The 72,089-nt window shown below is 25.5% G+C and overlaps 3 protein-coding genes across 4 annotated transcripts; 1 reads left to right on the top strand and 2 right to left on the bottom strand.

Moving 5' to 3' along the window:
* Positions 1-20,421: 20,421 nt before the first annotated feature.
* LOC145849845 (SMAD family member 6-like) lies at positions 20,422-28,150 on the top strand. Of its 2 annotated transcripts, none has more exons than XM_082954921.1 (5): positions 20,422-20,894; positions 22,504-22,578; positions 22,653-22,727; positions 25,757-25,837; positions 26,856-28,150. In XM_082954921.1, exons 1-5 carry the CDS (start codon positions 20,528-20,530, stop codon positions 27,449-27,451), a joined length of 1,194 nt encoding a protein of 397 aa, XP_082811047.1. In that variant the 5' UTR covers positions 20,422-20,527; the 3' UTR covers positions 27,452-28,150. The 2 variants fall into 2 exon arrangements, with proteins under 2 accessions (XP_082811047.1, XP_082811046.1); XM_082954920.1 differs by having other exon boundaries at positions 25,757-25,867.
* A 9,957-nt stretch (positions 28,151-38,107) lies between these two features.
* LOC145849679 (deoxyribonuclease TATDN1-like) lies at positions 38,108-49,729 on the bottom strand. The gene is made up of 4 exons (XM_082954689.1): positions 49,398-49,729; positions 47,673-47,873; positions 46,425-46,539; positions 38,108-38,555 (listed from the first exon to the last, which is right to left on the bottom strand). Exons 1-4 carry the CDS (start codon positions 49,708-49,710, stop codon positions 38,309-38,311), a joined length of 876 nt encoding a protein of 291 aa, XP_082810815.1. The 5' UTR covers positions 49,711-49,729; the 3' UTR covers positions 38,108-38,308.
* A 12,914-nt stretch (positions 49,730-62,643) lies between these two features.
* On the bottom strand, positions 62,644-67,873 carry LOC145828556 (sodium- and chloride-dependent transporter XTRP3-like). Its single transcript, XM_082936311.1, has 10 exons — positions 67,762-67,873; positions 67,099-67,331; positions 66,634-66,861; positions 66,388-66,498; positions 65,511-65,752; positions 64,906-65,056; positions 64,354-64,549; positions 63,742-63,901; positions 63,283-63,460; positions 62,644-62,859 (listed from the first exon to the last, which is right to left on the bottom strand). The coding sequence occupies exons 1-10, from the start codon at positions 67,838-67,840 to the stop codon at positions 62,644-62,646; spliced, it is 1,794 nt and encodes a 597-aa protein (XP_082792437.1). The 5' UTR covers positions 67,841-67,873.
* Positions 67,874-72,089: the final 4,216 nt, after the last annotated feature.

The raw sequence follows: 72,089 nt of genomic DNA, 5'->3' as shown, positions 1-72,089 counted from the left end.
ATATTGTTAATAAAAAATCCCAAAGCAACTCTAATATTTTTATGATTTTAAAAAAATTGCATATTTTTATTTACCTTAAAATTAATTTGATTTCATTAGTGTTTTCATAAACTACTAAGTATTAGTAAATTTTTTAATAATTACTTTAAAAAAAACAAATTTACGTAAATTTTAAAATAAACGATTAAAAGGAACGTACTTTTGGTTAGAAATTAAATGAAAATCATAGTGATAAAACTTTTATGTTAAAACTAAGAAAAACAATAAGAAAACGTATTATTTGATTAAGACTTTGATTATTTCCACTTTAATAAGAATTTATTTATAACTTATGTTATGAGCACTACAGGGCGAAACACTGTTTTGTAAACAACTTGTAACCTAATACTATTAAATAAAAAATCATTTTATCTATGTTAATTTTTTTAATATTCCGTATGACATTTTGTTTTGATTGCCTAAAATAGTAAATACAAAGCAAATTTTTATTTTTTAACTTTAACTATCTTAATCTCAATAAAATTTAAACTTTCAACTGATATATATATTGCTTATTGAACGATAAAAAAACGCTCAAAAAGTTTGATTTAAGGACCTGCTGTACGAAAAAACCTTTCGGTTATCGAGTCATACACAACATGTTTAAACAATTGCTTACGAGCTAAAAAATTGCAATATTTTTATCTAAACTTTTTAACCTAAAAGAAATAAAGCAATCAATAAAGTGAAAGAATAGAAATAAAAATTAAACGAAAATTAACAAAGTTATTTGTTTAATTAAAAAGTTTTATTCATAATGTTAAATTTGTCTATTAATTTAAAAATGAATATACAGTCTAAGCCTAAAACTCAAAAGAACAAACATAGAAGTAAACAAACTTCTAAATTTTGAAAAATAAATAAAACATGTTTTATAATACGAGATAAACAATACTGTTAGCAGACATGAAAATACTTTAAATATAGGTCACAACTTTTTAAATAAGGTAAAATTGTAAAAAGCTGAATTACTTTTAAGGTGAATTCCATCAGTGTTTTATGCTAAATTTTAACTATTTTTTATAGGTTGAAATACTTAAAGAAGTTAATATTTAAATAAATAAAAATTATATATATCTTAAGTATTTTTTATTATTTTATAAAGAAGTTAATTTGACTATGAACTCAATCTAACTTTTATAAATAATAATATAAAAATAAGTACTGTAACATATATACACTATGCATCTTAGTTCAGGAATAAATAAATAAAGTAACGCAATAACAATGAACAATAATATCAACAAAAATTTTTCTTCAAAAATGTTTATTTGTTATTTCTTTCTGAATACTTTTCTAAGCCCAAAAATTTAACTACAAAGAAGCAAATAATGTTTGCAAACATATAATAAGAAAAATGTTGTTAGGTTTCCTCAGAAAATTAGATTAATTGATTATAAGTTAACTTGAGATAGTAATCTCAGCTTACCATTTATTTATATACTTAATTCTCTGTTAAAAAGTACATCTATCATTTAATTTTTATATTGGCATTCTAGAGAAATAAACAAATATATATAAAGAAGTTTGTGCAAAATTCTCAAGTTAGTTAAAAATAGTAATCTTAATAAAGATTCTAAAGAATGGAAACGGGTCAAAATTGCACGAAGACAAAAGTGCACGAGGGCACAAAATTACACTAGGGAACAAAATTGCACGAAGACAATTTTGGACGAGTTACATTGTTGCACGAGAGTAAATAAAAAAAAATATATACTTAAAAAAAAAAAAAAAAGATAAACTAATAAAAAAAAGCTATTGACCGAGGTTAGGGGTAACAGTGATAATTAAAAAAAACAAAAAAAAAAACTAAAAAAAGAAAGAATTAGAATTAATAAAAATTAAAAAAGTTTAAAAGAAATTTAACCCGTGCAAAATTGTCTGCTCGTGCAATAGTGTCTTCGTGCAAAAGTGACCCTTCGTGCAGTTTTATCTTCGTGCAATTTTATCCCCTCGTGCAAAAGTATATTCGTGCAATTTTGTCCCCTCGTGCAAATTTGACAGCTGCCCCTAAAGAATAACCAGATAGAAAATGCTCTAATTTAGACTGATTCACTGTTACTGTAACTTAACTAATCAACTTTTGAACAAATGTTTTTGTATAGATGACAATTATTATTAAAACAAAAGTAAATAAACAAGTAGCAATGATCTATTACGACAATGATAATCACTATTTGATAACTACTTGAAATAATTTCAAACTAACTTATACACCAAATTACCTTATATTTGTACTCTTTTAATAATACGAGTAGAAAGATTTTTTTTGAACTCCAATGAATCGCAGTGATTTTATTTATTTTTTATAAATAGCTTAATTTTTTAATTAGGTAGTAAAAAACTTCAATATAAGCTTAAAATCTTTTTATTGACCTTAAGTTGTACTTATTTAAAGAAATTTAGATATCAAAAAATAATAATATAAAATTTTGATAAACATTCAAGATTCTTTAAAAACACAATGATACTATAGTATTTACCAAAGTTCTTTGTAATTTTTATAAAAGTTGTTCATATTAATAAAGTAAAATTATTTCACCATTTTTTTTATTTTCGTTCATAAAAATCAATAAATATTATCAAGGTAATTTTTAGTTAGTAGTAAAAATAAAAACTAGGAATTAAAAAAAAAAGAGTTTTAAAAAAGTTAACAGTGTAATAGAAAAAAGTAGACTTAGTAGAAATATTTTTTGAACATATTTATAATGTTGGATGTAAACTTAGTTATTTGATTTATAAAATAAAACACTGTATAAAAGCTTTCTAAAGTTTTAGAAACTAAAAAAATGTTAAACTTTTTTTGAATTTTAGAAAACAAATGAGGTAAAACTTAAAATAAACTTCTACGATTGACTTTGAGTTAAATAAAGATGACAGTAAAATAAGAAAAAATCATTAAAAACTAATTGATCTAAAGTATTTCCAAAAATGAATCTTCAAACTATGTATGTGTTTAATAAAGTTATATGAAATAATTAAAGTATGAACTAATACAAATTGATTTACTAAAGATGTATAATATTAAAGTTAACGTCAACACATTAAATATTTTTGTATACTTATATTTAAACTTTTGCATTATGTACCCCACTAGTCAAAATTTATGCAAATTAAAAGAAAAGCACAAAATTTCGTCATAAGTTTTATAAATTTTTTAGCTTAAAAATATTAGGTAGAAAAATAAATTTTGATACAGGTAACACTATTTTTTATAATATTTGTGATCAAAATTTATAATTATTTGTGAAGCATAAACTAATGTTCTTTTATAAATTAAATTTTTTGAACAACTTTAAATTCAAAAATACACATTAAACAAAAAAATTATTTGCGATATATGATATTATAGCTAGATTTCATTGTAATTTTATTGTAAGACTTAAAAAAAATTATAAGAAGGTTACAATAAAAAAATTTATAGGAGTCCGCAAAATTTACATTTTTTATAAAAAATACTTCGTTAGTGAAATAGTAACTTCAGTAAATGAAACTAGGGTATTTTTCTAAAACGCAACATTTAAAAGCATTATATCAGTTAAAAAATATTATTTGTTCAAATTTAAAGCTTACTTATTTAGAAAGCATACAAATAGATAATTGAACAAAAACATGTTTAGGTAAAATAATTTAGTTACACACTTAATTTTTTTATTTTTCTATGTTTTTATCCAACAGTTGTTTCTAAATAATGCTTAAATAGTATAATAGTTCTTTAAAAGGTTGTTTTCCGTTTTTTAAAAAGAAATAAATCAATAAATTTAACATCAATTTTAAATATAAGCTAAAATAAATAAATTTAAAAACATTTAATTTGAGGTTTTTAATTTATAGATAGTTTATATAAATAGTATTTCGGTATTTTAACAAAGTTATTATAAAACTGTTTTAATTTAAGTAAGTTTTATTTACAAGGCTTCATCATATAGCAATTTAAACCAAAGTATATACTTAATTTTAAATTATTGAAATTTATTATGATTTTTTTAAATAAAATGGTCGTTGTGTTTGACAATGCCGGAGAGTTCTCTTTCAAAAACTGCAATAACGCAAAAAAAAAAACTTAAAGATTTAATTATTAGATTTATGAAATAAAAAATTTTTTTAAATGGCTATCAAAAATATAATTGATAATTGCTTTATTATTTAAACGTTAGTTAGTGAATTATTAAGTTAATGGTAACTAAAGTGAACCTGAATTACTTTAAAATTGTCCACTAAGTAACAACAAAACCTAAAAATCTGTTGAAAAAACAGTTATTTTCATGTTTTTATTAACTTTAACATTTGTAAACAGGTGTTAAAACATTGTTAAAACATTTGTAAACCCATACCATAAACTTAATCTTTTTTATCGTTTTTGATAATGCTTGTTTAATTTTTTTTACGTTTATTGTTTTTTAATTGATCAAAAAATCTAATCGGAACTAGCTTATTAATTTAAACTTAAACATAACGAAAATGCATTCTTAATAAGTGTTTAAACTACTAAAATTATTTTAATAGTTATAGATTTTTCTGAAAATTATTATTATTTAAAATGTTATTAATTAGAATAACTGTTGATGTACTAAACACTTTAGTAAATAAAATAAAAAACAATTAAAAAGAAAAATAAAATAGCTTTTATAAAGTACGCTAACTAATTGTATTTTATATAGTTAAATTAAAGCACAGTAAGTTGTTTGCAAATATTTTTGTATTAAATGTCAGTGCATAGAAAATCTCGTATTAGTCAAGTATAAGATTCTCTCTCAACCAAATACAATCCTATTACCCACTTAATAAACCGTTTAAAAGCTTAAGTTCAAAGACAACACTCACGTTTTCAGTGTTTAACTTTTCGTTTAAAATTTCATGATATTACGGAAATAGTTAAGTTTCTACAATATTTAAAGTGTTTCCATCTCAAACTGTTATGTTATAAATAATCGAATTTTTTAAATATCAAATTTGTCTATTTTGAATCTTATAAAACTATGAATATTTAGTTTGTTTAAGTAAAAATATCTTATCTGTTTAAAATCGATCAATTAAAACATTTTAACCTTATTAAAAGTTCGACGAGTCTTATTTTATTTTTAAAACTTTTAAGACTTCCTGAATTGCAAGTTTCAATAGACTTAAAACATTTTACTTCATTAACAGGCTGTATAGTTATAACATCAATTGTGTTCATTAAGTACTGATATTTTGAAATAATTACGCAAACAAAAAATAGTTTAATCAAAGTACATAATTAGTGACGTATAGATAGTTAACAAAAGTAAAGTTTTAATTACAGCTATACTTTTAACCTAATTATTTGTTTAAATATATATATAATATAGATCGACCACAGTTATGACTACTTTTTTATTTAGATCGACCTATTTTACTTGATGATTTTTCTAAAATAGTTTAATTATACTTCAACTTTCTTCTCAAAAAAAATGTTTTAAAAAGTTAAATTTCTAGCATTGTATAGTGACTAAAACCTTTTTTGTGATATTTTTTACAAATTTTCTATCTATTTTGCTACAATTTTCGAAAAAATTAAAGTTAATTAGAAAACTGTTTTTCATGCCATTAAAGATCAGATCTGTATTGAACTTAAAATGTAACATTTTTAAAAGTTCAAAAAATTAAAGAAAATAGAACTAAACTTAAAATTTATACATTCAATAAAAATAAATAGAAAAATAAGGTTAAAATATAAACAAATTTTTAAACTTAAGTTATAAAAAATAAACTTTAAAAATAGCGCAAAAATCCTAAATATCTTCAGGATTTCCCATTTATATTCTAATCGAAAATAGTCAATAAAAATTGACTAACTTTTGAGGTTTTGAGATTTCACCATGAAAATTTAGGTTGCATTAAAGTTATTGTTCGTATTTGAAATATCATACTAAACTTCTAAGGATTTTTTTGGCAATTTTTTTTTCTTTTTTTGTATAATTAAAAAGCTGGTTTTGTTGATTATGTAAAGTATCTATTTTTTACTTATCTTTAATTTTTTTCTTTTTTCTTTAGTAAGCACATTTTAGAAGAAAAAAATAAAAGATTAAAGTAATGTTTGATATAATATTACTAATCTGTCTTGCTGAACGTAGTGTTTAGATAAAAAACTTTTACCAGGTAAAATTTTTGCTTTTAGAAACAAGTCAACTTTGTTTCTATAGATAATTCTAAAGTCTAAGTTTATACATTCTAAAGGTAAAACATATTTGTATATGCAATTTTTTTTTATTGGGTTAAGAATATTATTGAACTAAACATATTAAAAATTTCAATAAAATCGTTTCATTATTTAGCTAAATCTTCTCTTACAAACCTGTTTAGTAAAAGCTTTAAAACTACTTTTATAATATTTTTTTAGTAGCAGAGGTTACAAACGCATAAGTATAAAGTCCTTTTGCAAAAGTAAGCTAGCTAAATAAAACGGGTAGCTGTCTAAATTGCACGAGGGGACAAAATTGCACGAGTGCACAAAATTGCAAGAAAATACTTTTGCACGAAGATACTTTTGCACGAAGGGTCACTTTTTCACGAAGACACTTTTGCACGAGGAGAAAATTTTGCACGGAGACAAATTTGCACGGGTTAATTATTATTTTTTTAATTTAATTAATTTAGTTTATTTTTAATTTAGTTTTTTTTACTGTAACTGTCACCCCTAACCCTTACCCTCTGTCGGTAAGTTGCTATTATTATTATTATTTTTTTTTTTTAATTTTTGTTTTTTAATATTTTTTTTAATATCACTGTTACCTCCAACCCTTGTCCTCAGTCGGTAGCTTTCTTTTTTTTTTATTAACTTTTCTTCTAGTTTTGTTTTTCTGTTTATTTATATATTTTTTGTATTTTTTTACTCTCGTACAAAATTGACCCTTGGTGCAAAATTTTCTTCGTGCAATTTTGTTCCCTCGTGCAATTTTGTGACCTCGTGCAATTTTGGTATCGTGCAAATTTGGCTTCGTGCAATTTTGTGCACTCGTGCAATTTTGTTCTCGCGCAGTTTAGTCCCGTCGTGCAATTCAGTAACCTCGAACAGTTTTGTCTTCGTGCAATTTAGACCCGTTTTCAAATAAAACGTTTAACAAAAATCTATTGTAGAAAAAGTATTAAACTTTTTCAATAACAAAATTCTTTTTTAATAAATATATAAGTTTAAATAATAAAATATAATAGTTTAAAATTTTACATTAGAAATGTGATACTATTCAAAAAATAATTAAAATTTCGAATAAATTCAAATTAGATTTATAGTATATATAATAGTAATAACAATAAAAGTAATAATAGTTTATATTTTTATACATACTAAACACACTTAGTTTCTTACAACTAATTTAAGAGCAACTAAAAATATTTGAAGACGATACCTGTCTTTAGGTATTATGATATAAAGCAAACTAATATGTAGAACTAACATAAATACAACTATTAAATTTATTATGAATTCTACAAGTATTTAAGTGTTTTTAAGTTATAATTCTCTGGTGTTGACTTGTTTTTCTAGCATGCAAGTTTACTTTATGCTTTATAGCAGCGGTTATTAAATTTTTTTCATGTTTAACTTTTTTTAAAGGTTGTTACCAAATTTACCCTTTTTTGAAGGTAATTACCAAGTTTACCCCCAATATACAAAATATTGTTTAATTTTGAGGAAAAAACTAAACTTTTTGAACTTTAAGCTTATTAGATATATAAAATTGTAAAAATAAAAGAGATTATTTAACTTAAAAATAAACTACAGTTAAATACTAACTTATAAATTAAAAAGACAATTTATCTATTTTTTTATAAGCTGTAATAAAGAAAATTTACCCCTTAAAACAAGGGAATTTACCCCCAGGGGTAAAATTACCCCAGGTTAAGATTCACTGCTTTATAGTATTAAGAAGCTATTTTTACTTATTTCATTATGATTTCGTTAACTAGATTTATTTATTTTTTTAAATTATTTGATGTACTTATGTTAAACTATGAGTTTGATAACTTACGTTTTTACAAATGATAATATGGTCGGTAAGCGATTAGCGTTTTTTGCGTGAGAAAGTTCCAAAGTTTTGGCGTATAACTGTTATACAAGCTTCTTGTAGTTTTAGATAACTTGAATACGTCAATTATAATACGCCAACATTTTACAAGCTACTTATTTTATATAAAATTTGAAATATAAATTTAAGAGAGCTAATTTATAACTAAAACTAATTTTGCCATTAACATATAGCTTTTTGATACATATTTAATTTACTAATACCGGCGTGTTTAGTCATCAATTAGTCTATTAAGATAACTTCATTATCTTATATAAAGTTTCAACTATGCATCTTAAAAATTAAAGTGAGCAAATTAGACTAACAAAATTTAAAAGTAAGTAATAAATAACTCAAGTTAGTTTTCATGATAATTTAAAACTTCTAACAGTTTTTAATATGATGTTAGACAAATTTATTATTTTTTTACTTTAATTTTATTATTCTTTTTTAAAAACATTCTGACTCGAAAGAAAGTATAACAGAGTAGCAAACTAAGTTTACAGTACAGAAAGCATTTTAAGGTAATTAGAAAATTGATTTTTATCTAATGTAAAGAATTTAAAATCGATTATTGACTACTTTTGAAAATAACTTTGGAACATTACGACTTTTTTTTGAATAAGTTAACTAAAAAAAAACATAAAATTTTACAGGATACCTTCTTTTAATTATAATGACATGTTTTCATTTAAATAACTTTTACAGGTTCAACGTCATGTAAAGTTTGTGACATCATTTAACTTTTTTACAACTATGTGTGGTCTTGTAACTATTGTGACGTAAGAGATTGCTGGCGCCTCAAAGTTTTTCTTTTTTTTAAATCTTTCAAGTAAAATGTAAAAACTTTATTAATTATTATTTAATACAAATTAATTAGTCAGTAATATAATTTTTTTTAAAACTCTTTGAAGTTTGTACTAATTAAAAACAAGCATATTTAAAAATAAAAGTTTTTATTGTTTTTGCAACGTAATACATTTAAAAATTAATATTTTTTGATATTTATACAGGTTCTACAAATAAAATGTCAAAGAATAGTTAAAGAACGTAGTTACTTACTATGCGAATACAAAAAAGTACAGTGTTTTTATTTTCTTGCAGGTAAATCAGTCTATTACTAGTTAAAAAGCAACTTTTAATCAAATACAGTTTTTCAACCTAATACTTTAAAATTTTATTGTTTTAAAACGAAGTAGTTTAAAGAATGCTAAAAATATTACGTTATTTTGAAAACATTGTTTAAGTTTTTAGAAACATAAATACAACAAGTTTAATTTTTATTTAAAAAATTATGATTCATAATCAACGATAAAATATCTTCACGACAAAAAACTAGGCTTTGATTTTTCAACCAAAACTAAGTTAGAATTTTGAAGTCGAAAATAGTAATTAAATTAAAGAGTTTAAAGTAATACTTTTATTTGAAAATTCATAAACCAAATATGTAAAAACTATGAAAAAACTTTTTAAAAGTTTATAATGAAATAGTATTTTCTATCACGTTCACCAAAGTTTGATTACTTGTAGATAAAAATAGTTCTATTTTAATTTTAGTTTAGTTTTTCTTTGTTGTTTCTTGAATTATTTTAAAAGTTTATGATGCTTTTTTGAGTAATTTAAACTCGCAGATGCGTACAGTGTAGTTCTCCTTTCAGCCTAATCCCTATTTCTCTATATAATATGAGACAATTTGGCTGGAGACAAAGCGGCGCCAAGTTGCAGGCTCAGATTAACTTGCATCTCGACAGAGTTTTTGTTAACAATGAACTTATTGTTTGCAGCAAAATTTATTTCATGTGTTCAATAACATTTTATGATTTAAAATTTTTAAGAATTACAATTAAGTTTGTAATGCTACAAAATATAAAAAGACAATCATTTCAAAAATGATATAAGAACTTCGAATGTTTACCTATTTATGGTTTTTTGCTTAAAGTAAAATAGTTACTAAATTAAAGACTAATCTAAAAAAAAATTTTTAAGTACATCTTTACAATATTCAATTAAATTTGTTTTATATCAATTTAGTTTGCTAATTTAAACAGCTTTTTGTGGGTTTAATTTTAGTATTACTTTCAATTCTGTCAAAATTTTTGGTAAAAACATTAAAATTTTGTATTTTTTAAATATTTACTTTTACTTTAAGGTTATGTTTAATAATTTAATTAAATACTTATAATTTTTTTAATAAATCCAGCCCGGGTGCACGACTATTCAAATTCGGACAATTCAAATTCCGACAATTCAAATTCTTAAAAAAAAATTGAAAGGGCCACAACTAAAAAAGTATTGTATATTTGTCAAATATAAAAAATACATATGTAAGTCCTATTAATATCTTCAAGCAATTTTTTTTCTTTTTGCAAAACATTGAATACTTTTTGGTATATGGTTTAAATAAAGTAAAAAACATAGTTATTTTTAGTAGTTTTAAAATATCTTAAAAAGTATTTAAGATTTTGCAAAAAATAAAAAGTGGCTTGTAGATATTAATAAGGTCTACATAAGCATTTTTTATTTTTCTCAAATTTCAATTATTTTTTGAGATATAGTCTTCTAATTATTTTTTTAAGAATTTGAGTTGTCGGAATTTGAATTGTCCGAATTTGAATTGTCATGTAACCATCGAGCCCTAACTGCAAAAATATCTTAAATGAGTTGTAAACAAAGTTATTCTTACGGATACAAAATACACAATGTTAATGTTTTTTCCTCTTTTATATCACAATTTTATAAAACAGACTTTAAAAATGTTAACAAGCTTTTGACAACCATTTGTAACAGAAAATTATGTCATTTCACATTTTAGTAAAATTTATTTGTTACTTAAAGTTTTTCGACTTTTCTTAAGCACTTTTTAAAAACTTGGTTTAATTCAAAACTGTAGTTTAAATTAAGTAATAAAAATTAAACTAAAAATGATTTTGACATAGTTATATAAGGTTTTAAATACAAAGTTTCAAAATAAAAAAGCGAAAATAAGTTAGTAAACGCTGTTTTCCAGTTTAATGCCACTGTGTATTTGATTACGATAATTTGTCGACTAATGTTGATTTTAAGATATGAAGCTAACCTCAAGCACACTTTTTTAGAACTTGAAATTATTCTCAACGTTTGATTTCTGACAGAGTAATTATTCAAAAAAATGACTAAAACAGTACTACGTTTGTCTAGCCCTTTGTGATCGTCATTTCTTCGAAACATTTAACGAGATTTCTCTTCTATGTAGTCTACAGAGCAGGTATCCTTCTAGATAACGCTTACGTAAATGTTTCTGAGCACTTACTTTTGATGTTAAAGTATTGAAATTGATGTTGTATGTTGGAAAACTGCTACGTTTTTATTTTCAAAACCAGTTCTAATTAACTTTGAAAATTAAACGAACAATTCTAAGGTAAACATTTGTAAAATTCGAACACTGATTGATTTTTTATTTTCAGAAATTTTTCTATCACTTGTTTTTCATTCTCGTTTAAAGTTTAAATTGTTGATTTTTTTAAGAAGTGTGTTTATTTTAATTCGTAATTTTATTTTTTTGTTTAAAAATTAAGCAGCAAACGTGAATAGAAATTACTATTTAGATAATAGAGTAAAAACACACATAAATAAGTTACGAACAGGACGTAAGAAAATTAAAATCTATGTTATCAGAGTCGATTAGTCGTTTAAAACTAATAGAAAAATTCCTTAAACAAAGTAAAAACTTTATCAAGTAAAACGCAATATATTAGAATGTTTTTTTAAATACTCTGAAATTAATCTATGTTTCGTATTTTACAATTGTCTACCTTAGAAACTGTTCGTTAAACTAAAAGTATAATTAGAACTGTTTTTGGATAACACCATGTAACAATTTTCTAGCATACAACATAGAAAAAGTTAAAAAATAACATCAAAAGAAAATGCTTAGAAATATTTGACGTAAACGTTACAAACAAGAATATTTACGCTGGAAAACTGGTTACTATTAGCCATTAAAAATAATAACTTTTTTTAAATAAAACAAATATTTTCATAAAACTAGTTATCGTATAACATTTAAAATTAAAAAATTATAAATACGGTAAAAAAAAATATAAAATTAATTTAATATTTTTAAGAAACAGTCCTTTTGAACTTGTGACTGTAAAAGATTATAATTTTTAGTTTCGCTAATGGTGGAACAAGGTGGAACTCAACCTATCTTATGTTGAAATAACTAGAAAAATTTAAAACAAGTGTCCAGAGCTATGTGGCTAACAACAAATTTAAACCTGAAAATATTCTTACACCTGATGAATAGAAACGTGTTAGCTTCCTTAATGAACTGCTCGGACCTTTTTACATAGTAACGCAGCAGTGTAGTAAAAACAACTGTCAAGTGAAATACTGCATGCAGCAGTACTAAAAAAGTTTTTTAATTACAAAGCTAATAGTCCACCAGTTCAAAGTAGTTCTACAACGTTAGCAACCATGGCAGAAAATATAGAAGAGGCTTTTGAAAGAAGGTTTTATACTACTAATAATAGCACACGAATAAACCTTCATGATAACGAATTGTTTTTACTCACAACAGCTGTTGATCCACGGTATCGACTTGAATTTTTCCCTGCTAATCTTAAAAAGAAGGTTGTATGGCTACTGAAATCAAAAGTAAAAAATTTAGTTGTTAAAGACTGGCCAAAGTGGTCAAGTTTCTCTAGTATCGCCTAATAAACCTTAAGCTCAACTACCTAAAAATGATATTCCAAATACTTGTTGTCGTTCTACTCTACATTTAATCAGAAACAAGTGCAAACACAGCAAAAAGATTCAGTTGATCAAGAGATAGAGACAGAAGTTAATTTTTGTTCGGCTAAAGAAAATTTAACTGCTTAAGAAGTTAATGAAGCTGAAGTTTTGTCTTGGTGAAACTCAATCAAGAAAAAATACACACATCTTGCCAGGTTTGCAAAAAGGTATCTTTCGGCACCACCATCTTTTGTTTATTCTTAAAGATTATTTTCAAAAGCTGGTAAATTGTACGAACAAAAGCAAAATCAATTGCTTCCGAAAACAAGCGAAAAACTTTTATTTCTTCATCACAATTTGAAAAAAACAAGAATCGGTTTCTTTTTTGCTTAATGGCGTTGATATGAGTAAATGTTATTTACTAAATTACTTACTTTTACATATGTAAACAGTTGCTGAAGAAGTTTTGTTCATCTTATAGTTCGAACTTTTGTAAATAAAAGTATAATGTATAGCTTATTTTAAAAGAAATAAAGTTTTTTTTTTTTAAAGCATTGTAGCACTTAACTTCTTTTTCTTTTACGTTATACATGGTACAAAATTTAAGTTTAGTCGTATAAGTAGCTTAAAATTTAACATTTGAACTGAGATTTCGTATAAGTAGATTTTTTTTTACATCGTTCTTTTCCTATTGTTCAAGTAAAAAATTTAGATAATTAAACTGTGTTTTTTTTTTACAAAATATTTTTGTTTAACAATCTTTACTAGTTATTGGTATTATAATAATTAAATTTTATAAGTTTGTTCTCTATTGAAACTACATAAAACTTAGAAGTGTTTTTTAAGTTAAAACATTTAGGATCCGTTAGATCACTAGTTTGTGCATAAAGCCCGATAAAAGTGTAAAGTAGTGTTCTGTTTTATACAAATACATTGAGGTAAGATAGAATCATTCGTAGCTTCCTTAAAATACAGAAAACAATCAAAAACTATAATTTTTCTAAGCTGCTTTATGCTTAAGATGTTTTGTAAAGTTATAAGGTTAGTAATTTTTCTTTAAACAGAAGCTCAATAAACTAAAACAAAGAAAACATTTTAGTAAATAATTAAGTGTTTATGTTTTAATTTAAGTTTAACTAAGCATTTTTTATAAACTTTAATTAAAAATTAACAGTTTGAAAATTAAATATAAAAAAAAAACTGTTTGTTTTTATCCGTATCAAAAAAAAAACTTATTAAAACATTTTTATCTACTTTTAATTCAAAAATAAAAAATAAAATAATTATCTAAAAGAACAATTACTTTTTACCCTGTACAACTAGCCAAAAATAATCTAATACCATTCAAACGTTAAATAGTTATACAAAAATTACTTATATTATAAAAAAGTAATAGTAGTAACAACATTTAGTAGAAGTATCGGATTCAGAAAAAAAATGTAGACTTTAGTTTCTTAAACTATGGAAGACTTTTACTGTTTTGATTTTTTTAGGAGTTTTAAAGCAACATAAATGAAAACAGTTCACAAATGATTGGTTATTTTTATTTTACAGGAATTAAAAAAAAAAAAATATAACTTATATATGTTTTTTCAAATGAAATTAAGTCTGTCACATTATATAGTTTAATGTATACAATAATTTTAAGCACAAATTGTCGGCGCCAAGCGTCAAGAAAATAGATTTAATCGCAAAATAAAAACATTATAAGGCTTGTTTTGTTGGTTTAAAACCATTTTAAAAATTAATCTCTTGTAAATGATTTTGGAAATAAATAAAAGTAGTATTCTACGTTGAATCACTTTTGTTGCTTGATAATAATAAAAGTTATGTAAAACTTCTAAATAAATTACCTTTAAAAGTAGTGTTTAAGTTTATGTAGTGAATTAGAACTTGTTTTGATTAAAAAGAAAGTTTTCTATTGTTTAAAAAAGTTTGTTTAATTTAACTGTAGTAAAACAATTAGAAATCCTACTTTTTTCATAAAAAAATGAAAGGTAGTTTTTTTGTCAATAAATAATTAATATTTAATCAATAAATAAATAAATTTTTAAAATAACTTTGAAAAAACGCACTCGGAGTTTATAAGTTTTTAAATTGACATGATATGATTTTTTTTCAGATAATTGCACCTTAAGTAATCAAAGCTTCAATATTTTAGAGCTTTGATTGGTTAAGATATGTATAACTCATACGTAAAAGAATTTTGGTAAGTTTTATTGCTAAAAAACTACTCGTAAATAACTTAAATTTGATAATACTTTTAAGTTACTAACTTAAGCAATAATTAAAAGTACCTTGGTTAAAAAAAGTTAAAATCTACTAAAATGAATAAATATATATATGAATTTTGGTATATTTTATAATTAAAAGTTTTACTTATGTTTTAACAAACAATTTAATCTTTTTTTTTAATAATACTTTTAAGTTCTTAATTTAAATAAATATGCTATATATTTACTTTTAAATATTACTTTTTATTCGTCTGAGCTTCTAAACAAAACGTTTATAAACACTTTAACGGTTATGCTCTTTTAAATTAAACAAAGATTCATCAGATAAGGAACAAAAAAAGATAACTTAACTAAAAGTCATCTCATTTGACTCTCTATTATTTTTTTCTTACCTATATATTACAAAAAGCAGCAATAAGTTTTTAAAAATGATAGTTAATACTTTAAGCAGATGTGAAAAAATATAAAAAAAACTGGATAAAAAATTCTTTTATTTGTTTTAATTTATTTTTATTGCATTTGAAAAACAATTTTTGTAAAAAAATTAAACACATTTACAAAAGCTGTTATATCAAAAATACTAAATCATTTTTGTCTAATATAAATTTTCAAATATCTAAGAATTTAAGCTTTACAGTTTTTAACATAAAATGTGTAATACTTTTAATAAAAGTAAAAATTATTAAAAAATTTATTAAAGCATTTGTTATCAAAAGAAAAAGAAATCCCAACTTAATAAAACTTTAACGTAATAAAAATAAGATGCTTGAATTGTTTAAATATTTCTATAAATTAAAAATAAGCAGGTTAAGATTTTTGTGTTTTTATATACTTTAAAAATATTACAAGGACCCACGTAGTCTAGAAACTTTAATTATAGAATATGTCTATAAAATTAAATTGCACGGTTGTAAAATTATAACATATATATCGTGAACATGAAAGGCTATTTTAGAAACAAAAGACAAATTATGAGGTGGAAGGCTGTTGTAAAAACGAAACCACCACCCATTCAGCAGAGACGATACAGATATTAATCCATGTGGGCGCCGCATTGAAACACATCAAATCAACTCAATTACTATGCGATATAGGCGCCATTAAAACTGTATAAACTTTATACGCAGCCTTTATCTAAGTAAATATATGTTAAAAATGTATAAAAAATTGGTCTAACGGAGCTTTTAATTTTAAATAGCTATGTAAAGACCTCACGTTTGCTTGAAGCCGTTGCAAGCAGCTGATGTAAACAAAAAGTAAAGTGAATTACTTTTTTATGCTTCTTTTACAAATAGTAGTGCACCTATATTCAGGGTGGTCTTTTTACAATCAATTATGACGTCACAACTCGCTGTTGGCGCCACAAATGCAGACTACAACGTCGCTTGTAGCTGATTGATGATTTTAGAAAGTTGAACGACTCAATGTTTGCTTCTTAAACAGTTTCTTATTTAAAAGTTAAGTGCAATTTTTTTTTAAATTAGTTTGAAGCTTACTCTACTAAAAACGGATGCAAGTTTCAGCTGGTAAACAGTTTAGTATAGTATATATAAATCCTTAGAGAAAATATTTTAAGTTCGAAAAGTATCAAGCTTTGAATTGAGTTAAATATAGACAGTATATAAAAAGTTATGACATAAAATTTTTATACAATTTGTTTAGCTTAGATATTTTGCAGTAGTTAAAAAGAAAATATAGTTTTCAACAATAAAATTTAATTATTAGATTTAATTAAATTTAAGAATTAAAGTATTTTTCAAATTTTGGGACTTTTATTACGATTGAATTAGAATATATAAATTGATAGTATCTACCTATTTTTTTATTTTAGATCCATCGTAAGATTACTTGTTATGAATAAGTAAAAAAACAAGACACTAAAATCTTAAAATACTATAACAATGTTCGAAACCTTACATTTTACAAATACTAAATATAAGAAAGTTTATCGATTTAAAATTAAATAGGTGTATCTTTTTCAAAATAAATCTTCAAAAATAATAGTTTTCAAAACTACTAATTTTAAAATCAATATACAAAAACTTAGAAAAAGTACCAAGTTGATTTATAAAAGTATAAAAGAGACAAGTTAATTGTTAAAGGTATAAAATAAAAAATGGTAAATATTTTTTAAGAAAAACATAAAAGTATAAACATAAGTAACTAAGAATTAAAAACTTTTAGATCTGTTTTGTACAGTAAAACAAACAAATCAAAATGAGATGAGCGTAACAACAACAATATTGTCTTAAATACTTGGCTGTAAGATAAAAAGAATAACATTTTATTTGTTTGTTTAACGACAAACTGATCAACGGGCAGGTAAATGTTAGTCTGTGAACTTGTCATATAACCATTTTTATAAACTATTAGTACAAAAAATTATTCCATTGATTTATCATTTTACAAAACGTTACTATTTAAAAAAAAATGTTTTAGTTTTAAATGAAAATTATCAATAAAAAACTGATATACTTCAACGTAAAAAAAAATTGTTTTGATCTAGTCATTTTATTTTCTATCAATGTCCAAACTATGTAAAATTACAAACAAAAACTTTATCATTGGCGAATGACATGACTTCAGGTTTTATGAACACATATGAACGTCCTAGTTTTTTCCAACATTAAATATAATGTTATTGTGTTTATACATTTTTTATTAAAGTAAATATATTTTTTTAGATTTTACTCAATAATGCAGTATTGTATTTTATTTATAAATTGAACAACAATAAGTTTTTAGTTTATATACATATAAGGAGACAAATTATCACGAGTTTATTCAACAAATAATATAAACAAAACAATGTTTCACTCTAAGTTCTCTAGAGCAGCTAGAGTGAAACATCGTTTTGTTTAGATAACCTGTAAAAAAACTGAAAATACTTACTTACCCTTATATTTCAATAAAATATTTTTTAAATAATCGTCTTTACAAGAATTATACATTTTCTAGTAATACATATACATAAAAGTCTTAGGCTAATCTAACTAAAAGCTTTTATTATTGCATGTAATGTGTTTTATAAGGCAATATATCTATTTTAGTTTATAGAACTGGAATAAATCATAAACATTTTTTACGAATGTAAAAAAGTACGAAGCTTTAAAAATATTGTAACAATACATTTCAAATTTGGTAAAACAACCGATAAATTACTTTCATTCGAAAAAAAACGAGAGAGGTGTGCGTTGCATTTGAGAGAAAAGTTGTGACGCTTGATTGAGTTTTGATGTGGAATTAGTGGCAGAGAAGTTTTATTTAACCTACTTTTTACTTGTTGATAGGTGAGCGCGTCTCATTAGCTATTCTATAAAGACTGAAAGCTTAATAATTTTTTGTTTACTTCGCTATCGAGGGAAAAAGTAGAAAATTCATTTGCAGTAAACCAAGGAAGTCGATTAATTTAGTTAAACAAATACTTGTTTGTACTGTTTTTAAAAGAAAGTTTAAAATATAAGTTTACTTAAATTTTAAGTTATTCTATGAATGTTTTTAGAGGTTCCACATCATTAGCTTTAAGTTATTAGTTATAAAATCGAATCAGAATGATGCTTTTAAATACGTTATGTAAAATTACAAAAATATTTACTAGTAAGAAAAAATTGTGAACAAAATCATCTTAAAACCAAAGAATCAAGATTTAGTTAGTATATATACATATACAGTAATGAGAAAAGTAAGTATTTCAAAATAAAAATTATTTATTATTTTAACACATGAAATTAGTAGTCAGCATTATATAATTTAAATTAAAGTTTGATACAAATATCAAGAAGAATTGCTGATTTAAAAAAAAGTTAATTTATTTAAAACTACTTTTTAGATAGAGCAAAATAAAACTTGAAATAAAGCAGACATGTTTTCGTTACCGCACAAGACAAAATTAAAATGCAACATGTAGTGTTTTCAAATTGAATTTTAGTCAAACACAGTTTTTTGGTATCATTTGTCCATTTCTTTTCAATGTGAGACAAACCAAGTTTTAGACAAACATTACTTTTGTTTTAGAATTATACTCAAAAAGCATTTATTTCATAAAAAATATAATCGTTATTGGTAAGCTTAAAAGTAACTGACTTTAACAAATGCCAAAATTATTTAACTTTTTTTTATATGTAGCATAAATTGAAGTTTATTTATCCATATAAAGTATATGAGCACTTAAGAAAAGTTATTTGTCATAATTTTTGGTATTATTGAAAAAAATAAAGATATCTTATACACAAAAATTTAGGTAAATAGTCTAAGTTTGCGATAAATTTTATAAACATTGCTTTAAAACTTTAAACAAGTTGAGATTTGTCAGTCGGGAAAATGCTTGTTGTAGTTGCCAACTCAACGAAGCGTATTATTACTGGATATATGAGTCACTCTGTGTTAAATAAAAAAAGATTTTATCGACTTAGCATAAACTTCAAAGTTCTTGCTTTTCATTTTTTCTAGAACTCAGTCAAAAGAAAAGCCAAAGATTAATATAGAGCTAATTTTTGGTTCTGTCTGTGCTTGAAAATTGGTCGAAGCTTTTTTTTTATATTATGCAGTACTACATGTTTCATTGATAATTTAATATACTAATCAAAATAGCTAAATTAATCTGTAGTATGACTAAAACTTTAAATATACACAAAATATTTTGATGAGTAATAAAAAAATACATTTTGTTATATTTGATTTACAATAGCAATTTTTAAATTTCTTAAAAATTTTAGTATATTATATAAAAAAAGTAAATTAGAGTTAGAGTAGAATTTTGCAATCAAAAACTATATTATATTTAAGTTTGTGTCCTTGAAATTATTCAGTGTTATACTGTGCTAAACTTTATAATTTTAAGTAACCCCTTATAAACCAATCACTTATAGCTATTAATATAATAATATTACTTGTACTTTAAAAATTTATGCACATAAACAATTTGTTTATATATAAATTCAGTTCTACTTATTTCATATATTGTTTTAGTTAATTAATTACAGTTATAAGTTAGTATAATTAAAATCATTAAGAAATATATAAGTTAATAAATAAAATTGTATTTTTATTTTTCGTTAGTTTTAGTATTAGTAAGTTACTAAAATCAAACAAATATCGACATTTATCACAGTAACTGTAAGTTATACTTTAAACTCAATGATACAAGATTAATCATTTTAACAAATAAAAAGTACCATAAAACTTAAGTGTGCTTTACAGAAAAAGTAACTATTATGATTTTTTAGCTCGATTAAAAGTTGATATTGTAATTAATAAATTTTGCTTCTTTCTAACTTTAAAATTTTAAATATTTTGTAAAGAAAATATTTATATAATAGTTGTTTTATTAAGGTTCGGTGTTGTTTGAGAACTAAAAATAAAACAAAGTATAAGTATAACCAAATATTACAAAGAACTAATTTATAGAATTTTATAAAAACATAACTTGAGTTTAATAGATAAAACTTTTTTTGTTATTATGTACGATGCATTAAATTAAGAAATCTTTCACACATTACAACTTGTTTCTAACTCAATATGTTGGATCGCTTGCACAAGTATCATTTGCGCCGAAAGATCTCTCATGACCTAACACAACGTCATAACAGTGATGACGTCACATTGGTCGGGCAAATGACTTCACACTTAAAAGTAAACCATTTGAGGTCATTAGTTCTTTCTATGAAGACCAAAGGTGGTATATGTGCTTGTGTCAACTCAAAGACTTTGTTCGTGACTCTTCAAAAGGGAAAGGGCAGGAGAAGACTAGATATAAACTTTCAGAGGTTTCACATGTGCCGGCTGCTCAGGTGGACTGAGATGAGCGGCAGAGAAAAACTGGTGAGAATACCAGACTGCAGAAGCACCAATTGCGTAAACCCTTACCACTTTAGTAGATGGATTGGTAAGTTAATACTATATTTTGCACAAGTTTATTAATAGTACCTTATAAATGAAAAATAGCAATGACAAGTTAATTATCTTGTGAGAATTAGTTTTATGAACTAAAACATATTCAAAAATAAAAATGTATGAGTATTTGTATAAGTAAAACTACTTTAACTTAATTTTTGTTAGTGTTTTACTAAATTTTTTTTAAACATTTGTAATAGTTTTAACTAAGCATAATATAAATTAGTGTTTAAATGTTTTTAACATCATAAAATTTTTGAGAAGAAAAAAACTAACATAAAATGCTAAAAGTTAGACGTAAGCTTATTATTTTTTAAGTATATCAAATTAGATATAATCCTGTACAATTTTATGAATTTTACTTTTTAATCTTGTACTCCTATGATATATATGCCTACATCTAAATAATAGTAAAAAAAAATTTCATTTTTTGTTTAACTATGTCTAGGTTATAAGTTCTAACTAATTGCAAAACTTTGTATATTTTTTAGTTTATTAACTTATTAAATGCGTTTTGTAAAAAATCAAAACTAATTAAACATTTTTCACTTATTTATTTTATAATTTAGTAATTCAATACCTTATTTAGTTATTTAGAAGTAACAATTAAAAAAATTGTTTAAAAATATTTTTCCTTAAACAATAAGGATTACACTTCAACTTAATTACTTTTTGTCAAGTAAAACATAACATCAAACTGTTACTTTGTTCTAATAAACATCTGTAATATAAAGTTTTTATTTTTGTAGAAATATTTAAATGTTTAAAACTTAATTAAATATCAAATGTAAAAACATACAGCAACAGATCAGCGAGCTGGTTATCGACTGTATTTATGAATACTGATAATGTTCAAAGTTGGTATTCCTTTCATCTTGCATCTTGATTTAGTTTTTATCATCAATTTTGCGTCATCAACTTACCATGTCATGATAAGTTATAAATGCATAGAAGAAAAAGAATTATTCTAAATAAAAAGAACTGTATTGCATTCATTTATATAAAAGCAAACTAAAAATAAAACAAACATTAAACAAACATTAAAACTTACCGATTTCGTGTTACTGATATTGAAAACAAAGTTATAAACTTAAAAAAAAAAGATTTTTATTTTAATGACTGGTAACAGTACTTTTATAATTTGTAACTTTAACTAAATAAATAAAATCTAGTATTAAAAACTATATTAAATCAACTTTGTACACATGACATGTTTAAAATCTTTTAGGCTTTTTTAAAGATTAAGAAATCTTATTATTGGCATTCGTTCAAGCAATTTTATAACAAGAAAGCTTAAAAAATTAAGCGGAAAAGATTTGAATTGTCTGGAGAGCGATTTGTCTTGGTTACCTCTGAAAATATCGCATTTTAAACGATAAATCAAAATAACTTTATTTCGCTCCGTTTTTTTCCTTCTTTTCACGCCTCTTTTGGCTTGAAGGTAAATATGATTGAAACGAAGGCAATGAACAAGGTTTATCATGATGTATATAAAAACGAAGCATAGAATTATTTGTCATTTAAGTATACTGGTTAAACGTAACAAAGTTAAACTATAACTACTTTTATAAGCTTATGTTTGACAAAAGTGTGTTTTTCAGAGTCTGACATTGACAAGAAAAACACTAGTGTAAAAAGAGAAGAAGATTACGAGATTTCACCACCGGCAGCTATCGGTTTTATTTTAGACATTTTTAAGTGTTTTTTTTTAATTTTAGGCTTTTATAAAATGTTATGAATTAAAACACAGATGCAAACCCAAGAAAATTTATTCAAACAGCCGATCAGAACTCAAAATTTCAGCATGAAAACAATCCTGATAAAAGTAAGAAAATTTGACAAATAGACTTTTTAGATTATAAATACACGACGCTTTATTTAGAGCTAATCTTATAATAAAACTAGTATTAAAAAAATAACAAAGTTTTAATCTGTTTTAAAATTTAGGTCAGCTACACACGTTATACTTTTAAGGAATGCTTAATAGAACGAACATAAAAAAAAACTTTGTAATTATAAAAAGAAAGCTGATAGCAAATAATTTCAAACCCTTTAAATTGTACACAAATTCAAACAAATCAAGTTATTTACGCCGAAGAAAGCGCAATGATAGGAAGTTTAAGAGTTCAAATGTTAAAAAACGATAGAAATAAATGTTTGCGTTCAAGTGCATTTCTTCTAGTGTATAGTAATATTTTAAAAGAGAAGAAATAACACAAATTTCAAGACAAGTTATAAAGTAGATATCAAAGTAGTGAAAACTACTTTTACTTCAACTAATTATATTTTTTATAGGTGATAAACACAATTAATCAGCAAAAGAGCACTAAAGATAATAATTGAACTTTATCTCTAGCTAATCTTTTTTAAAATTAATAGAGCTTAAATAAAGCTTTAATTGTAACTCTTGAAATGGTTAGGAATTTTTTTGATTAAAAGTTTTGTTAAGTAATTGAAAACTTTAAAATAGGTTTTGTAGTGCTAAATATATTAAAAAAACATCTAAATTACATTAGAAATTTTATGAAAATAGTGCTATACATAACAAGTAACACTAAAACTTAGGCATCTAAAAAAAAAATTTCTTTAATTTTCAATGGATGCCGTTCAATTATATTTCCTTTAAAAATAATTGTTAGTTTAACTGCTTTTACTGTGGTCTTATTACGTCACAATAAATGTCTGAGTATGTCTCGCACAGTACAACTTGAACAAAAAATTAAAGAAAAATAGAAAACAACATAGATTAAACTTTTACAGACTAAATAATAGTTGTTGAAATATTTAGAGCAACAATATTAATGTTTTCATTTTATCTTTTAAAAAACCTTTTTATAGTGTCTTCAAGTTAAGTATGTCAACATGTATTTTATAAGTTTATTAAATAAATTTAAGAACATCACAGCTAAAATATTTTTCAAGAGCTTTTAGAACATTGAATAAGTTCGAATAACAATCCGAAAAAATTGCTCTCAATGCTTCTAAACGGTGTTTTAAACAAACAACCGCAAGGTAATAAATCTCATAGTTTTAAAGTCGCCTTCTTTTTATTGCTTTCTCATTCATGTAAATGTGTGCTGATGAAAATATTGAGAGGCGCCAAAATTTATGGTAAATAGCTATTTAAGGCGACAAGACGTACCTTTGTTTTTCGTACTTATTCAATTTAAAATGAGATTTACTAACTTTCATTCTTCAACTTATTTTTAATTACATGTTTAACGGCTGGTATTGATTTTCATTTTCATTTTAAAGTTTTTTTTTTTATGATTAAACTTAAAAAACAACTTAGAGCCAGGATTGAAGTAATTTATGTAATAAAAAAATGTTTAAGGCATTGCAGCTTTATTTTAAACTTAACTCGAAAAAACAGTATACTAAAATATACCATAAGGTTTTTTGAGCACCTTTCATAATATTTTACTTAATATGTGTACTTCTGTATCTTTTACTGTGCTTAAATATACCATGCAACAATTTACAACATGAAGTTTTCTTTGTAGGCACGCAATTTGTTGATACGCTTAAATAACTTTTAGATTGATAGGTGTTCACGACATAATTTATTCTTTACAAAACTTTAAAGTATGTCCTTTCCACTACTAAATTTTTGGTCAGAAACTGTTCTTAAGTAAAACTGACTCACAAAATTTATATTCAAATTAGAGCTAGCATTTATAGCTAATATTAAAATAAAATCAACAAAAACATTTACCTCAAAAAGCTGTATACATTTTTGAAATATTCTACCTTGTTAAAATTTTAAAAAGTTTTATTTTTGAATTATAGAACAAATTTTAAAATATTATACGTTATTTTATTGATTACAATACAACAAATTCGTGAAGTTTTAATTAAAAATACTAAAAACTTAAAAGCTCATTATTTTTTAGTATGTTGGTATCTATGTATTATTGTCAACTGGATACATGAAATTCGAACATTTTTATCAGTTTTTATTATACATATACTTTTCATCAATAAGTATGGATCTATTTCAAAACTTAAACCTAATGCTTAAAGACTGCTGTTATTATAGTTTTTAGGAAATTAATGTGAAATGCACATTAGGTTGGTATTTAATTTACGTATTTTATATTTTTTAGAATAAAAAAATATCTTTTAGATTTTTACATAAGAATTAAACCAACTATTTATTATTCATACGTTTACAACATAATGTTTTTAATATATTTCTCTGATATGCTAAAAAATTTAGCAAGTTTAATTAAGAAATGACATTTATATTTTTTAAGAGAATTCGCTTTTCTGTTTTACTAAAATTTCTACTAAAAAATTAAAGTCTTTCAATTTATAAAAGCTTAAAATTTTTATTAAAAAAATATCATTACACATATTATTCATAGGAATAACAGTTTGCTTCAGAAATTTACGCACATTACAAGCTTATAGTGAAAACATTTAGAAGTTTGCATTAACAATTTAATAACTATCGTAACCGGAAGGCCTTCGGGCGACAAATAGTGGCTTTTCACGCTTGAGGATTTCATGTGCGCAACTATTACGTGACATTTCAGGGATCTTGGGTGTATTGCATGTGTGTATGGGGCGCCTTGTTGCTACGCAACCGTTGTTTTGCCGACGCCACGATGTCTGACTCCCGTCTGTCGACAGGCGATACTTGCATTGTTCGAATAAATATATGTCGGTTGCCAAAGCGCCTCTTAACAAAAATCGTCTTAAACTTATCTTAGGAACTAACTAATACACGTTTTTTTGTTGTTGTAGATTTAAGTTTTAAAGGTTTGTATCCTGAAGCTATTTTATAAATAGTATTTTAAGTGCTGAGACAAATACTTAATACTTATATATTTTAATGATCGTTTTTTACAGCACAACATGAAACTAAAAAAGAAGAAGTTCAAAAATTACCTGCAACTCAGTACAGCACGATCGGAAGTGGAGGAATAAAAAGTTTGTGGAAAAAATTTTGTCTTAAAAACGGTTTGTACAAATTTAAAATAACCAAGCTCAGTTTATTACAGTATATTAATTACAATGTACAGTGGATATTTTATATTACATATAGTCTTAATTTAAAGTGCTTTTAACTAAACAAAAAAAAAATACAAATAATAATTTAAAAATAACTATATGTTTAATGTTTTAAAACTCTTAAATGGTAAATAACTCTGAAAAAATTATAAAGTAGTAAACTGTTACTTTCGTGCAAATATTTTTCACATTCTTAAGTATAGTATTTTAGGGTTTAATACGACTAATAGTTTTATTAGTGTTTGTTGCGCAACGTTTCAACAAAAAATAAATCCTGAACTAATTATAAAATACTCAGAAAAAAAACTAACGTTAAAAAACAAAATATACTTGTAAATGTAAAATAATAAAAGAGTTAAATAATAAAGGTTGTTCTTAAGTTTATACAAAAAAATAAGGTACAAAAGAGCATACTACTTTAAAGTATATTGATAGTTAAATGAAATACGAGTATAAATAAAAGAACTTTCACTTAAAGGAAGTTCTTAGTCAACAAGTCAAGCCATAACTTACTAAATTAGAAAAATTAAGTAGGATTAGAAGCTTTCAGTGAAATCTAATAAATGTCTACAAAACTGATAACATTTAATTATCGTAAAGAAAACACAATCATTGGTACAAATAAACATCAGTAGTATGTATTGGATTCTTATATTCTTGGGTTATTTCGAACTTAACTAACAACTGCTTTATTTTTTTTTTTACTTTTAAAAGAGAATGATCTACCCTCTCAAATGAAACTACTTCTTAGGATGGTTTATTTCACAAAATATTTTCACAATTGTCCTAGAAAAAAACTAACTAAACTTTTAAACCTATGTATAAATTTTGGTACTTATTATTTTTAATTCGTTGACACTTGATCAAAAGTTTTAGCTTGTGATAACTAAAATATACCAAGTCGTTAAAAAAGTTATACATTAACTTACATTTACAGATTCAAACGACGAATTTTCAAATTACTCAAGAACTTTAGAATCCTCAGAGTCTGATATGCGTCTAGTTAATCCAGCATGGTGTAAACTAGTGTACTGGGAGGGTCGGAAACGAGTCGGACGACAGTTCCCCGTCGTTGACAACTACGTCAACATTTTCACGTCTCTGCCTCGTGGACAAGGTTTTTGTCTTTCAGACATCACATCAGCTGGTGACTTGTGGGAAGACGAGCGACCCCCTAGAAGCTCTCACAGTGTCCGAAAAAAAATAGGCCATGGTGTGACGGTGGCACTGTGCGGACATGACGACGTTGTCATGTACAACCGTTCACAAGTGAATGTGTTTGTGCAAACGCCATTAGACAGCTCTATTGGCGGTAAAGTGTGCAAATTACGACCTGGAACTTGTATGCGCGTGTTTCGACTGAACGACTGTTTCTCTTGGTACGACGATTGTGACGTAACAAACGACTGCTCGGTTCGCGTGAGTTTTGTGAAAGGTTGGGGATGCCCCCAATACAAGAGAGCGACAATTTTGTCGTGCCCCTGTTGGCTTGAAATACTCTTTGTACCTGATCGTTCTGAAGACGTCAGTTGACAAGCTTTCAATTTTTTTTTTCAATTAAACTTTATTTTTTGATACTACACAGTTTTTAATTTGCTGAATACTGTTTTTGCCAAATATTATTTATTTAAAATAAAAGATCGTTTTACTAAATTATATAACCTATTAATCAAAGAACAAGCTAAACAATTTTAAGTAATCACGAGTTACGTGTTTTCACTGCCAATTAACTCAGTTTTGCTATAGAAAATGTAATCATCTAAGTAATTTTTATATCGGATGAAATGTTTTGGTCAATATTTTAACGATATTTATTCAAACATTACATAGCTTAGTAAGTTATTCAACAAAAAATACAGTTTAGGACCTTTTCATTATTTTAAATTGCTAGTAAATTGTTTTCCTTATTTTTTCTTCACCGAAGCTATTCTCTTGCCTAATAATCATTTTTAGAAACATATTTATAATTTTGAAAGTTGTTTTAAAACTAAAATAAACTTGAGTCTAAACTCATGTCTATAGTTTTTTGTAAACCATAAGATCAAGCCAAAAATTAGTAAATTTGTTGTATAGGTATTTTTTTCACAATTAAACAGCGTTTTTAATTATAATTTACAAACTAAATTGAAGTCGACTTTTTTATTTTAATTAAAACTTATTTTGCAGAAATTATATAAATCTACTTTTCTGTTGTTTGTATGTTAACTTTTTTTTCAATTTTATTTTACTTCAGTTCCCTTATTTATACATTTATTAGAAACTGTAAGTATTTTCTAGGATGTTGAAATGTGAATTACCTATTACTGCACAGTTATTTGCTTTAAACTTTTTCAAGCAGTATATTTTCAAACCAAAATTTTACTAATACAGCTATATAAAATCTATTTGACATTATAAATATAACACAAAATCTTTTTTTTTTTCAGTAATGTTTAACTATTGTTAAAAGTCTTAATGAAGTTTTAATTTTTTTATACATAACTTTCATCAGTAGATTAAAAATTAAATTATAAATGAATTTTATAAACTAAAAAAATAGAAAATTTTTCAATAGATATTTAGTTAACAATTCAGCTTACTTTGTTTCGTCAAATTTTTAATTTACATTCATATTCTAATTACGTTATAAGTATATACTAAAAATTCTACAGGAAGAAACATAAAAAAACGACTATATTTAAATCGACTCTCTCTAGAAGTAAAACTCTAAAATGTTTTATTTTTTTAATGATTCAGAAAGTTAGACTGTAATCAGACAAAAAAAGCTAAAACATAATTTAAGAATGCAAATACAATAACTTACTAAATAATGCCATTATATATCATAAGTTTGAAAAATCCTTGTCTGTAACAATTTTTTAAAACTACTTAAAAAAATTTATACCTATTTTCCTTAAACTCTTTCAAAAATGTTTGTAAATGTAGATTTTGAAAACAGAATAAAGATATTGTATTGTTTTAAACTTTCTATTTCAAGATTTAAATTAGACATTCATAAACTATTTATGTTTTTATCAAAAGTCAATAGTCTCAACTTTGTTAACTTTTTTATTTGAAAAGTATTAGTATTGAAAGACTTGTGTTAATTAAAAACACTTAGTTAATTATAATTTTTTGATTTAAGTATAATCAGTAAAAATAATTATTATTAAAACCTTAAAAGACCTTTTTGCTGTAAAATGTTATTTTAGTTGCAAGACAACCAAGTATATTAGTTTGTTTATTACAAACTCAAAAAAATTAATTTAAAAGTATGTAGAATTTTTCCGAGAAACTTTTATTGTATATTTTTCGCTACTATTTATTTAGAACGTTCATGTTAGATTATTGTAGAAAAATCTTCAGAAAACATTAGTATATTGTATCAAAAAGTTTTTTTTTTTTGTGTTGTCACCATAAAGCTGTACTATTGGTACATAATTTTATGAAACTGTCATACATACTAGTTTGTATGATAACATAAAGTTTAAATATATATAAAAGTAAACAAAACGTTGAAAAAATAAAATACTAGAGACCCTGAGGGCTAAATTAAAGAAAGTTTTTGGTTGTGGTTAAAGTTTAAAACTTTTTAATTTTTATTATAATTTTGTTATTCATAGAAAAAATATTTTTCTTTATTTTAATTTTTTTTTAAACACTAGTTGGTATAAAAAGACGGAATAACAGCATATAAAAGCGATAAAAAAGTCTTTAATGTAATTAACTTTAAGTGAAAAAAAGTGTTTAATCTGTTTAAATTTTATTTTTTTAGTTTGTAATTTGGATAAAAACATTAAATTAGTCGGAGTACAACAAAAATAACAAATAAAATATTAAACTTAGAGTTAAAGTTAGCCACCATAAGTATTTTTAGCTCTCAAATATTGTTCTATAAATAAATTTTCATAAAATAATTTTAAAATTTATCCCAAATAATTTCTAATTAGTCTTATAATTTTATTGTATTTCAGGTATATTTAATGATATTGAGCGTAAGCAAAGCTAGTTATTATTTTTTGAACAAAAGATTTAATAGATTTATTATTTTTAATTTTAACAATTTTTTGATCAATATTCTTTAAACTAAGATTTTATATTTATTTAAATAAATCAACGTTTTTTTATTAGAAGTAATTTAAAAGCTTTTTGTATAAAATTACTTGATATACAAAACTTTTTGATGTCCCTATAACTAATCAACATAATAAAACTATTTATAAATACCAACTAACGTTACTGTGGTCATAAAAATAAACTAAACAAGGATTTAAATGATATTAAGAGTTTTATTTTATTTGCAGTAATATTTTTTTTTATAAAAAAAATATTTTTTAACAAGAACTATTATCCACATAATTTTTTTTTTATAGATTTTTATCTTTTTTATTTAAATACAAATCAAAAGAATTTTTAATAGAAACTTAACTTCGCATTAACAGAGGTTCTAATTTATATATTTTTCAAATTTTAAAAACAAAATTAATCTGAATTTTTTATACCTTATTTAAAAAAGTAAAAATTCTTAGCATACAGATACTTTATCAGACTGAAAACGTTTCGCTGCTCATAAGATACGAAAAGCTCTAATTAGTCTGTAAAATATCAACGTACATGAAAAAAGCATGCAAAATTTATGTATATTTGTTAAATATGTTAACAACAAACACGTGTATTTAAATGCAAACGAGATACAAAAATTTATCTAAAAATGACAACTGCGTAATGAAAAAACAGTTTCACTTGCTGTTCTTTTTAGTTGAATATTGAATTATATGAAATACAGTAACAGTTAAGAGAAAATTAAGATTCTGGTATAACGATTCATGCGCATTTTACGCACAGCCATATATATCTATATGTTGCTGTACGTACAATGATACTTATCATCATACAGAAAACCAAATTTCAAAGCGATATATGTCAATGTCCAATCATACCACCCTCGATATGTTGTCAACCAAGTAGCTAAGTCCATCAACAAAAGATTGACAACTATATCTAAGAATGAGAGCTCCTTTAACAGAGCGAAACAGCACTACCAGGAGAAAAAAAAAACAAAAGGAAAAGGAAAAATATTCGGTATATTCATGCCACCATTTTGTTTGTCCGTAGAGACCAAAATCGGTAAACGGTTTCTGAGATTGTAAGCCAAAACTTTGGCCCAACGCACCCGTACCAGTGGCGTAGCGTGGTATTTTGGTCAGGGGGTGCGCAAACTTTTATCTCAAAAAATCCCTTAAATTAAAACTTTTGTAATTAGCTATGAAACTTTTGTATTATCTTTTTATAAGTAATATAATTGAAATAAATTCATTAAGTAAAATAAGTTCGAAGTAACTGTTTGTTACTTTAAAGTTTTTAAGTTAAAAGTAAACTTTTTAAATTTAATTTATCTGATTGTATTTGTTTGAAATAAAAATTACAAACAAAGTTTATTTCTCATAGTTCGATACGATTTTTTTTAATGTTTACAAAAATAAAGATCAGAAAACTAGCAGTAGTCTAAACATTTATTGTACAATAAAAAAATAACTTGTAAAATTGTTTTATTTTCCTTTAAGCGTGACGTGTTTTTGTAAACTTTTTGTAGAAAAATCTGTCATAAGGTTATACTCTTGCGGTGCACTACATTAATTGCGTGCTTTTAGAGTCTAAATTCTTATGAAGTTATAAAATGTTTCCTTATGGAGTTTTCATCGACGTCGGTGCGCATTTTCGCTTGCGCGCCGAATCAGTATATTGAGTAATTTCCTTAATTTGTCACTAATTGGTATTCAAAATTTCGTTTAACTTTTCGAATACTAGATAAACATAGTTGAAAAAAGGCAAAATAAGCATAACAAATAAAGGATAAATATATTACATTATTTTTTTATTTATTTCTTTTTTTGGGTGCCACGCTACGCCCCTGACCCGTACCATATAATTTCCAATAGAAAACTGTTGTGAAATTAGAAAATTTCGTAATCTGAATTGAGTGGAGCATAAGCCGATGTAGAACTTCTTTTCAAGGTCAGAGTTGACTGTTGCCTTGTAAATAATGTTCTCAGACCGGCAATTGCATTATTTACAAGGCAACAGTTAACTCTGACCTTGAAAAGAAGTTCTACATCGGCTTATGCTCCACTCAATTCAGATTAGGTATGCTAACCATAAAAAATCCTTTAAAGGTGGTGTATACGAAAATGAAACTGACCTTTTGAAGTATGTTTGCGGCCTTAAGCGCAAAAACATTGATTTTAAATTAACTTGGGAGTTGATAAAAAGAGCACAGCCAATAGCAGATGGTAACAACCCTGTTTGTAGGCTGTGCTTAAAAGAATCAACAGCCGTTATGTATGCGTTAAAAAAGGAAGGTTATTTAAATAAAAGGAGTGAATTAATATCGTCTTGTCGACATATGAAAAAGCTCCTCTTAAAATACAACAAATTTTGAAGTATTTTATAGTCAATTAACTGTTGTTTTCGTTAATTTTAGTTGTTTGATTAGTTAGATGGTAGATCATTTTTTGTACTGAATATTTGTAATGTACAATGTTCAATTCTTACGTCATAATGTTTTTGTTTTTTTGTAAACTTTTGCATCTTTGTTTACCAAAGTGCTTTTTATTTTCAATTTGAACTGGCTGAAGGTTAAAGACAATCTTTTTTGTTTTTATAAAACATATGTTCCAGTATTTTTAAAATCGTCATTTCAATAAATTATTTAAAAGCCCTTCAAGTGGGCTCAGTAGAAGGTGTTTAAGTTTGAATATTAACCTTATTTTATATATATAATACATAAAATTGAAAAACAAAAAAAAAATTGCTAGGAACAATTGTTTCTGCGTTCAATACGCGTCTTCTGCCAAGTATTTTATTCAAATTGAAATAATATATATATATGCTCATCAGAGCTGAAGCGCCACATTCGAACTACAGTCATTGCTACCATTGCTGCCATTGCTACTGTTAACATTTAGATTCAGAAATAGACATTTATTCAATTTCATTGTTTTTTGTGAAGTTTGTATTTAACAAGGTTAACTTCAAATAAGTGGTCTATGATTTTAAATATTAGTAGTTAAATATAGTTTTATTTTAAACATTCTTAAATATCATTATCCGAGATTTAAATTTTGTTTTAATGTATTATTGATAACATTCATAGTAAATTCCAAAACATAAAGTTCTTTACATTATTATTTATGTATATAAGTTAATATATGATTTTTTTTAATACAAAATATGTTCACTAATTGCAGGCCTAGTTTTAAAAGTAGTATAAGTAGTATTTGATAAGTTAACTATTCAGTATTGTTAATACTAGATTAAATAAACTTAAAACCAGGCTCTTAATTTGATAATAAGTAATTGTTAGTGCTTAGTTATTGCTAACTTTATCAAATTTGTAATTTAAACTAGTATTTTTCTATTCATGTACTAAGTGTTTTTACTAACTAAAATCAACCTTTAATACTTTAATAAATATACAACTAAAATATTTCTAACAATTACTAAAACTGGAACAGAATACGGTAATAAATACTTTTTAAAACAAAAGGAACAAAATAAAATACAGATACAAAACTTTTAGGTAAATGAAATAATACAAAGTGTTAGGAATTTAGTATCATTGACCAAACTTGATTAACATCTTTTTTTTTGTATTTTAGAGTACAAGCTTTAAAAGATTTAAAAAATGATATCACAGCGGGATAGAAAAGGTACAAAATACCTAACATTTTATATGTAACTACAATTATTGTTTGGGATTGTTTATGAAGCTGCATGAAAAAATATATTAATAAATGGGTATACCTAGGAGGTTATTTAAAAAAAATTCTTCTCGAGTCATGGCGGATATTCGACAAATCATGGCTTTTTTCAGATTTAGCTTTTTTTCTACTGCTGCAATAGCTACTCTTTTTTAATTGAATGTTTGATAGATTCTAACACGCTATTTGAGGTAGTGAATTTATAAACTATACTCCTTTCAATCTTTAGCTTTTTCCCATTACTGCGAAAATAAATCAGTACTTAAAATCAAAATCGAGTGCTTTGTTTTAAAAGTGTTTTTATGAGCTATCAATAAATATTTTGTTGAACCGATAAGATCAATAATGTGATCCTTAATTTTCATTTTGTTTAAGACTTTACCAATTTATTTTTTTCAGCATAATTTTCCTAACGTTTTGTCAAGAAGTTTCAGTGTTACAAAGTTACTTATAATACTAATTTTATATATATTTAAAAAAAAATATAAATGTTTTGTGAATTACTCTTTACAAGAAATCTTAATAAACTTTTATTTTTCTCTTTGTGCGGTAGCCTTAAAAACTAAATTTTCAACCAAGCATTTGTCATTGAACGGTCATTTTTGCTTTTTTTAGTCGCACTTTTGTTTATTTATTTTGATGATATGAAGCATTAATTTTTTATACTATTATTTGTAAATTAGTATACAGATTTAAGATACTTCGATGTTTTTCTATTGAAAAATTCGCTACACAGATGGTCTTTAAAACGCTTTTTGTCCAGTCTTTGGGAAGCTATTATTAACCTACGTTAGTACAATTTTACAGAAAAGAAAATTAAAATATAATACATGTTTTTTTTGTTCTTTTCATTTTTTAGGTTAAATACTAAATCATTATCGTATCCATTTGCTTATATAGCTTTCTAGTAATATCTGGTTGTTTCCTTAAAAGTATCTTGTTATAATCTTTGATGTGCTTGTTAACTGCAACCGGGATATTTATAATTCGTTGCTGTAAATCATCTGAATGTTTTGTTTTCAATACGGTTTATACTTTACGGATTTTGTTTTGTGATTTAAATTTACACCTACGAAGCAGGGTTGCCATATATAGTGAGTTGAGTTGTATATAACAATATTGTTTAGTGACTAACTAAACTACTGAATACAATATGGTAAGTTGGTTTTTCATTTGCACATGTCGTAACTTCTGCACGGGTGTCATTTCTGTACGAAGTGTCACTCTTACACGGAGTCTCACTTTTACATGGAGTCAATTTTACAAATTATTTCTTAGGAAACTTAAAAAAAATAAGTTATTCTTAATAAAAAAGTTAAATAGTAAGTACTAAGTGGCTTCTACATAAAACTAAACTTCCATTAAACTTAATATTTTTTTGAAGTTTATTTTAACGAAAACATTGGTAAAAGTCTAACAAAGCCTAGATTTTCAAGTGCCGTGAACAAGCTCGATTTTCATTGTAGAATTTATCCCTAAAATTAAATTCTACGAAACACACCTGACTTGTACTTTAATATAACATAAAATAGCATTAAAACGCAAATTTAGTCACATGTTTTGTATCATAATGATACATTAAACATCTATCAAACAAAACTGCTACTTGCACTCTTAAACTAGCTTAAGCTTAATAAAAAACTAATTAAACGTCATAAAACATTGAAAAGTATTAATTACGTAAACAAGTCCGTCCCGTAAAATGAATTTTTCTATAAACTTGGCCCGCCGACTACAAAGGTTGCCCAAGCTTTTATTAGATTATTAACTAATTTTTGTTCTACTTATTGCTTTGGAAGCGTTTTAAAATTAATTGACACTAAAAAAATTAGTTCGAAAGTTTTAAATATTTAGTTAAAAAATGTATGTAAACCCTTGAAGAAAATGTTAGACTAGATGTGTTTTTATACTTAGTGTATAAATAAAACAACTTCATAACATTTTCTTTATTATAAATTAGAGAAAAAAAAACGAAATATTGTGCTACCATGGTTTACTAATAGTTTACAAAAATATCAAAATAAGTTTAAACCAACACTTTTAGCTATGTAACTTTTACTATAATAACACTAAAGCTAATATATAATTATAACAAAATAAGTTAGTACAAACTACTGGAGTAAAAAGATAAATATTATAGTATATGACTTTTCTACTGGGTTGCGACAACATTTAAAGCAAAAAAAAAAACTAGCCTGAGATAACAAAAACTAATCTAAGTAAAAGAATAAGTTAATAAAAACCTTTTAAATAAATTCACCTCCAACGCAATTTAATTTTCACATACACAGTGGGCTGGCAAGCGGCTATAGACATATAACTGTCACAAAAAGCACTATAATAAAATTTAAAGTTACACTTAGTGTTACAAATTGTATAAAGCCTTAAAAGGTTTGTTTTCATTTTTAAAATAGTTAAAGTCTTTACTTATAATGAAAGTTTATACCTAAAGAGAGAAAGAAAACTGACAACCTTTTGAGAGTCACATTTACTCCCAAAAGTACCTAAAACCTAAAAAAATAGTAATACTCCCATAAAGGTACATATTCTAAAGTTTGTGTAAAGACTTTCCTTGTTGTATTTGCTAAAACATAGAAAACAATCAGAATTGTCTGTGATGGGTGAATTGAGAAATTTAACTCTTATACTGAACGAAAAACACCAATGAACTTTTGGAAAAAATAGTTACAGCGAACAACTCAGGATATGCAGCATATCCTATATTTCGCCTTCCAGTCAACCAAAAAATAGCCACCCGTCCTCCTCACAGTAATAGGATCAGAGGATGGGGGAAAATATCCTCTTTCAAAGGCTCTCATGAAACTCTGTGATATCACAACAAACAGATCTCAGTCCCCAAGTTTTTAAGAGCATTGTCGTCTACTAGACAAAAAAAAGTAATATTTACTCAGTTAAGATAGTTATTAATATATCAAACCAAAAGTTGTAAATAAAACCAGCCAATCAGTTCCGCATTATACTATAATTACTATAATGCCCAGAGAGCACTCTAATGCCCTAAAAGTAAAAGGCCAAAGTTGCTGAGAAACAGGATAGTGAAATCCTGACTTAAAAATTTCTAGAAAACAGGCAGAAAAACCTCCTTCAGTTAATCAAAAGTTATTAGAAAAATCAAATTCTTCAACAGACAAAACTTTGAAGGTTGTTATAGGTAGTAACGATGGATAACTAAAGACAAAGCTTGATGCAGAGAAGAGTAAAGGTAAAGTATAAAAATTTTTATTTACAATAAATAGGGCTCTACCAATACAGCCCAAAGACCTACCACAAAATCTACTATTTTTAGTAGATGCTGCAAGCAACTTCTTGTTCTTGGTGGATACAGGAATTGAAATATCAATTCTACTTTAAGATCTCACAAATAGAGTCAACAGATACTCCACATTTAAAAGTACAGCAATTTAAGGAATAGGAAGCGACGTAGTCTACTCAATTGGTAGTGCAGATATTACACTTAACCTAGGTGATGTAAACCCTATTAAATGGATTGTACAAGAACTAGGAAACAATGGTATCATTGGGTTGAACATACTGATAAACCATCATTTAACCATCTCCACGGCTAAAGCCAGGGTTGCCACTGGTTTTTGGAAAATTTTCTCCAGATTTTCAAAATTTCCTCTAGGTTTTTAAAAATACACAATTTTGGGTCTATTTTTAGTTTACATTTAAGTCCAAGGTAATAAACTGTGTTGCATAGTATAATAACATTAAAAAGATACTGTTAAGCTACTTTAAATGTGTTTTTTAACAAAAACCTTGATGATGACAAAAAACTTTTATCTATATAATAGGTTTTTTGTGAAATAATATCCAAGCGAGCAGCTAAACTATATTTTTTAAACAGATAAGATACAACAAGTGTAGTTTCAGTCAACAAAATAGTGGTCAACGACCAGAAATATTAGAAGAAAAATGAAGAAAACTGGTAGAAGAATCCCAAATTCACAAGAAAACTCCACAAGACAAAATAAATCTTTCAAAAATATGTTTATTCACATATTGTTTTCATTGAAAGTTTTATTCTCAAAAATTGCTTTAAAAATTTAAGACAACGAATTTTTCAAGTTCAAAGTTATAAAAAATCGATAATGAAAAATTTATCTTTCATACGTTAGTATCGAAAGTATTTCAGGAAACTGATAACATCTCAAAAAACAATTTAATTTCTTTTAAATAAAAACTACCCTATAAGTAGACACTTCGGGGATTCAAATGAGGGCAAATTTAAACTTAAATTTTATTTTGATAACAAAAACTAAATATGTTGGAGCACAAGTTAAGTAAAAATAGTTTAAACTAGCATTAGTTTTAAAACAAATACCAAACTAGCCTGAGATAGCATTACTGTGTGGCAACCCAGTTTTACTTTTTATAAAATTGATACTAGATTAAAATAAAACTATTAATATGTTAGCAGTATTAGCACTAATACATCGTAAAGTTATTTGATTCTTACATAAGAAGAATAATAATTAAATTAAAAATAACAAGTTGTAGTAACCTAATCATGCTTGCCATTAATTAAGTAAAGAAAAATAGCTTATGAGTTTTAAGTACAACAAAAATTTTAAACATATTGACTAAATTATGTATTTTAATAAAGTGTCAATTATAGAAATAAAAAGTATCAACTACTTTTAAAAAACAAGTCAATTGTGTTTCGATAAATATTTTCACACATTGCTTCTACTTGCTCCCCTCTGCACGCTGCAACAACTTCAGCAACTTGCACTATGTTGCACAACTCATTCCTACCTTTCACCTGCTGCCCAGGCTGGTACTTTTTGCTTGCAGGAAACTTGCTTTTCACATGAGAGTATCCTGCGTGAGTGGGCCTGACATCACACCAAGGGCAGTCTGTTTCCAACATCAACCTGAAATTTGTTTAAAAACTGTTGTTAAACAACAACTAGGTATTGTCTGCACGTTATAAAATACTTTTTAGTATTAAATAGTTATTAAAATTATAATTTACACTACTTTATCTTAATTAAAAAATTGGAATTTACTATAAAATTAAATCTAAAAGTATGTTTTATAATATTTATATGCAAGTATTAAAAAAAGTAAGTGATTAAATTTTTTTTTATTCGTAACAAAACTTTTTGTTTAAAACAAAAAACTAAAAAGAAGTACCTTTAACCAACCTTATAAGTCATTATCGATACAATGAGGCAGTATTAAATTAAGAATACACATTTTTTGAAACATATAATATGCCAAAACTATAAAGTTAAATTAAATACAATACACGACATAAAACACAAAAGTAGTAATTAACTTAGCAAGGTGTACAATTAATTAATAAATATTGAAAGATAACAATTAAAAGAGCTTAAAGCATGGTTGCCACTGATCAAGCTGAGAAAAATTTCCTGACTTTTCCTGACTTTTTCCTGACATTTTACCAAAATTTTCCTGACTTTTCTAAATCAAACTCTTAAGTTAAATTTATTCTAAAATACATAATCTAACACTTGAAACTATATAAATTTACCCTCTACCAATAATAAGCTATTTATCTAACTGAAAAAGTAAACTTAAATCAGACTTAGCATATAAGTTGTAAAACAACCTAGAAGTTAAAAATATCTAAAAATAAAAAGTATTTACTTAAAACATGTTTTACTTATAAAAATTGTTCACTTAGTTTAATAAAATACTACCCAAACTATTTAATATAAATTCCTTAAATTAAAAATCAATTCAAAAAGAATATACTTAAGTATCTGTAAAAAAAGATATAAAAAAGTAAACTATATATCTGTTGTATAAAATATTTCTTGTTATCATTTAGTATAAAATTTGTATCAAATAAATATACTCTTATTCACTTTAAAAACTGAAGTTACTTTATAAAAAATACAAATAATAAGTAAACTTAATCTTGGCACATACCTCTCTTATAACTTATTTTATAAATTTAAACAACTTTGAAAAAATTAAAAAGAGGTAAAGTATACACATTAACTTGTTACATAAAATACTGAACTAACTGCTTAGTTATAACAAACTCAATTATTTACTTAATCAAAAAACACTTTGATTCTAAAACTATCCTAGATAAACTTTTGTGTATATATCACAGTTTCAGTATGGAAGTGTCCTTGCTACAGATCATCAATACTAAAAAGCATACAAAAACCGCTTGTTCAAGTAGGGTAGTTGTTCAATATGTTAATAGAAAATTTTTGCAGTTTTATAAAGGATATTTTACTAATTTATACCAGATGAAGTTATTGGAAATAAAATTAAATATTTTTGTAAATTTCTCGGAAAATTTTGGAATTTTTTCTGACTTTAAAGGACTTTTAATTAAGTTTTACCATTTGAAGGGTTTGGAAAAAAAGGAATTTTGTAAATTTAAACTGACAAAATCTTACTTTTTTTTAAATTTTATCAAATTTCCTGACTTTTTTTTAAAACCCCCTATTTTTTCCTGACTTTTGTCATTTTTTTAAATTTTTACTGACTTTTCCTGATTTCCTGACTTTTCCTGACCGAGTGGCAACCCTGTTAAAGTATAAACTACAAGCCAGTTTTTATAGGATAAAAATACTTTATTGAACTTTTGAGATATAGTCATTTCTGTTAAAAGTTCCTATACAAACAAATAGACTGCAAAACTTTTATTGTTAATTTTCAAATAATTTTGAAAATCACCTAAAAAATCAATCTTTTCCTTTACTTTTTGAGCTGAGACCTCAAATTTTTAGAATTTCAAAAAATAAGTTTCAAAGACTTTGAATGCTGAAATTTGACTGTGTCAATTTTTTCAACTTTACCCACAAACGGTTGCTTAAGTACTTTGTAGTTAAGCCCCCTCTTAGGATCTTACGGCGGTTTCTCTTGATTATGCCTGCCTGAGGAGTTCTAATAAGGACGAAACCGGTCGAAGGTTGTCATGGATACTGTTGTTGTTGGTCGTGTTGTGAGGTCCATTATTTATCATTGATGGGGCAAAATATCTTAGCTTTGTTGATGATGGCCAAATTGAACATAGATTAAATAATAATTTTTTAAACAAAATAAAACACAAAAATTTCGGATAAAAAATACGAAAAAATGTTACATTTTTGTATCAAAAACATTAATAAAAAACTTCTCTATTTGAAAACGTTTAAATACTAGTACAGTGTATATTCACTTATACGGACAGTTTCAGTCGAGAAAAAAAAAACCAATTGAACACAAACATTTTTGTGTAATACAAATATTTAAGCTTTCATGCTGTAAGAAAATTTTAAGTGACCTTATAAATTCTGCAATTTAGTTCATTATTATGACGTAATAATACTCCTAAAGCTTACATTCAAAATTTGTTCAAAACTAGTTTAGTTATCAAAAACATTTGTGTGTAAAGTAAGTCAATTTTCAAAATTCTTTGAATTATGACTTAAGTTTTTTATTTAAAATTTTAAAGTTTTTTCTTAGTTAATTAAATTTTAAGTCTTTATCGAAAATGAATGTATAACAGTTCTTTTATGTTTGATTTTTAACTCAACTATGTTATAAAAGCTGTTAACTAATACACTTTTTGTTTGAAATGAGGTGCATGACAACTTTTATATTTTTATTTAAAACTTATATAAGTTTGACACACTCAACGTACCAGGTTTTCGAAATGGACAAGACACCACAAAAAAATAAACGAGTTGCGCTTAGCATTTAAAATAAACTAAAGTTTGTAAAATGGTAAAAAACAATGTGCCAAAGTCTTTAATAATGGAGTATTTTAGTATAAGCTGCAGGGTTGCCACACACTCAGGGAATCTCAGGGAATTTTCAAACTGTAGAAAATCTCAGGGAAACTCAGGAAATTTTGGCATTTTTCTTTTAACTCAGGGAAACTCAGAGGAAAGTTTTGATTTTTTCTCTAAATTTCAGGGAAGTTTTTGAAAATCTCAGGGAAATTTTTTTCTAGATCTAGAATGAGGTTTAGTTAATCCAGTTTCAATATTTTGTTCAAAAGTAGTAATTTTTATTATTTAAGTGGTTATTTAGAATTTTTTTGGCCTTGCGGCTAGTTCTTTAATATTCTTATTATTAACATTGTAGTTTTTTTAAGTTTTAAATTTATATTTACTTAAGTAAAATCAAACAGTTTAGAGAAATGAAAGTTGTTGTTAACTATTCATTGAAAAGTTCTAATAAACTTTTTATTTTTAGTTACTTATGTAGTTTAAAAAACACTATGTTGTACTATTAGTTCTTATTTTTTAAATAATAAAGTTATTTGTTATTTGTTTACAACTACTTGTTTTCAGTAAAAAAAATTAAAATGAATACAGATTAGTGTTGTATTACTTTTGTTAAAAAATAAACTTGAAAATAAAATTAAAACTATTGATTTAGAAATTGCATACTAAAAAAAACAGTATTAAGATTTTTTTATTAGGTAATGTGAAATTGATTTAAAATCAAAATTATGTTTTCAGTTATTTAATATAGATTGTGTATGAATATCTAAAAGACATAAAAAGAATTTTAATTTTTGGTTATTTTGTATCAGTTGTTAGGTTTTAAGTTGTACTTTGATATGAGATATTTCTTTAGCTATTACTTTAAACTTTCTTTTTGCAGGTTTTTTTACAATAATGTTAAGCTTTTAAGTTTTATTTACTGCGTTCAGAACAGTTGCTAGGAAAGACATACAAGTCATAATGAAGTTATTATGTATGCATTTAAGTGAGTTCTTCATGTGAAATTATTATTATAGTATAATTAAATTTAGTCAATTGAAATGTCAAACAAATTAAACTTTATTCTTTTATGTAGAAAGTTAACTAACAAGTTTACACAAAGTTGTGCAAAAATTTAGTTTTTAATTTTTAATTGGTTTAAACCTTTTAAGATTGAGTTTTTGAAAACAGTTTTTTTCATAAATTTAATGCAGAAGCATACACATACAACCTTCATTTTATTATTAAAGAAGAAAAATGAGAATGAGGTATTAATAATTTGTGTTATAAGAGAAATTTTTTTTTTTTAAGATTTGAAAAATACTCAGGGAAACTCAGGGAAATTTAAGGATACTCAGGGAAATTTTTGGTCACTCAGGGAAGATTTTTTGGCTCAAAGAGTGGCAACCCTGAAGCTGGTCGACTTTGTACGACATTTTGAAAAGTAAAGAAAAGTTTAAAAAGTCTAAGGCAGAAAAAGAGGAGCCGAGCTTTTATTATTTATTATGCATTGCATACTATACAGTACTTATATTAGTTTATAAATGATTCTTTGTACTTATCCAAAAAAATGCTTATCCGGATATGTTTACAGAAAAATCTTGCCCAACATGTCCGGATAAGTGAATAATCAGTGTAATAGATTTACTGTAAAAATTTAAACAGGGTTACCATTCTTTGAGTCAAAAAAAACTTTCCTGAGTGACCAAAAACTACCCTGAGTGACCTTAAACTGCCCTGAATCATCCTGAGTTTTTTAAAAATATTTAAAAAAATATTCATTAAGTTTTTTTTTAAGTAAACAAAACTTGAAAACTAATAAAAATTGAGTTTTTGAACAAAGTTGCTTATAAAAAATGAAAATATTGGAACTAGAGCAACTAATTATCATTCAAGATCTAAAAAGCTGAACTGGGATTTTCAAAAAATCTTAAACCCATCCAGAGTTTTTTTTATAAAAATACCAAACTGGTCGTACCATCCGAAGTTTTTTTTTTAAATTTCAAACTGGTCTGAATTATCCTAAGATTTTCAAATACTTAAAACTGTCCTAAGTTATCCTGAGTGTGGCAACCCTATTTGAAGTAGACTGGTTAAAAATGAAGAGTGGACAGATTTCTATTGAAATAGTATTCTGTACGCTTTTGGTTTGTTCCCTCTATAAGGAACATATGGCTCTCACTAATTTTGATTGCTTATAACAAGAAAAAACATTTTAACATGGTTGCCACCGATCAAGCTGAGAAAAATTTCCTAATTTTTCTAAATCAAACTCTTAATTTAAACTTATTCAAAAATACATAATCAAACACTTAAAACTATCAAAAGCTTTTAATCTTATTTTTATACAGTTTAACCCAACAGTTTTATGCTGAATTCAATCATCTAACTTCCATTACATAACTTGAACCATCTGTGTATGATTGATGTATTTTTTATAAACAGCTTTATCAGCAAAATATAGTCAGACTTAGCATAAAGTTGTAAAATAACCTAAAGGTAATAATATCTAACAATAAGAAATATCTATCTAAAACATGTACTACTTATATAAATTGTTCACTTACTTTAATAAAACACTACCTTAACCATGTAATATAAAATCCTTAAATTAAAAGTCAATTAGAAAATACTATACTTAAGTAACAGTAAAAAATACATTAAAAAGTAAACTATATATCTGTTATAGAAAATATTTCCTCTTATCATTTAGTATAAAATTTGAAAAAAATAAATCTACTCTTATCTATTTAAAAAACTTAAGTTATTCTACAAAAAATTACAAATAAGTTAAATTATTTGGAATATACTTCTCTTATAACTTATTATTCAAGTTTAAACAACTTAAAAAAATTATAAAGAGGTATATTATACACTAAATTTGCTACATAAAATACAAAACTTAGTGCTTAATTATAACGAACTTAATTATTTACTTAAACAAAAAATACTTTAATTCTTAAATTCTGCAGGATAAGCTTTTGTGTATTTATCACAGTCTCACTATGGAAGTGTCCTTGTCATAGACAGGGTTGCCAAATGTTTTAGTCAAATTTTCTCCAGGTTTTCAAAATTTCATCCAGGTTTTTAAGATTAGACGTTTTAGGGTTTATTTTTTGTTTAAAATTAAGTTTAAGGTAAAAAATTGGGTTAAATAGTACAACATGGAAAAGAAATCTTAAAGATTCTTTAAATGTGTTTTTTAACAAAAAAAAATTATCAATATGATAGATTTTTGAGTCAATTCGAAATTTTACTACTTAACACATGTTAAAATTGTTAAAAATTACAGTTTTTCCAGGTTTTAAAGTTTTTTGGAAACCCTGCACAGATCATCAATACTAAAAAGCATACAAAAACTGCTTGCTCAAGTAGGGTAGTTGTTCAATATGTTAATAGAAAAATATTGCAGTTTTAAAAAGGATATTTTATTAATTTGTACCAGACGAAGGCATTGGAAATTAAGTAATTTTGTAAACTTTTATGAAAATTTTACAATTTTAGTATGATATAAGAATTTTTAATTCATTTTCACCATTTGAAGGCTTTAGAAAATAAGTAAAACAAAAATATAGTAAAAAATACAATATTGCTACTACTGTCTTGAAAATGAACAAATAACACGCTTTCGTTTCACTAGTACTTTCGTTTATTAAAACATTATCAAGCGATAAACGACTGAAATTATAAACACACAACTAATAGATACTAATTTATAAAGTAAACAAATTAAAAACTAAATTAAAACTTAAACTTTTAGGCTATATAAAATTATAAAACATTTCATAATAAAAAAACAAACTTTAGAAAATAAGGAATTTTGTAATTCTTTTAGTTTTTCCTGATTTCCTGACAATGTGGCAACCCTGCTTTAATCTCATTTTTAATAAGCTTGTCTCATTTTGTATTTTTAATATATATTAATATATTTTAAACATTTTACATCAAAGTCAGTAAGTTAAATTGGTTTTAGGAAACGGGTCAAAATTTCACAAGGGGACTAAATTGCACAAAGACAAATTTGCACAAGTGATAACTTTGCACAAGAGTTAAAAAAAAAACAGAAAAAATAATTAAAAATAAAAAGAAAAAATTAAAAGATAAATTAATAAAATAACAACAAGAAAAAAAAGTTACTGACCGAGGGTGAGGGATTAGGGTAACAGTGATAATAAAAGTAAAATCAACTAATAAAAACTATTATTAAATAAAACAAAAAAAATAATAAAAATAAATAAAATAAAAAAAAGGGTCACCGACCAAGGGTAACAGTGATGGTAAAAAAAAAGGAATTAAAATTAATAAAGATATTAATAAACTAAAATAAAGAAAAATTCAACCCGTGCAAAATTATCTGCTTCTGAAAAAGTGTCTTTGTACAATTTACACCTCAGTAATTTAGTCTGCTTGTGCATATTTGACACCTATCCAACAAATTTGACACCTTTTTAATAGAAGGCGTAGATTGAAAAGTAAAAAAACAGTGGTATCCTGAAAGTCTATATTATACTTCATTTTTTAAATATTCTTTAAACTTTTCTAGTAATACATTACAATACAAGCGTTTTTAGTCATTACTGATTTTTAAATCAAAAAAAAAATATCATTTTATTTCTCTAACTCACTAGACCTTTAAAAATATTAAAGTTTAATGAAAGTTTTAGGTCTTTAAAAAAGTGAAAATGTTGACAGTTTTTTATTTAGTTTTAAACTTTAGAGAAAACTGAAGTTCATATGATTGCATCTGAAACTTTTTAAGACCAAGTCTATTATTTGACATGAATTAGTTAATTGAACTTTTTATTATCTATAAAAATGACTTATAGTTCTTACTTTAAGCGTTCATTTACGTATTACTGGAACTTTTTGTTATAAAATAGCTTTTACCATTTATTTATTTAAAAAGAAAGGTATAAATGATTGATAAGTGTTACATTTTTAAACTGAACTTACCATGCAATGTTAAGTTAAATTTCAAGTTTTTTGATATTCACATTAAACACACAGAAAAAATTAATAAAACAACTAACTCAAGTATTATTACAACAGCAAAAAACTGACTTATTAGTGGGAATTTTTTTCATAACTTCTATATTTTCTTTTGTTTTTAAGGAACATCCGTTTATTCCTATATAAAGTCCTAAATCTAAGATTTTCTTCACTTCATCTTCAGTGCCTTTAAAAATTTACTTTTTTGAAATTTAGGCATAGGGGGGTCCAACATGTTATTTTTTTACAAAAAATAACTTTGGCTTTTATATGAAAGCTTTTAGTAAAAACTACAAGCCAGTTTTTATAGAATTGAAAAATATCAAAAAGTTATAGAATAAAACTTAACTTTTGAGATTTTTATTTCTTTTTGATACAAACGTATGGACTACAATTTTTTGGGGTCAGTTTTCTAAAAAATCTAAAAAATCACTAAAATCTATTTTATCCTTCATTTTTTAAAGCTACTTCTTCAAACTTTCAGGAAATTTTCCTTACATTATGAGAATGAGAAGAAAACGTAATTTATAAAATTAAATAATTTAAAAAAAAAAACTATGACAAAAAATAAAATGTTGTACTTTAATTAATTTTTTTTTAAAGTCAAAAGTAACGTTTTTTGATATTGTACAAAGATTAGACCATAAAAGTTTGTAGACGACTACTGGAAAAATGTATGAGAAGATAGATTTTAAACAAAATATTTTTTTTACTGTTTTAGTTTTCCCTTCCCATAGGGGACCTATTATGCGGCTTAATTTTGACTGATCAATTCTCAAAAACTAATTTGAACTTTTTTAAACGGTAAAAAGCAACTTGAAGCTTAGTAAAAACTCTATAATTTTATAAAATAAGATCAATTAAAAAAATAATAGTCCTTTATAAAAGCCTAGAACTTTTTTTTTAATTATAGATATTTCATAAAATTGTTGCATAAAGACAAATTTATCTAGTGCCAAAACTTTACTTAGGATTATAGAATCAGAAAATTAAACAATTAGACCTTTAAAGTCCTACTTAAACTAATTAAAAAATATATGGATTACTTTTCATACATATTGATAAATATTAATTATTTTTGTACATACTACTTTTGCAAAAAGTTTTATAACTTATAGAGTAACACTTTCTTTTTAGCAGATCTATAAAGTAAGATTAAAGAGAAAACTACTGGTGTTAACATTACAAAAAAAGATAAAATATGAAAAACTGGACTGCTATAGTAGTCAAAGTACTTTATCAACTATAGCATCATATTGTTTAATAAAGTATTATTATATTTGCTTGTTTAAAATTATATTTGCTTGTTTAATAAATTACCAGTAAATGAATGGACAACACCTCCACTAATTTTACTTTGATATTTTTGAAATATTTCGACAAAGTCATCAAAAGCTTCCCTGCAGTGCAAAAACATTGGTAATTTAGTTTTTTCAGCTAGTTCAAATTGAAGTTCAAAGTACTTCAACTGAGTTTCCTTGTCACAAAAATGTAATCGGTCATAATCTAGTCCACATTCTCCTTAAAAATAAGTTAGTTTGATGAAAGTTCACACTTAAATCTATTTGATTAAATTAAAAGTAAACTGATGTTATATTTAACTATATACAGTTTTGAGCCAAAAACTTTGGGTTCAAAACTCAATTTTTATTTAGACTGGTGCTTCCTAGGTAAAAACTTCCTGTTTAGTATGCATTTTTGGAATGTGTTCAAAGTGCATACTAAAAAGGAAGATTACTGTACTTGATACAAAATATAGCATGGCCACCATAGGCTTTTAAATTTATTAATTTTTGAAAAAATCTGAAATTTTTCAACAATTTTAAATTACAATTCCATTATATTTTTAGTGTAAATTAAAATTCATTTAATTTAATCTTAAACAATTTCAACTTAATTATAAGATATAGTTTTACTAATTTCATGAACTTTATTTATGTAGTAGCTAATACATTCAAGTAGTCTACATTAAATTTTGTTACTATTTAAAGCAAAAATATAGCCAAAGTAAACAAAAACTTGAGCTAATCAGAATTTTTTTAAGTAGCAAGAGCCAATAAAAAAAAAATTGTTAATCAAGCTAGAATACTTGTAAAAAATTAATAAAAACAAAAATATTTAACGAATAGAAAAAAAAAACATGCCTGCCACTCTTCGAGGCAAAAACTAGATTGAGTTTTTTTTTTAAAACAACTTTTTTTTTGTGTCTTTTATTATCTTTAAGTCAGTGTGAAGATAATATGTTTTAGTTTGTACAGGAGAGTCTTTAGGTTAAAACTTAAAAGGTACACTTAAGTAAGAACAAAACCAGGCTTTTTATTTTAGTTTTTTAATAGTTATTATCAATATTAAATATAACATTCAACTAAGACAACTAAAACTTAAAGAAAAACTTTCTCACTTAAAAAGTTATTTAATTCAAGAAACTTACGTTAAAAAAACCAAGAAATAAGTCAACCACCCTTAATTTAATTTAAAAACAAATAAATAAACATAATTTTATTGTAACAGGGTTACCACAGACTTTTTCAAAAAATTTTTCAGGTTTTCCAAATATCTTCCAGGTTTAAAAAAACACATTTTTGGTTCTATTTTTATTTTAAAGTTAAAACTAAGGTAAGAAACTGTGTTAAATAGCATAAAAACATTTAAAAGATTCTGTTAAGCTACTTTAAATGTGTTTTTTTAATAAATTAAATTTTGATGATGACTACTTTTTTTATTTATATGATATATTTTTGAGTCAAATCTATTTTTTACTAGTGAACATGTGAAATTTTTTTAAACTCCAGGTTATTTTAGGTAAAGTGGCAACCCTGATTGTAAGTATATTTCAAAATGTAAGGCTTAGTATTTATAATTTTAACTACAGTACATAGATACTCAGAAATAGTTTAACTACATAATATTAGAAGTTTCTTAGAAACTTTATATAACAGTTTCTTATTGTAAAAATTAATTAAAAAAAAACTTAGTTCATAAACACAATAAAGTTAAATGATAGGTCAATTTTACAAGATGCATATAAACTATAAAATTACTTACCTATTGCAACAACTTTTTGTTTAGAAGCTAATTCATATAAATTTTCCAAGTATTTTTTAGGGTCAGAAATAAACTCATTGCATCTGGTAGGATGACATCCAACTGTATAATAAAAATTGTTGTGTTCTTCGCATAATTTTTCAGCTTCAATGCAGTCTTGGTAACATCCTGAAGTTATAATCACTTTTTCGAGTCCAATAGAGGTGGCTCTCTGTACCATCTCTGTGAAATCACTTTCGTGTTTCTTTTTACCTCTGTATGTTCCTGTAAATACAGGGTCAGTTAGATTTGCACCAATGTCTATAAACTTCATTCCTATTGCCTTTCTAAAACTTTTGATCATGTAATAAAACTAAAGCTTTGGTTATGTTATACACACGAATCTGGGCACACATTATTCAACATTATTTGCAGGAACTTTTTTCTATTTTATATGATATTAAACATATTTTACGACTAGGTCCAAATTTCTACAATGTGCTTTTAAAAAAGTAAAGACATCCGTAAGGTACGCTACGCACTTTAAGAGGTACGCACTAAACTTTTAAATTTTAGTATTGTATTTAGGAAACTTATTTAAAAATAAATATTTAAAAACTTTTTACATGTGTTATCAGAGACGAAGAAAAGCTCTTTAAAGCAAAGATAGAAAACTGCAACTACTAATGACATTTCAACTATATCAAAATTTTATCTTTATACAAATAAAAATTATTCTTTTTATGATAAATTTTATTTGACTAAATATAAGTAATAATAAACAACAACTAGGTTTAAAATAAGTTTAGTTAAACAAAAGTTTAATTAAAGTTGTACTAGAGGTGTTTTACTAAAAGATTAATCTTTTATGAGTAGATGAAAATAAGAATGCAACTATTTAAAGAATAAAACTCTAAAATTTATCAAACTTAAACTATATAAAATAGTTTTCTAAGTTTAAACTATAGACTTTTTTGTTTTTAATAAAAAGAGAATAAAAAAGCCAGCTTTAGTAATTAAAAACTAACCAGAGCTACAACAAGATACCCTGAGTTTATGAAAGATAGATAAAATATATTTTAAGCGAAACACTGAAAACAGTCACGAGGGTTGATTACTTTGGCTCGAATAGCGTTTTTTATTTTTTTTACCAAACTTTAAAACCAATTATTTTTAATTTCTTTAATGCTAACATGGAACTTTTTTTTATTCTAAAGAACTTTTTTTTGCTTTGCTTTTTACAATAATTTCCATCGAATTGGGGTTTGACTTTAGTAGTGGGAGTGTGGGACCCCTTTAAAAATTTAACGTTTTTTTATTTATTTTACTTATTTTTGTTTTTCTCCAAAGACAAAATAAGAATTCCTTTTTTTTTATTAACTTATTAAACTAAGTTTTTTATGATGGAAATACTTTGTTTTCCTTTAAGTATTTTTTTAAATATCCCCAAAAAAACATTAAAGTTTATCATGGCTTTACTGCATATATATAATATTTTTTAATAATTTTTATTTCCAATATACTTACTTAACTAAGTTTTATGTATTAAGAAAGAAGTATTAATTAATTCAATTTTTTATATGATCTATGCAATTTTTACACAAATTTACATTATTCGAGGGATTTCTGGCTCAAGTGCTATGAATTTATGTAAAACTTTCATAGGTCACATAATAAAAAAAAATGAAAAATTAACTTTTTCTCAATATACAACTTTGTTAAATAATAACATTGGAAACAAAAGTTTTTTTTTTTATACATTTGGAGTAAAGTCATGATAAATTTGAGTATTTTGGAAAATTTTAATTGGGGATAACTTAAAAAAAATCTAAAGGAAAAAAAAAATTTCCATCATAAAAATCTTAGTTTAATAAGAAAGTTAAAAAAAATTCTAATTTATTTTTTTGAAAAAAGCTGAACTATGTAAAAACAATTGAAAAAAAACGTTAAACTTTTAAAGTCAAACCCCAATTCGATGAAAATAATTGTTAAAAGCAAAGCAAAAGAACGTTCTTTAAAATAAAATTAAAAATTCCATGTTAGCAATAAATAAATAAAAATAATGGATTTTAAAGTTTGGTAAAAAGAAAATACAAAAAGAGCTATCAGAGCCAAAGTAACCCTCGTGAACATTCAAGCAAAAATAAAAACAACTGAAAATACAAAAATGATACCAAAAATGACTTCAAACAAAGGGTCCGATTGTAATGTAACGGTAATTCTCCTTATATTTGCTAATTCAGCAAAACAAATTTTTTCAATAAAAATAAAATTAAATATTTATTTAATTTATACACTTATCCCTAACTAACTTTACTCAAACATATTAAAAATTTATCAAAAAGTAAATTTTTAATAACTAAAAATAAAAAATTATGAGTTTTTACTTTTAAATTTAAAAAAAAAATAAAAAAATTATGAATTTTTTTATTTTATTTTGCGGACTCAGAAATTATTAGGGGAATAACCGTTCCATTACAACAAAAATCCAAAAAAAAAATTTTTAAGAAAGAAGAGAGATATAAAACAAAAATTCAGTTTGATATTTTGACTAATATTTAAACTAGCCTGATTATGCTGCATACCTGGACATCGGGCAACCCTGTACGGTAGTAATGTTTGTTTTAAAGTGCTTAAATTATTTAAACTTTATTATACATTTATTCCAAATAGCTTTATTTTAGTTTCGATATTTTTTTTCAAATCCAACTTATACCTAATGATATTTCCAAAACATGATTTCTGGTTTTCAAAACAGTTTTGTTTTGATTACACTAGATGAACAGATTAAATAGATTTAACTATAGGAGGTTTAAATTTTTGTTTTTTAAACTTTATTAAGTTTAATTATAAAAAACGGTATATGATCAGTAAAAGTATTATACTACTAGTATTAATACACAATGATAGTAGTAAAAAGAAAAATAAATATCTAAAGAAAAAAAAAGCTGATTATAATTCTTAGCATTATTCATTTTTAATATTTATTATGATTTAATTAATAAAAAATTAAACTAGACTATTGCAAATGAATCAAATAACCAAAATAATTTTGTGTATTATCGTAATTACAAAATTTATTACTTTTGTTTTTATTAATACAAAAATATAAAGCATAACACTGGTTTGTTAAATTACCTTTTTAAAGTTTTAAATTATATTCCAAAAAATGGTAAAATGTCAAAGGTGAATGTAGTAGAGTACAATTTATAACATCATTCAACGAGCGTTAATTTAGCTCAAATGGCATTTTTTAAAATAAAACAAAAAACTCCCAACTTTAAATCCAATTATTTTCCTTATTGATGACCAGGCAGCCAAGATTCAAACCTAACTAAAATATTCTACAAACAACAGAAGGTATGCCAGTTTAAGCTTCATGGTAAAGTGTTTGTAGAAGTTTTCATTAACTGAAAAGTTTTAATTAAACTTACTTTTAACTAGTTGATAATCGGTTCCTCCTGTCAGCTTGGTGAGCGGTTTGAAAATATTGTAGCTAAAATTTACTGTCACTGTTACCCCAAACCCCTACCCCTGGTTGGTAAGCGGTTTCTTCTGCTGGCTTGGTGAGCGACGGTTTACGATTGCAGCAATGACTTAAACAAGTTATGGCCTTAATAGCAGACAGCAAACTGCGGCCTGCGGGCCAAATGCAGGTTGAAAAACAAAAATATGCGGCCTGCTAAACACCTTTAGCTAAAAACATACTTATCAAAACAATTTTTTTAAAGTTTTCAAGGTAAAATCTTACATAAGGCTCTTAATCTAATATCATTCCTTACTTTATATTGTTGCTTCTTTTATGATATTTTTGATTGAAAAGAACAGTTATAAATTGATAAGTACAATCGCTTTTAAATTAATTTGGGCCCGTGGAAAGCTTTTATCTATACAGCGCTGCCAGCGAACAACCTTTTATAGAAAATTTAGTCCTCTACTTATACCAGGCTGCAAACTCCTGATGTATGGATAAAAAATCATAGAAAAAAAAAATATTGCTTGCACTTGTAACTAAGCATTCTATGTACCTAGTAAGTTTTATATGACGTTTAATCAAAATTAATATCCAAAACATATTTTGAAACTAAAAACATAAAAACAAACGATGATTTGTGTTTTTATACTTTCATTGCATTACAATCTATTCTATTGATTTTATCAAGTAGTCAAAAGTCTTTGGATTTTCTGGATCAAATCATGAAACGAATGGACCAGACAGTTGGGGTGATCGGCGCAGGTAAAAAAGTTCCTAAAGTGGAAGAAGAACTTTCTCAGTAGGAACCTGCAGATCGCAAAAAGCTGATTCTGAGGTTCAGCCAAAACAACTTTGAAGACCCATTTGTTGATAGCGCGAACGAGGAGGAGCTCTTAAAAGAGAGTAAGAAAAGGTGCGAGTGGAAGGTTACTCTCCCTTCAGCTCTTTAAAATGATGAAGCCACGGAAAGCATCCAAGAAGTAAAAGTCAAGTCTGATGAGATCATGATTACTCTGGACGAAGTTATAAAGCCGTGGTCGAAGGCGAGCACGAAGAAGATGCGAATGTTGAAAGAAAAAGAGCAGGCGGAAAACAAAAACACTAACAGAAGCAAAGCTTATAACATTTCGAAAGCTTTTACTATAGCGAAAAGGCATCTGGGTTCAAAACACTTTCAGTAGGCATTCAGCCAACAAAGTTTCAAGCAAGAAGACCGGGAAAGCGCTTACAAAAAAATACATTTATCATAGAACAGCACAATCTGAACAAGCAGATGATGAAATATACGAGCGACCAAAACCTAAGCGAGCCCAATTTCACTAAACGGGAAAAAGAGAGGCCTAGCTGTTTTAACCAACAAAAAAAATGTAAATGGTTAGAAAAAAGAGCTGATAAAAAGCGTACCGTTCAAAACAATTTCAGTTCACAGGCAAATGCCAAACAAGCTTCTACAAAACTGATCGTTACAAAATACGAAAAGAGCTTAACATGTTTTTGCACAACACTAAAGCAAATTTGGTCAACAAAAATCCATCTACCATTTAACTTTCAAACAACCAAAATTAACAAAAACTACAGTTATGTGACTATTAAATACTTTAAAATTTATTAGTTAGATGGTAGATGGATTTTTGTACTGAACTCTTGTAATGCACAATATTACGTAATATTATTTTTTGTTTTTTTGTATAACTTTTGCTTCTATGTTTAGCAAAGTGTTTTTTATTTTAAATTTAGCTGGCTGAAGATTAAGGCATCTAGTCTTATGAAACAAGTGTACCAGTATTTTTGAAACCTTATTTTTCTAATAAATTATTTAAAAGCCCTTCAAGTGGGCTCAGTAGAAGGTGTTCAAGTTTAAATAACAACCTTATTTTATTTATATATATACATACATAGACCTGGTTCAGAAATTGAAAGTCAGTTAAAGCAAGTCTATTTTTTAATAGTCGTTAAAGTAAACAACATAGTTTTATATAATTTAAATTTAAATCTTTTATTAGATTTAAGTATAAATATCTTATTTGGCAAAGTGATTGTTTTTTGTAGTATTTGTTCTTTGATATTCATTATTTTACACTTAATCTTAGTTTTTTTTTTGTTCAAAAAATAGCACTTAAAAACTTAGGTATGTATAAAGGTAAGCAGTTGTTGCTTATTGTTTTTTGAGTTGATATGTTTTTATAATAAGTAAATTTTATTTTATCAATGTTATTTTGTTAAACAAAACTTATACTTTGTTCATGAGTTTAATTTGTTTTTGATAATCAGTTTTTATGCTATAAGTGTAAGAAGGTACATCAGGGTAGATTGAAAACTCGGTATTTTTTTTAGGCAGTCAAAACAAAAATGCTTTTATTTTTTCAGGCTAACTTCGTTTTGTTTTTATTTTTAAGGTTTGTTTACTATCACTCAAGTGTTAAAAAACCAAGAAAACTTAAAGTTTAGTTATAGCACAAATAGTTCTATTAAATAACTAAAATATTTATTTATAATTCTGAAAGTGAATTATTTCAATCTGCTTGTTAAGCAGTAGTGTTTTATAGTTTTATTTAATTTTTATCGCTTGTCGGGCAATTTGAAACTTTTTATTTAATGCCATGAAGACTTATAAAGTATTTTATTTAAGTTTTGAGTAAAATAATTAAATACTGAAATGTTACTGACCATTAATTATATAATAAGATACAGAAGACTCAAAATTCAGTAAACTAAATATATTTCAAGCAATTCTAATCACTAGAGTAAAAAGTGGACATGAGACAAAATTTTACAAACTTGTTTAGTTGCAAAGTAATCATAAAGTAACCAAGAGAGTAAAAAAAGAAAAAAGTAATTAGTAACAATTGAAATCATTTAAACTTTCTTACATTATAACTAACCTAAAGAAATACTATACACTACTATAATGACAATAATACGCTTTATAAAGTATTACGAAAATAAAGAAAAAGTATAGTAAAAATATTTTTGCTTACATAAAACAGGTTTCTTTAATTAAATACAATTAACTTCTAGTTTAATCAAATCAAAAACATTGCTACATTTTTCAACTATTTATTATTTTGGTTATATTTAGATTATAACTGTTTGCACACGTTGAGTTATTAATTATATGTTCTGCAATAGACGAACGTTTTGAAGCATTTAGAACTTTAAATTGTATTTTATATCATCCATCTTTTTTGAATATCAAAAATATTCTCTACCTACACATTTTGGGACATGCTCTTTAATTGTTTTTATAAGTTGTCTTTTTGTCAATCTGATATAGCTTGCTTTACAACAGAAGCTGAAGTGGTAAATTACCATACTTTTATTCAAGGCGAACATTGGATCTTTACCAGCCGGTGTTAATAGTGGTTTTGACTTGAACACAGTCCTTGGGTTTGCTTTATAATAAGTTTTTCTTATCAATTGTTTTATTCAAGTTTCTTTTCTAACATTTCTAAACTTTTATAAATGAATGGGAATTCTAAAGTAACTACACATTTTTCAGGTCTTAATGTCCTTCTTTTATCTAATTTTTTCAAATGTAAACTATTTGTTTTGTTAACTAACTGTTTAGGGTATCCATTTTTTTTGATAGTTACTTGATCTGATTGATTTCGCCTAGTAACAACTTTGGTGAACAAACTTTATGTGCACGGTGACACAGTATTCTGAACAGATTCATCTTTTTCTTTAAACTACAATTTTGATTTAAAATTTAAATACCAGCCTGTAAAGGTTTTCTTTCTATACACCGATGTTAAAAATTTATTATGTTCTCGTTTAACTTGTACATCTAAAAAGCAAGTTCATTATTTTAATATATTTGCATAAATAATAACTATTTTTATTTTAAATAAACTATAAAAAAGCTAGTACTTAACAAGCAGATTGAATTAAAATATTTTCATTTTCAAAACCATATTAAACTAATTTAGTTATTTGATAGAGTTGTTTGAGCTACAACTAAAATTTTAAGTTGTTTTGGTTTTTTAACACTTTAGTGATAGTTAACAAACCTTAAACAAGTTTACTTAAGAAAAAGAAGTTAGTCTGAAAAGATAAAAGCAGTTTTTCTTTTGATTGGCTAAAAAAATATTAAGTTTTCAATCTGCCCTGATGTACCTTTTTACACTTATAGCATACAAACTGTTTTCTAAACCAATTAAACTTTTTGAATAGTTTGGTTTTGGTAATAGTTTTAACTAAAAAAGTTAAAACATTAGTCACTCATTTAAAAAAGGTTTATTAATTAGTTTCGTTTAGCTCTTCAATAGAATAAACTTGCTAAAAACTGATAATAATATAGTGTAAATTTAGTTATAAACAGTGGTTTTGAAATACCTAGCTAAATATTGTTACGTCATAAAGCATATAAGTCTGTATAAAATGTTTAAATTAGAGTTTAACTATACTTAGCTGATTTGAAGTTGTTTGTAAAACAAAACTGTAAAACTAATACATTTAAGATAGTAGAAATTTTACCTGAAACAAAATTAAATAAAAAGTATATTACAAAAATACGACAATAACGACAACAATAATACTAAAACACGCTATTTATAAAGTAAAATTCTCTTTATTTGCAAATTTTCGGCTAACGAGTTCTAATAAACAAAGATTCTAGAACTGAAAGATGGTAAGTGTTTCTCGCTCTAGATAGAATTTTGATTCTAGTATCCAGGTAGTTCTCAGCACAAACAGGGTTGTTGAGGAGGTGCTCTTGGATAGATGACTGTTCACCTTTTGGCTTAACGTCGTCATTAAACATAAATTTAGCTTTTTCGTGACATGCTGTTCTCGCCTGACGTGGAAACGTTTAGATGTTCGACCTACGTAGTCATTTCCGCAATGACATTTAAATATGTATACTACATTACTTAAATCATGGATAGGTGTGGCATCTTTCACAATTTTGTTAAGCGGGCGGTTGGTGTTGTACACAACACGTAGCGAAACGCTACTAAAGGTGGATTTTACAGCTAATGAAGCTTGCTTAGCCAGTCTTATTGAGTTTTCACCTATATAAGGAAGGCGGAGGTAGACTAGGCAAGGATGTGGGCCGAAAGAGGGTAAGCTGTTCATTTTGGACTGAGTTGCCTTAATTGTCTTCTTGGTGACTGTTTCGGGGTAACCTAATGAGTGAAAAATTTTGTAAATGTTGTCAAGTTCTAAATCCAAACAGTCGGCCGTGCAAATTTTGATAGCTCTTTTGGTTATGCATTGTATGATCTTCAATTTTTGTTTGGTGGGGAAAAACTAATTCCAGGAAATGTAGTGTGGACTAAAAATTTCTTTTCTGTACACAGAAGTAGAAAATGTATTGTTGCTGTTTTTAGTAATGTTAATGTCTAAAAAGTGAATTTTACCCAAAACTTCTTCTTCGACGGTAAAAACTATGCATTTATACATCTTATTTAATAAAGTAAAAAAAATATTGACATTGTTTTTTTAAGAGAAAATAGCAAAAACATCATCGACATACCTATAATACGCAAGTGGCTTACTGTTATCTAATGAAAGAAGACTATTTTCATAGTAACCGACACAAATGTTAGCAAGAATAGGGCCTAAATGGCTTCCCATCGCTACGCCGTCAATTTGACGAAATATGAGATTATTAAAACTAAATTGTATGTTCTTCGTGGCCATACATAACATATCATTGCAAACAGATCTTGGGAAAGGAGGCGGAAGTAAGTCAGAATTGTAGAGCTGATATAATAAAATATTTAACACTTCATCAAGTGGAACGTTTGTAAACAAATTTTAATGTCAAACGAGACCATAAAGTTGTTTGGTTGGGAAAGATTTAAACTTTTAATTTAATTTTATCAACAAAACTAAAAGAATCAGGTACTGTGTAATTTGTAAATTTTTTTAATACTGGTTCTAAAACGGAAATTAAAAAGGTGGATAAGTTTGATTTTGGTGATTTAGTCATAGATAAGATGGGTCTAAGTGGAATTTCTTTTTTGTGTGTTTTAGGAAGTCCATACAACTTAGGGCGCTGACAATTTAAACTGTTGAACAAAAGAATATATTTTATTTTATCAAACAAAATTGACAAACCAAACGAAATTACAATAATTTATATGTTCTAAAAACGTATCAACTTAAAACAATTAAGAACAACTGCTTACCATTAAACATACCTAAGTTATTAAGAGCTATTTTTTTGAGCAAAAAAAAACTTAGGTTCGAATGCGTTAAATAATTTCAAAGAAAAAATACTACAAAAAACAATTGACTGTGCTATGTTAGATATTTAAACTTGAATCTAATAAAAAAATCAAATAACATAAAAACTTAGTCGTTTACAGTCACCTCTCGCGAATCTACTCACTTGTTTGTTTACGCACTCTTGTTTAGTTTAGCAATTTAGAATTCTCAAAAATAACAAAAAGTAGTTTGACTTTTTTTAATAACAATAGTTATATAACAGTTTAATGAACATCAAAAAAAGCGCTCGAAAAGTTTGGTGTGAAGACAACTTAAAAGTATCATACATTTGAAAAAATAAAAGTATATATGTTCATGTTGGTCTTATTAATACCTACAAGTAATTTTTTTCTTTTTGTAAAATATTAATATGTCTTAAGATATAAAATAATTTATAAAAATAAGTATACTTTGAAACTTATTTAAGCCATATCGAAAAAAAAAGTTTTTCACAAAAAGAAAAAAATGGGTTGTAGATAATAATAAGACCTACATACATATTTTTTATCTTTTTCAAATATATACTACTTTTTAAGTTGTGGCCTTTTAATTTTTGTTTTAGAATTTGAATTGTCGAAATTTGAACTGTCCGAATTTGAATTGCCGTGCACCTATTTAATATAGTAGGTATATTTTCTACTTCTCGTTTAGTTACGTACTCTCAATTAGTTACGCAGTTTTGATGTGGACACAATGTGCATAGATTCGCGAGAGGTATTGTACTTTAACGACTATTAAAAAAAATATTGCTTTAACTGACTTTGAATTTCTAAACCAGATCTAAGATTTAAATTTTCGTCTGCAATAATTGGTCAGAGGAATAATTCCGCCCAATTTGGTAGAGAGTTTCTGGTCTTTGACCAAATTTGCTTTAGTGTTGTGCAAAAACATTTTAAGCTCTTTTCGTATTTTGTAACGATCAGTTTTGTAGAAGCTTGTTTGGTATTTGCTTGTGAACTGAACTTGTTTTCAACGGTACGCTTCTCATCAGCTCTTTTTTCTAACCATTTACATTTTTGTTTTTGTGGGTTAAAACAGCTAGGCCTATTTTTTGCCCGTTAAGTGAAATTGGGCTCGCTTGGTTTTTGGTCGCTCGTATATTTCATCATCTGCTTGTACAGATTGTGCTGTTCTATGATAAATGTATTTTTTGTAAGCGCTTTCCCGGTCTTCTTGCTTGAAACTTTGTTGGCTGAATGCCTACTGAAAGTGTTTTGAACCCAGATGCCTTTTCGCTACAGTAAAAGCTTTCGAAATGTTATAAGCTTTGCTTCTGTTAGTGTTTTTGTCTTCCGCCTGCTCTTTTTCTTTCAACATTCGCATCTTCTTCGTGCTCGCCTTCGACCACGGCTTTATAACTTCGTCCAGAGTAATCATGATCTCATCAGACTTGACTTTTACTTCTTGGATGCTTTCCGTGGCTTCATAATTTTAAAGAGCTGAAGGGAGAGTAACCTTCCACTCGCACCTTTTCTTACTCTCTTTTAAGAGCTCCTCCTCGTTCGCGCTATCAACAAATGGGTCTTCAAAGTTGTTTTGGCTGAACCTCAGAATCAGCTTTTTGCGATCTGCAGGTTCCTACTGAGAAAGTTCTTCTTCCACTTTAGGAACTTTTTTTACCTGCGCCGATCGCCCCAACTGTCTGGTCCATTCGTTTCATGATTTGATCCAGAAAATCCAAAGACTTTTGATTACTTGATAAAATCAATAGAATAGATTGTAATGCAATGAAAGTATAAAAACACAAATCATCGTTTGTTTTTATGTTTTTAGTTTCAAAATATGTTTTGGATATTAATTTTGATTAAACGTCATATAAAACTTACTAGGTACATAGAATGCTTAGTTACAAGTGCAAGCAATATTTTTTTTTCTATGATTTTTTATCCATACATCAGGAGTTTGCAGCCTGGTATAAGTAGAGGACTAAATTTTCTATAAAAGGTTGTTCGCTGGCAGCGCTGTATAGATAAAAGCTTTCCACGGGCCCAAATTAATTTAAAAGCGATTGTACTTATCAATTTATAACTGTTCTTTTCAATCAAAAATATCATAAAAGAAGCAACAATATAAAGTAAGGAATGATATTAGATTAAGAGCCTTATGTAAGATTTTACCTTGAAAACTTTAAAAAAATTGTTTTGATAAGTATGTTTTTAGCTAAAGGTGTTTAGCAGGCCGCATATTTTTGTTTTTCAACCTGCATTTGGCCCGCAGGCCGCAGTTTGCTGTCTGCTATTAAGGCCATAACTTGTTTAAGTCATTGCTGCAATCGTAAACCGTCGCTCACCAAGCCAGCAGAAGAAACCGCTTACCAACCAGGGGTAGGGGTTTGGGGTAACAGTGACAGTAAATTTTAGCTACAATATTTTCAAACCGCTCACCAAGCTGACAGGAGGAACCGATTATCAACTAGTTAAAAGTAAGTTTAATTAAAACTTTTCAGTTAATGAAAACTTCTACAAACACTTTACCATGAAGCTTAAACTGGCATACATTCTGTTGTTTGTAGAATAATTTAGTTAGGTTTGAATCTTGGCTGCCTGGTCATCATTTTTAAAAGAAAAGTAAAAAAAAAATCTGTAGTAGGTCCACTGTTAAACGTGCGTAGCACTCATATACTTTACCGTAAACTTTAACTTATTACTGCAATGTAGACAAACAAAATTTTTGTGTTTTACTTAATTTTTACAAACTTCCCAAGCTGCGGATGCCTTGCTAAAGTTATCTTTTATTTATTGTTCTAATATTCAAAGCAGTTAAACTACAAACAATAACTATATTTTTTAAATTTTAAAACCATAACAAGTGAATTAGAAAAATAAAAAAAATCATAGACTTAAATTAAAATTTATACCAAAACTTTTTAGAAACTGAAGTATTTAAGATAGTTTACATAATTTAAGTTAGTTAAGTGTTAGAATAATTAAGAAAATATCTCTATGGAATACTTTTAATAAAACAGGAATCTTTTTGTTGAGTACGAACTTTTGTTCTTCGTCAAAACTACTCATTATGAGTACCTAATAGGAAGATTGATATATTTGTAATAGAAAAATAAAATACTCCTTGCCTTTTTCATTGTTTATTTTGACTGTACTTATAACACATTATAAATTTTTTCACGAAATAAAGAAAAATATATCATAAATTGGTACACAAAATTAAAAAAAAACTTTTAAAATGTCGAAAAACTAAACAAACCTAAAATATCTAATTATTTATAATCATGTTTATTGTGTATTTTTTTCTAAAAAACAATCTTTTTAATAATGTTAATTACTATATTTCACTTAAACAACTTATAAAGTATTTATAAAAATGTATAAAATTTGGTGTTGCATTTAACAATTAAGTTTTTAATGCATATAAATATTTCAAAAGTAAATCAATTAGTAAACAATAAGGAAGTATATTTTATAAAGTAAAAGTTTTCTATAATTACTTGATAAAGCTACGTACATAAAAAATCATCATTATCAAATGTGTTGGTATGTTTAAGTTATTTGTAAATTAAAAAAAAATAAAAATATAAATTTAAAAATTTTTAGTTTGTAAAAATGTTTAATAAACTGGTTCTTATCTTTTCAAATTTCCATATTTGTCATACTTGTTTTTCCAGAATGCAATGTTGCTAATTTTCCATTCTCTTTCACCAAATATTCCTTTGTTTTTAGGTTTTTTGATGTAATAGTAAATTGCCATTATTGGTATGAATGCAAGGGGAATAACTATTAATAAAATTATTACCATTGTTCCATACCATGGGTATTCTTGCCCATCTATTGTAACGCCCTGGTAGTGAAAATTAAATGTTAAAAACTAATCTGAAATTGTTGTTTATTTACTTGTAAAGTATTGAAATTTATAGTTTTAAACTTTTAAAGACTAAACTTTAAACTTTTAACGAGTAAGTAACTGGATAAATATCTGATAAAATTTCAGAGCAAAGACTTAGTACCAAATTACCTTGATGTACAGTACATGAGTGAAAATATAAGTAAATGTTTTTCAAATATATATACAGACAATAATGTTAATTTATAGTTTATATTGCCTGTGCACATTATATTTAAGCAATGGATAACTTTAATGGATACTTTTACGACAATTCGGCTTGAATACGGAATGAAAGTAAAGTAGAAAACCCCCGTAGTAGTTAATGAAAATGTTGTTTGTTGTTAGCTTCATATATTTGAAAAATAAATTTTTACGCACTTCAACCCAGGCGGTGTAAGTTATAGGAGTTGTTGCAGTTGAGTAAAGGTATGCAATGAAAACGGTTAAAATTATTACAGGAGAGATAAAAGTCCAGCACAATCTGAAATACCAATGAAGAATCCAGCCTGCTATCGACTTTGGTCCACCGTACATCCAACTGGCATCTTCATCAAAACTGTAAAATTTACATTAAATTAAAGTAGGAATTTTAAATAGTTGTCTTTAACTATTTGCGCTCGTAAGAATTTCATTTAATTTATAATTTAAACAAAGAATTACTTTTTGTATAAAAAAGATTATTCGATTCAATTATTATGCTTTTTTTGTAAATAAAAAGTTAAAAGATTTAACTTAATTGCTATGTCATAAAGTATTTACAACCACTTTAAAAGCAAATTTGAATTTTTTTTAAAGCTGAAAAAAAGTAATTAAAAAAAAAAGACTCTGTAACATTACTTTTTAGTTCCGTATATCCATGAAACAGTAACAATTTCACAAAATGCAATTATAAGCAGAGGGATTGATCCCGCATACCCATCGAAAATTTCTAACCAGTAATTTCCTGAATTCTGACAAAATATCAGACCGATAACGCACGATATAAGACAAACCAATCCTGAAATAAATACTACAAGTTGAAACTTGAATTTACAAATGTTTTACAGAAAAACAGTTATATATTACAAGCCTTAAAAGTAATTATGAAATTATCTATGCAAAAACTAAATTTAAAGCTGTCTAAACATAAAATTTTATGGAATATTTTAATTAATCAATACTTTGTAAATAGTAAGATATGAAATAATAGCAAAAACCAAACAAAACTAGTTTGCTCAGTTATATTTACTAAAAAGGACTATTAAAAAACAACAATAAACACTATATGGTTTTTTTTAAACAATCTAAAAAACTAATATTGCTTATTTCTACTAAAAAACATAAGCAAAGTAAGACCTTAGTTTATTATGAACAGTTTTAGAATTTAATAATTCTAAATTGTAATAATTTGAGTTTTTATATCTCATGTATAAAAAAAAACTTGGAGCATGTAAAAAATATTTTTCTAACCTGTTACAGCAGCACGAGGTACTTTCAATCCGAGATCAAACAAAGGGGTGAGCACACCTTCAACAGTACCGAACATAGAACCAAGTCCTAACGACAAGAGCATCAAGAAAAACAGTACTGACCAAACAGGGCTACCAGGCATGCTAATAATGGCTTCAGTAAAAACAACAAATGCAAGACCTGTTCCTTGCGATTTCTGAAATTTAACAGTAATTCAACAACCAACTTAAAATGGCAAAAGTTTATGTTAAAATATCCTAAAGTGCTTAAAAATTGATTTTCTTTTGCTTATACAATTTTTGCAAGAAACAAAGTTTGTAACAGAGAATGTATAGTTTAGATGTTCTTTTTAAAAAATACGAAATAGGTAGTTAAGGCAGACGAAAAACTATTAAATTAACGAAAGCAATTTATTTTTCTTGATAATAACTTTAGTCTTTAAAAAGAGTTGTATAGCTTAACTTAATACAAAAACTTTCAAAGAAAGTACTAAACTGAAAGATTTTTTTACTATAGAATATAGATCAATAAGTTTTAGACAAACAAAAATACCTCATCAAGATTATCTTCAACACTGCAATTACTGATTACAGAAATCAATGAGGGGTGTTCATCTTTAAATTGAGCAACTTTTTCTTCATAGTTTTCTAACGTTATGATACCTTCTGGAGAGTCTAATTGATCGTTCATAAAATCAATGTTTCTGATAAAAATTTTACAATAAACTTTCATTAAAATTTTTAACTTTACATTCAAATTTGACATCTAACTAAAAATACATGTTGATGATTTGGTATCCTAAAAATTTCAATGAGTTTGTTTTTTTCTAATTATCTTTTTTTAAGAGTACCCTATTGATTATAATTGTAGAACTTAATTTATAAAATAACGCTTAGTTTTCTTTTTCATATTTACGATTTTTATCAGAGTAGTTAATAAGTTTTTTTAAGCACTAAAGGTTTTTTTTTTTCAAAATAAACAGAAACTTTAGTTCAATGCAAAATAATATAAATTAAAAAAAAAAAGTTTAACAAAATAACATTTTTGTATTTGAAATACTTGTTTGGTTAGTTAAAAAAAACGCATTTATTCATATACTATACACATTTTTCTGTGATAAATTGATAACTAAATTATTGTATAAAACTTAAACTTACGCATAGGCACAATTTTCGTATTGCACAGTCGCTTTGTAACCGAGAACGGAAAAAACAACTAAAGAGGCAAGTACAGAAGTAAAAGAGTTTGTCAATGCTATGATCAGTGCGTCTCTCTGGCAATCTTGTTTCTTTGGGTTGTAGCTAGCAAACGCAATCACTCCGCCGAAACCAAGTCCAAGTGAATAAAATATTTGAGTTGCAGCATCAAGCCAAACATTCGGATTAGCGAGTGTTGCTAACTTTAAACAAAATACACATTAAAAGCAGAATTTTAATTTATATTCTGTTTTTACCATTACTTTTGGTGTATAAGTTTTTAATATATTTTTGTACTGGTGTGAAAAAGGATAACTTTTACCTTTAAAAACAACTCTTTTGGTAAAAATTTTTTTCATTGTAAAATGTTATATATGTTAAATATTAATTGTAGTTGTCCCAAAAAATTAATTGTAATTAAATTATAATTAATTTAGTTTTTTGTACCAGACAAAATATTCGTTTCAAAGTCTAATAACTTAATTGATATTGAGCTTAAACTTTTACATTCTAAAATAGTTACTTAAACATAAAAGTTACTAAATGTTTAAATATCAAGAGATTAACTAAATAAAACTACTTTTGTACAACTTCAAACAAAAATACTTGTTTATTAAATCTGGTATTAAAAAATATTTATTTTGAAAACAACAAAAAAAAATTGTTGACTTTTCTTTTTTTTTGTATGTTTTATTACGTTGCAATTTTATAGAAGAGCAAATAAAAACAATCAAGTGTTAAATATTTGTTTTGTTTACTTTGAAAAAACTGATTTCTTATTCTTTAAAGCTATCATAATTTAGCTATGATTTATTAAAGTACTAGTTAGACTACTAACGTCAGGTGTAAAAAGGTAAGCTAAGCCATCAGTTGAACCTCTAAGAGTTAGACCCCGAATTAGGAAGATAAACAACACAAGGTAAGGAAAGGTTGCGGTGAAGTACATGACCTTGAAGTTATTAATTAAATGTTTAACGAATAAACATTACCATTTTAAATCACAATGAACAACAAAACACAATATTTGCCTGTTCACTGTTCAAAATACTAAACATAATTTTAACAAAGTAAAAACAGTATTAACTTTTCCAGAACTTTCTATTCCTTTTACCATTCCAATCCACAAAATAAACCAACTGAATACTAGACAAACTACAATCCACCAAACTAAACCTTCACTTGAGTCTAGTGAATCAGATATTTGCAGGGTTTCGCGATACCAAAAATACTCTGTAGATCCTGTTTTTTCACAAACTGGGTCCAAACCAGTTTTGTTTGCATTCAAAGGACATTCAGCGTACGGTAAAGGGTTCTGGGTAAATTCTCGAAAAATTATTAAAAGCAGTTTTTAAATTTTAAAAAATATTGTCTATAAAACTATGGCTTAAACAGCTTTAAAACACTTATAACTATTTTTTTAGTTACTTGAAAACTACAATAATTTTAAAAAGTCTAAAAGTAACTGAGTGTTTTATAAGTTTTAAAATTTAGAAACACGAAAATTTTTAATTTGAAAACTAAAAAGTACATTACTTTCTATGACACTAACCGTAAAAGAGTTGCAAATGTACCAAATACACCAAGCAACGATCGTATTGTAGTAAAGACCCACAAAAAAGGAAACGACCATACTTGCTATTCCAATTCCAACAAGACAAGGATGAATTACTGTCCACGCCCCTATTGGTCCTCTTCTCATTCGTTGGCCAATAGATAATTCCATTAGAAAAAGCGGGACTCCCTCAAATATCAGCATAAGAATATATGGTATTAAGAAAGCTCCTAAAACAAGTTTATCAAAATTCAAGACAATAGGTTTTGTATTTTTAATTTGGTTACTTGTATAATTGAAAAAAATGGAAATATACATATAATAAGCTTAATACAAAAATATTATAAAAAAACTCAAAACAACTTTTCTTCCTTATTTTCGATTTAAAGATTCGAGTAATATTATTTAGAAAAGTACACATGCTGTTTTATTGTACAATAAAAAATACCAAAATGATAAATAAAAACTATAACTTTAAAACAACTAACTTTTTCGTTAAAATTAATAAAAAATATAAATCGTAGTTAGTTTTATAAAAGTTTTAGTAACAATTACAAGATCATTTACGTTTTCTTTAGCGCACTCAAAATAGGTCGTAAATTTTGTAGTTTATTAAGTTTTGTGTGACAAAAGTCTTAAAATGAACGGAAAAAAAATTACCTCCTCCATAAACTTGTGCAAGATACGGAAATCTCCAAAAATTTCCTAGGCCAACAGCAAATGCTATGCAAGCACACATAAACTGTATTTGGTTATCCCATGCAGGCCTATCTGATTTAGTACCTGTAACCGCGTACTTTCCAATGCCAAACTCAACTCCACTGTCTTCGATTACCTTTTTGGTTATCGTTTGATTATTTTCGAGATCTTTGTAAATTTCAGAAGATGACACACTTGTTGAGTCCTTTTCATTGTGATTGTAACTATGATTGTCGTACGTTTTCAACTCTAAATCTTTTCCCATATTTGTAGATATAAACTAACTTGAAGAAAACTAAAAATTAAAGTGTTATTTTTTTTGCTATATGATAAAAAACTTTAATGAGTTCTACTAGAATTTTTTTAAATATAATTAAATGCTTAAAGTATTTTACTGTGTATTTTATACCAGGTTTAATATATTTAAGACTAATTTTATACATTTCAAAACAGTGGAATTTTTTCTAGTTGGTGGGCCAGATGCGGCAACCATTTACTGTAGTGAGTGGTTTATTGAACAAAAACGAAAAATTGCTCAACATATTTTGGTCCAAGGACCTGGATACGCAAAAAGACCTCTCGGTCATCGAGTTGCATACCCAACTTAATCGAAATTATAATGAGCTACAAATAAAAAAAAAACTTTAAAGTCAAAATTTAAACTCTCAAACGAGAAAATCTATGAAAAATGAGATTATTAAATTTTACAACGTTAAATATTAAAAAAAAATATATATCAAAAAAATATAATTATCCACACATGTATCTAACATTATATACACATAAAATATATATTGAACTCTACGTGAGGCGTCCTTATTTCTTTCTAAACTTATAATTAATTATAGATATATCTGTCTAACTGTCGAATTATAAAAAATAGTTATAAAGCTGGTACCACAGCTTACTTACAACTAGGTTTATATAATTATTGTAAGTATTTATGAATATATTTTTTAGTTAGTTTGTAATGAATAAAGTAGAAAAAAGTTAGGAAGATTTGCTATCCATAGAAAATTGCTTGACTGGTCATATGTTGCCTACCTACGTGTTAAAATACCAAAATTAAAATATATTTGCAATTAAGCAATTATTTATAAATTAACTATTTATTTAATGTTAAAATTTTACGAAATTTTAAGTAACTTTTTATTTGTGTCTAAAATAGTTGTAATCTTAAAACAGTGATTATCTTCTTTTAATTTCAACAGAAAAATTTAATTATTTATTATATTTTAATTTTCAAATAAATAATTGATACTCTTAAAGTTTTTAGATATAAATTCAGCACTTAAAAATGAAACTTTTTGTAGTACATAAAACATATTGTAAATATATTATAAACATTTGAATAAAATAGTAATTATGCAGACTAAAATTGTAATATTCATAGTATTTACTAAAAAACTAGGTTGTTTCTTAGCTAAATCATTTCGCTTACTGTTTTATTTTATTTAAAAAAATTTATACTTGTTTTTTTTAATAGTTAACATTAACATGTTTAATTCATATAAATAGTTAAGATATAAAGAGCAATTTAAACTTTTTCTCACTAATATTTGATGCTGAAAATAAAAGAAACTAAGAGAAAAAGAATTCTAGTGTGATATTTTTAAATGTCTGAATCGCAACTAACAGAGCTAAAAAGGATTTATAAAATATAAAAACCTTGTTATGAAAGAAAAAAAAAATTAACTTTCTTCCTTATTGATATAAAATAGAGCAAAGTATATAATAATTAGGATAAAAATCAAAATTTTAGGAAAAGTTTCATAGTTCCAGAAGTTTGGAATTACTGTGTTTTTGTGAAGAAAATTCACGCTTTAAAGTTAAAGGAATAGATTGGAAACAAAATATTTATAGGTAAAACAAAGCTCTCGATTTTCAATAAAACCAAAAATAAATTAACAAGTATAAACCGTAAAATAAATATGAAAATAAGAAAAAAACTTAAGCTGAATAAATTTAATTGAACCTGTTCAAAGAAATAATATTTGTATAGTTACTACTTTTCGTATACACCTAACATGGGTAGGTGTCAAATTTGCACGAGCAGTCAAGATTGCACGAAGGGAAAAAATTGCACAAAGATACTTTTGCACGAAGACACTTTTGCACGGAGAAATTTTTGCACGGGTTGAATTTTTCTATTATTTTTATCTTTTAATTTCTTTTTTTATTTTAACTCTTTTTTTTTTTTTGGTTTTCTTTTTTTAATTATACTATCACTGTTACCCCTAACCCTTATCATCGGTCGGTAGCTATTTTTTCTTTTTAATTAACTATTTTTTTATTTACTTTTCTTGTTATTTTTTAATAATAATTTTTATAAGTTATTTTTATTTTTACTATCACTTCCCATGTTATCATCTATTAAATATACGTTTGTTCATCTGTTACCCCTAACCTTTACCCTCGGTCAGTAATTTGTTGTTTTTTATTTGTAAGTTGCTTTTTTATTAATTTATCTTTTAGTTTTTTTTTTTTTTTTTTTTTTTTTTGTGTTTTCTTTTACTCTTGTTCAAAATTGACCCTTGGTGCAAAATAGTCTTCGTGCAATTTTGTCCCCTCGTGCAATTTTGTCTTCGTTCCCACCTAATATACCCATTAATGCTGGTTTGATTTAATTTTACTTCTAAAGTTTTACTGTTATTGTTTTTTTTAATTAGTATAAAATATTATACTTCCTTCTAATTTACAAAAAAAAATGATAGTGTAAGTAACAGATAAATTACATGTATTTTTACAACAATAAATTGCATTTTTTTTAAACAATATACTTTATAAAGTAAGCTTTTATTTAAAGATATTTTTAAGAAAGTATAAAATTCCTTTATTTTTATTTAAGAAGATTTGAATTAGAAAAACAACAAATTCTAGAAAGTGTTTTAATTAGAACTGATATATCTGAATTATTAAAAGTATCTTTTTTTAAGCTTGAACTTTTCGTTTAATGCTTCTCTTGTTATTCGTTTTTTTGTAATGCTTTTATGAGATTTAACTTCATTACCGTTTTTAACAAAATTTATTTATATACACTAGATGACAACTTTATTTACTTCTAAACAGACTTAAAGAAGTACACAACCAATGTTTCACTTTTTCAAAGTTGTATTGTTTTTTCATTGAAGTAGTTTAAGGTTTGTTTTAACATATTTTTCATTATTATTATCATATTTGCTTGCTTGTTTTTTTAATGCTCTCTTAACTATTGAAATAAAACTTAAAGCTACTTAATTTTAATCTATCCTTTCTAAATATAACTGAAGTATAAGTATTTAAAATTTCAAGCTAATCGTTTGTTAATAAAGATCCAAGCAAAAATCTTTATAAGTGAACTTTGCATTTTACTCATACGACTACTAAATTTAATATAAATGAACTTTTTAGGTATTTTATGACTTGGAAAACTTTATTAAATTTTAACATAGTTTTAACTTACTTATATAAAAAGCATTATCTTCCTGTTTTAGGGTATTAAAAAAATCTGTATTTGTAATAAATCATTTTGTTTAATTTTAACTAAATCAAAACGGCAAAATAGTAAAAATAAAGAAATATTTGAAACACTATCTAAGTTAAACCAAGTCATTCACAAAACGTCTGTTTCATAAATAAAATAAGCCTAACTATTAAACAAAAAACTGTAGAAATAACGACTTAATTGATTTTTAGAAACATTTCTTTTTCTGTGGAATAAAAAAATAAAAATATATTTTAATTCATTTTTAAAGGTTTAGGTTGTTTAAAACGTATTTAAAGTAGAGGTTTCCTTAAATTAAAAAAAATCAAACTAAAAAGTAGTGAAAGCTTGTAATACATATATACAGACTTTTTACTGCTAAAGCTAATACATTTTAGCACCGGAACTTATAAAGTGTTCTTAATTTTACTTTTATTTTATGATTTTATGCTTTTTAAGTAGATAGTGTATCACAATTAAAAGTTATTGACAGTTTATAACACTTTTTATTTAAAAGTAGTATATTGCCTAGTACATTAAACTTTTAGATAACTCAACTTAGCTAAACAAAAAGATTAAATCAACTAGTTTTCAATTTTCCAATTTAACGGTCGAGCAAACTGTCAGTAGAAATTAAAGTCTATTGTGATAAAAATAAAACGAAAGCAATTTGCTTTACAATTAAATTCACGCTTTAAACAAAAAAATTGAGCAAACATAGCTAATGCCAAATAAGTGTATAAATTATACAAATAAAAATATTCATTTTCAACTAGTAGTCAGTTACTACCTACATTTTTTATTACATACAAAACAAAAAAAAATT

Source organism: Thalia democratica, chromosome 2 (genome assembly GCF_965202585.1).
Source record: "Thalia democratica chromosome 2, ktThaDemo2.hap1.1, whole genome shotgun sequence".
Classification (NCBI taxonomy): domain Eukaryota; kingdom Metazoa; phylum Chordata; class Thaliacea; order Salpida; family Salpidae; genus Thalia; species Thalia democratica.
The sequence above is the reverse complement of the archived record's forward strand: the minus strand, read 5'-3'. Positions and strand labels throughout refer to the sequence as shown.

Coding starts and splice junctions, on each gene's coding strand:
- LOC145828556 (XM_082936311.1), bottom strand. CDS start 67,840: ATGTGTGCTTGCATAGCATTTGCTGTTGGCCTAGGAAATTTTTGGAGA. Junction 66,499..66,633: donor GAATAGAAAGTTCTGGAAAA/GTTAATACTGTT, acceptor AATAACTTCAAG/GTCATGTACTTCACCGCAAC. Junction 65,753..66,387: donor CTTACCTTTTTACACCTGAC/GTTAGTAGTCTA, acceptor TTTTGTTTAAAG/TTAGCAACACTCGCTAATCC.
- LOC145849845 (XM_082954920.1), top strand. CDS start 20,528: ATGTTGGATCGCTTGCACAAGTATCATTTGCGCCGAAAGATCTCTCAT. Junction 20,895..22,503: donor CCACTTTAGTAGATGGATTG/GTAAGTTAATAC, acceptor TGTGTTTTTCAG/AGTCTGACATTGACAAGAAA. Junction 25,868..26,855: donor AAAATTTTGTCTTAAAAACG/GTTTGTACAAAT, acceptor TTACATTTACAG/ATTCAAACGACGAATTTTCA.
- LOC145849679 (XM_082954689.1), bottom strand. CDS start 49,710: ATGAAGTTTATAGACATTGGTGCAAATCTAACTGACCCTGTATTTACA. Junction 47,874..49,397: donor ACAAAAAGTTGTTGCAATAG/GTAAGTAATTTT, acceptor CTTATTTTTAAG/GAGAATGTGGACTAGATTAT. Junction 46,540..47,672: donor TGTTGTCCATTCATTTACTG/GTAATTTATTAA, acceptor AAATTTTTAAAG/GCACTGAAGATGAAGTGAAG.